The sequence below is a fragment of the Pyrgilauda ruficollis genome, unplaced genomic scaffold (genome assembly GCF_017590135.1).
Source record: "Pyrgilauda ruficollis isolate IOZ18807 unplaced genomic scaffold, ASM1759013v1 scaffold35, whole genome shotgun sequence".
Lineage (NCBI taxonomy): Eukaryota > Metazoa > Chordata > Aves > Passeriformes > Passeridae > Pyrgilauda > Pyrgilauda ruficollis.
This window is the reverse complement of record NW_024524934.1, coordinates 9694530-9758957: the sequence shown is the minus strand read 5'-3', so window position 1 is coordinate 9758957 and position 64428 is coordinate 9694530. Positions and strand designations below refer to the sequence as shown.

The 64428-nt window shown below is 38.8% G+C and overlaps 1 protein-coding gene across 1 annotated transcript; it reads left to right on the top strand.

Annotated features, from left to right (window-relative positions):
• The first annotated feature begins 4279 nt into the window (after positions 1-4279).
• DCDC2 (doublecortin domain containing 2) lies at positions 4280-55743 on the top strand. The gene is made up of 12 exons (XM_041475430.1): positions 4280-4572; positions 8870-8921; positions 9644-9646; positions 16874-16888; positions 21495-21571; positions 21691-21822; positions 26410-26553; positions 27350-27404; positions 28882-29068; positions 43022-43122; positions 54038-54376; positions 55636-55743. The coding sequence occupies exons 1-12, from the start codon at positions 4280-4282 to the stop codon at positions 55741-55743; spliced, it is 1506 nt and encodes a 501-aa protein (XP_041331364.1).
• The last annotated feature ends 8685 nt before the right edge of the window (positions 55744-64428 follow it).

Sequence of the window (64428 nt, the reverse complement as noted above, 5' to 3'; positions counted from 1 at the left end):
TTAAAGGGTAACCTCACCTGTCTGCAAATGTTGTCCCTATTCATACTTGAAAAAGCTGAAATCTACTCTAAGGAGTATTTTAGCTCTGGTTTTGGTTAATCTCAGCAGGTGGCAGTATATGCAACACTAATTTAATTTCTTGGATGTCAGAGATACTTAAGACAGCACAGAAAATACCTCAGGAAGGCAGGAAACCAGTGCACACTATTGCTGGAAATTAATGGCAGCTTATGTTGGCTCTGCATGTTGGAATGCAAAAACTAGAGAAGCATCCAAAGGATATCTGCCAGAAATTTACATTAAATGAATGTGCAGTAAGTCTTACACAGCTGACATTTCACACTCTTCAATAAAAAGGAAGAAGCTGCCGGGTAGATCTATTTGTTTTCCTTTGCTCATCTGTTTTTCTGGCTGCTAAGACAACAGAAGTGTAGGAAATAAGATGATGTAACTTCTCACTGAATCTGTACTGATACAAACTCTGCTATGCCTGATCCAACAGGCCAAAGTAAGCACTGGCATCTAATTACAGCTGCATTATCAGCCACCACTGCAACTGTCTGGAAGGGCAGAAAATAACCAAGTGTCACCAACTGTCAAATAAATAGAAAAAGAAAATAACCAAAATCCCCAACTTCCTTAGAAGTGAAGGCAGCACATCGGTGTGCACTGGCAGCTAGGGACAAGTCATAAAGCAGACACACAATGTCTGACTTTACACTGCTGCTGGCAAAAGATAACTGGAGATCTAGAACTGGCATCTATTTATTTATTTATTTATTACAGCTCTAAATACCAACGAGCTGCTTGTTGATTCCACTGTCAGGTATCTGTCCTGCAGTGCCAACCTTCAGGAGCGGTTTGCTGAATTTCATCAAAGAAATAGTGGGCCAAGTTCATCTGCTGTTTATTGAAGGTGACAAGGACAGGCATGATGGCTGTTCTTCATTCAGCCAAAAAGAAAGGATAGCTCCAGCACAGGCATGCTTAGTCATGAAACTGCCATCCAAACCAGAAGCTATTTGTGAGGTTGAATGACACGAGCAACTAGTTGCACTGCCAGCTGAATGACGGCGCAGACATGGGGGACAGCTCTGATTGCAGCTGGGCTTTGTGCAAAGAAACACCAAGGCAAAACACACAGAAAGAGAAGGAAAACATAGGTATCATCAGAGAGGCCCTCATAAATCTCTGCTGAAGAAAAGCTCAGAGAATTTTTGGTAAAATTATGGTAAAAAGGCATCTTGGTCTACAGACAATTCTCAGTGTATAACTTGTCCATTTGATCAATCTTTTTTTATATACAATTATGTGCCTGTACCTGTGACCTGTTTCTTCTCCTAAAAGAAATGCACAATTTTATTCACATTGAGAAAATAAAAACCAGAACAACAAACAACAAACAAAAAGGCAAAACAAAAAACCCTACAATTGCTACCAGACAATACGTAAGTGTTGAGTGGATGATGAGTGATACACAAGAAGAGGGAGACAGAAAAGACCCCATAGAAAAATTGCCAAAAAACCTCACTCATATTTACAGTATTGCTCTCACATTAATGAATCAGGATTATCAGGTCCCTTGATCAAAGGTAGCTACAGCAACACTCTGAAATCTCCTTGCTTAAGAAGGATGACTTCACTTTCATTACTCTATACCAAGAACACATGGAAGGTATCTTTCAACCTTTTCCTTACTTAAGGTAACCCACTGGAATTTGTTTTTCCATGGAGAACCATTTCCTTTTGTGCCTCTAAGGGTTTGCTGAAGCTTTTTCCCTATGTAATCCTTCAGCATCTTGGCTGCCTCAAGAATACTGTTGGATAGGACCTGTGTAGTCAAAAGTTGTGGCTTAAACTGTGATTGTCTAAGGTATTTTTTAAAGCAAAAATACTCAATCATGGTATTCTAAGGAGTTTTCAATCAATTGAAACAATTGAACAAGGAGATGTATTTGCTATAACATGGGCTTTGAAATTTACAACTGCATCGGTATTTTACTTTTTCTAGTGTGTGCATGTGAGCTGAACCACTTGGTATTTATGTTTTAAACCGCCAGTGCAGACAGTTTGGCTACTCCAGACTTATAGCTGGGAATAAAGTAGCTGCTATTGCTTAGTCTGATTTTCTGATAAGCTGCACAGAGTTATTAAGTGTGATTCTCAGCACTGTGTGCAGTAGAATAAGCTGAATCTTATTCTGTGTCTAGAAACTTCATCCTTTTCCATTCTGTCAATTTTGTTGGTCTTTTCTTCAGCACTAGGACATTTCTGTCTTCATGACTTCATGTTTTGCTATCAGTGAGCATAGCTGGCAAGGCCCTCAACAAGCTGCAAAATCTTTCATTTTTCTGAAATAGCAGAGGCCTCATGGCATTTTGATGCAGGAAAAGTGACCTTGTTTGATGCTACATTATGCCATGGCTCTGCTCTCATCACATCCCCCAGCATTATCATATGTTATCCTCCTTGTGTGACCTCAGGCGATCCTGACACAGGATCTGACAGACTTCATGTCATGCACCAACCTCATGTAAGATGAGAGGTCTGATGTTGCTCCATCATAAAGAGATTATGTGTCTCTGCGTTTATCTTAATCATGTCAGTGGGTCCAGCAGCTTGACTCCTTGCTGTTGAGAATGTGATAGGAGATGATTTACAAGGTGAAACAATAGTGGGAATAAAAGGTCAGACCTTGGAAAAGCTAGGAGGAACAAATTGTCATGGTTTAAGGCACTGCTATTATGGACTGAAGTGTCCAACCTTTTCTTAGCTTTTGGTCAGCGGTTGTAAGATGGAAAACAAATATTTTTGATGTCCACCAATTTTAGGCTGCTTTAAGGCTAGCAGTGCTCTGGTGCCATTTAAGGGATATTTTATTGCAATCCATAAAGTGATTGCAACTAGTGTGGCCACAGGTAAAGACCAACAGTATTTTGAAGTATCAAAAGTGTCAAAATGGGTGCACCAATAAAATATTCAGTGTCTTACTCCTATGTCAAAGATGTGTGGCTACAAATTAGACCTAAGATCACTAAATGTGGTAGAATCTGGTATAAAATAGCAGATAGTTGGCATATCATTACTTGAATGCAGAGCAGTGTGAGGGTCATCAACATTTTTGGTTTTTACTCAAAAGCGTATCTTTAATAACAAAAATTTCCTTACAGGTTACAGTAGTTCAATGTTAAACAGTATTAATTCGAGGATGGTAAATGCTTGGTTCTCCCCGTTATTAGTCAGAAGGAGACCAGCAACGAGTGGGGAACTTTAGTTGTTAACCAATAACAGTAGCATGTTTGACTGCCCTCACCCTGAAATTGCTGTTCTTGTAATGGTTAACTGCTCTTTTGTAACTCACAGCAGGGGGGTAATTTTCCCATCAAAGGAGGTAAGATAAAAGGAAAGAAAATTCTTTCCACCCCAAATGTTAAAATCCATTTGAAAAGACCATCATTACCGTACACTAAATTCAGGTAGGAAGGTCTAGTGCATTTTTAGACTTGAGGCTATCGGCGGGGGAAAGAGGTTGTTAAAGGAATTACATATGAGTTGAAGGCACTTCTGTTTTACTTTCTCTCAGGTTTTACGGCTTCTTGTCCCCAGGGTGTGCCAGAGTGCGGTGTGAGCGCTGCGCCGCCTCGGCGCTCCCCCGCTGCCGCCGCCAGGGCAGCTCCGCCGCCGGCCCGTCCCTTGTGGGAACAGGCGGCGGCCGGGCAGGAGAAGTAAGAGCGGGGATTTCCCTGTCTCCCTCGTTCGGATCCCGTTCCCTCTGCCCCCGCGGCCCGCCTCTGGGAATGCCGCCCCTCTCCCTCCTTCCCGCGGTAGCTCCGGGCCGGGCAGAGTCCTGGCAGACTCCCGCCTAGCTGCCCGGTGGGCAGGCCGAGCACACGCGCGGTAAAGTTTCCCAAGGAAAGCAGGCTGGCAGGGCTTCCCGTCATGGCAGAGCCGGAGGGTGAAGGCCCCCGAGGCTGCGGGTCCCCGGCAGTCCATGTCCCGGCCGTGCCGGCCCGAGTGTCACGCCGCGTTTTTCCACCCGGGTCGGCGTTCCCCGCACCGAGCTCCCCCGGCGCCCGGAGCACCGCGCTGGTTGCCTGGGAGGAGCTGCTGTGTACAGCCTACGCAGTGCCCAGCCCAGGCCCCGGCGGGCCGCGATCGCTCCCCGGGAGGTGTGCCCATGTGCCCGGCGTGGGCGGTGTCAGGGCCAGAGGGGTTCCCGGGCAGGAGCCGCTCCCGAGCAAACAGGTGCGGGCTGAGCAGGTCGGACGGAGCCACCAGCATGGCCAGTCCTGGCACAAAGGCGTCGTGGCTCTCGCAGCCCAGCGTGAAGAGCGTGCTGGTGTATCGCAACGGGGACCCTTTCTTCCCGGGGCGCCGCATTGTCATCCACGAGAAGAAAGTGTCCAACTTTGATGTGTTCCTGAAAGAGGTGACGGGCGGGGTGCAGGCGCCCTTTGGAGCGGTGCGAAACATCTATACCCCCCGGGGTGGGCATCGTGTCCGACAGCTGGACGAGCTCCAGAGTGGGGAGCAGTACGTGGCTGGTGGCAGGGAGGCCTTCAAGAAGCTCAAGTGAGTGGCTGAAACGTAAGATTTATACAGAAATTAATATCAGCCTTTGGGGTTTGGCACTGTGGCAGTGCTTCAGACGACTCCTCACCCTGTCCCTTTTATTAGTCATTGCAGAAAGAGAACTTAGAAGCTGTGACCCAGGGCAAAAAGAAAAGATCCTTAGAAGCGACCCCCAGAAAGGGTATTCGTACCATGAGTCACACAGTGACAACTCCTTGACATAGTAGAAAAGGAGAAACAGCCCCTTAACCCGAAGGACGTGAGGGAATGGCATTTTGTTGTGATGTCTGTGCTCAGCTGAAGGGCCAGTATCCGTGTTTGTGCTCAGGGGTAACACAGTGAAAGCAGTAAAAGGTGGAGTGTTGACAGTCCTGCCAGGAAATTGATGAGCTTGGGAATTCAATACCCAATGCTTCCTTTCTTATTTATTTTTTAAAATTCTATAGTATTCTACCCAGCTATCTGTGTCTCCATCACTTCTGCTCACTTTGGGCACTTATATAGCCTTTAAATGTTTCTCCTGTTGAAGAAAAGATGAACATTTACATTCTTTTTCCTACCTGGACACCAAGAATTAAGCTGCCAGTTTGTCTGTTTTCTAGTGAGTCACTGGGAGAATAATGTGAAGGAGGTCAGGGCTTTTAAGTGTTTTAAGTTTCCAGAGTGGCTCTGAATATCATCAGTAACTATTCTTAATTCTGTCAGTGAATGTCAGGGTCTCAATTGACCATGCTGTCTTTTGCTTTGTCTTTGTGGGCATTTTTCCTACAGTTGAATTTATGGAAATTAATCTTAAAATTAACATCCCCTTTCCAGAGATGTTTGAGAATTCATATCATCAACTACCACCTTTACAGTGTCTTCCTCTTCTTGGTTCTGTAGAGTTGAGGACATTATATTTTTCAGGAGAGCTCATTAGTGGCACATTATGTTTCAGGACAAAACTTTCTGTGTAATGAACAGGATCTCTATCATCACCCTTACCATTTCTGTCACTAGCTGCTTCTAAAGATTTATTGAATCTTCTTGCACTTCAGTAGGAAAGCCAGAGAGAAAGATGTATGACAGGCTAAATATAAGCCCTTTTCCAGGAGTACTTACTCTTTTCCATGTCAAATGCGGTGCTCAACTCTAAGAGAGATCTACCATTTCTTTTTCATATTAAATCCTATGATTCTGTGGATGGCTTAAAATTGCTAAGTTATCAGCACATCTTGTTACACCTCTCTAAATGTGTTTTGTCTTGATAGTCTACAAATAAGTAAGTAATTGTTTGGCATTAGCATGAACTGTTTAGAGAATTGGGCACTCTGGATTTATACTGTGTGGAGAAAAGTATTTCTTTTGGTCACGTTACACTATATGGTCAGAATTTTGTGGTGAGACTTTTTCAGACTTCTATGGTTGCAACATTCAACAAGGTACCTAATTATTTAAGGCCAACAAAGATAATACTGAAAGCAAAGCCGACCTAAGTGACTAGGTAAAACCATGCTGTTTTATATATCCCTTGATAATATGTCGTAGGTCTGTGCTGTAGAGAGGATAAATGGGATGACTTGAGATCCCTTCCATTTCTGTATTCAGAATTGGAGTTGTTCACTTACTAGTATTTGTTTACATAGTGCTGGAAATGTTGACAGTGCTTTTATGAGCATTAAAAAGAAGCTGAAGGGTTTAATGTTGAAGTTGTTCTTAATTGGTTTGTAGACAGAATGGTAATAAGGGAGACATTTTGTGCAGAAAAGTCAGAGGAGAGGAAGGGTTAATTGGAAGGAACAGCTTACTGGAAGGAAGTGAAGGAATTAAAGAAAAATGTGTATGTTTGTGTAATGTGTCACAGGTAAACAGTTACAGTGTGACAGACCAAAGCATCTGCCTTAAGGGATCTGAATCTGGTCTGATGGCAGCAAAAAGTTTGATATTAAAAAAAAATAAATTATTTCTTGTTATTTTCCCCCAGTGATTCTTATTGGACATATTAATTGCTATGATAGACTATGCAAGGCTGAGCTTTGAAATGGAGGCTCGTGGCACTGATATGTGGGAGCTGTGGGAGTGTAATGGGGAAAGTATTCAAGGAGTAGCAGAAGTTGAAAGTGTCATTGTTCAGCTTCAAGCAGTGCATTTGTTTCTTCTCAGATGCCTTACACTGAAAAGTGAATCTCTTTCTTTCCTGCTCACAGGGAATTCAAGAATAAACTGTGCTCACCTTTAGCACATGAGCCAAACCCTGACTCTTAACATTTTGAGGCTGATAGTTCTGAGGGCATATATTCCAGATAAACTGTTGAATAATTTTTTAAATAAAATAAAAATATCAGTATTTAGGAATTCTGATTTTGGAAAAAAAAAAGTAGGATTTTTCTTCAATGGAGGAATTTTTAGTCAATGTTGGTAATTTTTAATGTAACATATAACAAGTTTTCCAGATTGTTTTGTCATTTAAAGGTGTCCTAAGTTAACACACCCATTTTCATAGTATATGTGGTAAGGTGTGTTGGTATATTGGGGTTGCAGTGGTGAGTGAGAATGCACATGTAGGCTGCATCCCTGTGGAGTTCTTCCCCAGCTCTCAGCTTCCTGAGACTGCCTATGCTGGAGCTGGTTTCGATTTTTAGCTTTTTTTCAACATGCTACTCCTCCATCCTCCTCCCTTTGCCCATTTACTTGTATCTGTGCTAATTCATCAGTGGTAGATTGTCCTCTTTCCAGCTGTGTCTTTCTAAACAATGCTTTAGTTTCATTGCTGGCTTGGCTAGCCATGGGTTGGAAGCATTTCTGCTTTCTTAGTAAGTGAGAAAAAATTTGTAAAATTTTTGGTCTAAGTTTTTATTTGAGTGTCATCATCTAAAAAAAAAAAAAAAAAAAAGCCTTTGCTCTTATTTAGAACTTTTCAGATTTGCAGGTCCTTGAAATTTGATGAGTTAATGCCCAGACTTCTGCACAGTGAATTTAAACCTTTGACTATATATTTGCTTTTCTTTGTCACTTTTCTTAGTTCTTGGTGAAATAATTCACAGGTGCTTTGAAAACAAGAACCTTAGTCAGCAGATATTGTTACAGGCTGTTGGAACCATTTTGCCTGTGGCACTTATTTCTTTTCAGTCTTGTAGGCTGTAAGACTTTTTGGTTTTGGTCTAAAGAGAAATGGTTCCTTTTTGTACCGAGAGCTTGGAACAGTTGATATTATTTGTTTCTAAACATGAGGCTTTTAAAAATATTATGCTGTGTTGCTACACTTACCTTTTTCAAAGCATTGGCGTGCACTTTCAAGCATGGCCTGGTAGCTTTGCTGTGTCTTGCTGTCTCCTCACAATGAAGCCTTGAAATCCCTGTGACTATTCTATTCTGTGGTCCCTTGATAAATGATTGCCATTCCTTCAAAGAAAAGATGATGCTTTTTCTTTCCTTTTTTTCCCTCTTTCCTGCTTTTGCACCTTCATTGAAGTCTCATGAATTCTTAACTTTGGCCAAGTAGGAAACTTTCTTCTGGCAAATTAATCTAATCCTAGTCATTAACTACAGAGCATTATATTACTGAAGGGCTGCAGATCTTGCGAGATCTGAGGTCTTTTGGTGAGCTTGCACTGGTGCTTGGCTTTAGGTATACCTGACTTCTCAGATACGGTCTTCTAGTCTGAAACTCATGGTAAAGCACCTTCCCACTGGAAGTGAGATCAGGGAACATCAAAAGGATAACAAAATATTGTCCAAGTAAATGTATTTTGTTTGCTTGTCCATCTGAGGCATGTATTTTATCCATAAAATAGTTATGAAGCTATTATTGGTTCATCCAGCCACGAGAAATTAAATGTTCAGATGTGTCCACATTCTATTGAAACCTGAATGGTATCAATCCTTTTAAACTTTAGCTGATGCCCTGAGTTAAACTTGGGTGTGCAGGCAAACCTTCAATCTATCAGAGACTTACTGTGAGAAACTAAGAGGCAAGATTATGACTTTGAAAATTCTGGTAAGGTGATACTATGCTGTGAATTACTGGTCCACCTCACAGCTATATATGAGCTTCTTTCTGACAAGGGGGTTATTGATGGTCTATTCTAATCACCAGTGACTTTAAGGTAGGTGGTTGGTTCTCCCCTGTCTTTTATATTAACCCAGAGTGCTAGCCTGAAGATTTACATTAAGTGTTAGTTAATATTAGTAATTACTTACCTTTTCTGTTATTTTGAAGCATAACAAGTTTTAAAACCTTCATGTGTGAAAAAAAATGTAGAATATTAGGTATTGTGTAAGTTAGATATAAATAACCAAACCTGTTTTCTTTCCACAGCTATTTGGACATTGGAGAAACCAAGAAAAAACCTGCTGAAGTCAATAATGAGGTAGGATGGCTGAAATATTGAAGAAATAAACCTGCAGTTTATGTTAGTGACATGCCTGCATTTAAATCTGATTTTTTAATATATTTTATTTAATTTTTAAATTAATTTTATTTAATTTTATAATGATACAGTTATCTACCATTCTGTACATATTTCTTCAGTGATTATTACTCTGGTTGCTCTGAGCTGATATATTGATTGTCTTCTGCTCAGCTTTCTAAATTGCCACATCCAGTTAAAAACTCAGTAAAAAAAAGATCTCCTGTTGTCTTCCTTGAATCTGGTCATAAACCTAAGGGAGATTTGTACTTGCAGAAAAAAATGGTAGGAATGAGACTTTTGGGAGTTTTGGACCAGCAAATTTTCTTCAAAACTTGGTATTTCCTCTGAAGAAGAGACATTTTTGTTTGAAAAATGCCAGTGTAAACTTTTAACTAGTTCTAGTCTATAATTTGCCAAGCTCAGTTGTTTCTCTTCAGCAATGCTTATGCTGTAGTTGGAGGAGATAACTGCAAGCTTCAAAAAGCATCATGTGGATTTGTGTGAGATGCGTGGCTCTGCATTATTTCTACTGTTTTATTTTGCATGGAGGTAGCAGTGACTCCCAGCAAACATTTGAGTTACAGCTTCTGCCTCACAAGAAGCATCAGCTCACTTGTTTGTCAGTTTCTTTTGCCTTGTGCTCTCGGGCTGCATTTTCAGCAATTCAGTGGATTGTATAGCAGGTGTCTTCAGACAGTAGAACACTACAAGATCCTCAAAATTGCCCTAATGACCTTTAGTGTGATACTCAGATACTTCTTATTCAGAAGCTATGTAATACAACAATTTTTTAGTTTAGCATAACTTGTCACCTGTATTTTTTTGAATGGACTCACTAAACAGGAAGATAAAATTCAAGTTGAAGATTTGATATGCTGCCGCTACAATTACCCTGTAAATTTATTCTTAGTTGGATACTTATCAGTACAACTATAACTTTGCTTTTTAAAGGCTGGTTTTAAGGCTGATTATTTTGATGCAAATCCTTAGAAGATTTTTGATATAACAGAAAGTCTGTGCAGTTGTAGAAGTTGTGAGGTTTTTTTTTTATTTACAGTTGCATGTTTGATAAAAGAGGCTTTTATTATTTTGTCTGGAATAAGTGCTCATTGTATATTATCTTAACACTTTCAGTCATGTCTCAGGGCTTTGAAGTAATCCAGTATAAACCCTCCATTATCACAGCTTTCTTCATATTTGACTTATGTTTGCAATCTCCACTATCTCCCTGTGGAGAGCTTAAATCCCTGTGCTGAATTTAAGTTTAACATGATTGATTTATTTGGGGAGAGAAGTCATAAAAATGAAATGAAACATATTGGTAGTCTACAGATTTTTATCTGGGTTTATGAATAACACAATTGTCTTTATGCCCTAATAATTTAATCCTTGGAGTGAACTTTCAGGGGACTAGTAACAGAAGTTTTAATGCCTAAATTAGTTTTTGTTAAAATGATATGAGGTAGCAAGTCCCAAGTTGCTTCTTTTTTTGGGTGTTCACTTAGAAATCAAAACCCTAGATTTGTTGTAGGACCAAGAGAGGCAGCATTGTTCCTATCCTGCATAAGTACAAGGGTATTGATTCTGATTGTATCAAGCACGTGTAATTTGGCATTTTCCCCACTAAAACAATTACAAATATCTGAGTCTGGTGAGTGTTCAGGGAGTCAAAATTAAGAAAACTTTATGCAGCAGCTGTACACTGTGTATTTCTATGCAGCTGTATGTTTTCTTTTGTGTTGGTTAAACTACCAAATGCTTGACATCTGCTTTTGGGAGCACTTTAATGTTTTTCTTGCAAGGCAACATCTCTATTACTTTAAATTTGCAAATAACTAGAAAATGTGTGTCAAACTAGAATTAAGCAAGTAAAAATTTATATTCAAGATATGGTGTAAATCCTCTGGCAGAGCCATCATGCTGCAATAATATGTCTCAAATTTGTGTTACTGGTAGGCAAAATAGTAAAAAGATTTCATCCTGACCCAAGCTAAAGTTTTGTTGCAAACTCTTTCTCCGGTGTGTTTCTATCCATCACTTCTTTTGGCAACTGAGCTACTTGTTTTTCAAGAGAGATCTCTTTTGTACCAAAGCTGATGTGCGAGTCCAAATACACGTTAAATTATGTGCTTGAGGAATCTAACAATTGATCTCTTGAGAAAATACAGACCAACAGAGTTGCCAGTTGTTTATTGTAAGCTTAATTGTTTTTAAAAGATACTGAATGTTATTTTCCAATTATAATGGGGAAAGAATGAACATCTGTATTTTTCTAGGCACTGTTTGATCTAGATGGTCTCTCCCTCTGCACTCAAAACGATGAATTTTACTCACCATTGGGGCTGGGCAAGCTGACGAAGAATCAACTGAGCTTTTGTATTTGCAAATCCTGTAGGCAGCTATTTATTTTAAACTCTCTTTGCTTCATGAAAATATGTTCAGCTGGAGCCTCCTTTCTTCTTTGACGTCTTATGATCAACTAGTCTTTGAACACATTGTAGTAAATAAACTTTGCCCAGTGATGCTGTAACAGCAAAGAATACCCAAGAAAAGCAGAAATATTTTCATATTGAAGAACCAGTCTCTCACAACTGAGAGAAAAAAGGAAGGCTTTACTGTCTGTATGAAACAGCATCTGTTATCAGAAGGCCATAGTAGGCCTGCAGAGAGCTACTCTACTGTTGATACATTTGCCCTTGGTTGATCTTAGGTAGTAAGAATGTTGCATTTTTTTGTCTGCACTTCCCTTTTTCTTCTGGACTTCTAGGACAAGGTGTTTGTGTGGGCAGGTTTAACAAAACTAAATCACATTTTCCCAGTGGTAAATCACTTTTTCACTGTTTTACATAAACTTATTTTATTGTTCCACAACTCCTTTTTGATTGCAACTTCTTGTTTTATCATTTGGTTTAGGTGCAGTCACATTTATAGGAGTATTTGTTGAATGGAATAATCAATATTTTTACAAATTCTTTACGTTATTCATATGAATTACAAATGTTTCTTCAGAAGACTAGTAAAGATTCCTCAAAGCTATCCTACATGTATATTTGTATCTGTATACACCTCCAGAACCTCTCCCTAGTGAAAACACTTACTAATCACAAGGATTTGAGTGAATGTCTGAACTTTTTAATAATTTTAAATTTCTTTTTCGGGTCCAGTGCCTATCAGTTCTCACATTGGTCACATTCTGGAAGACACAGACATGGGCTAGGACACCGAGTAAAGTGCTTTTGCTATCTAGGGAGCTTCACAGAATGTGTTTGTGCCTGTGATGAAGTGTGACTGCAGAGTGAAAATGTGACTGGCAGAATGTCTTCTATCAGTGGTCTCCAGATACAGCCCATCACTCAGCAGCTGCTGGGGGGTCTTGTGGACCAGACATACTTGGCTGGCAAATCTCAGTGTATGTTAGCTGGCCACTGTGTTCTTGGTGAGGTCCTGGGACAGGTCCTGGTTCCTGTTGTCCAGTGCTGACAGAAGAGGCAAGCACCATGACAGGGGAGTGTGATGTAGAAAATACAGTGTTTGAGACTTGGTAGATATGAACTGAGCACTAAAATTCTCCCCAAAAGCATTTAAGGTGCTATAAAATTATTTTGAAGACTTGCAAATCCTGCATTTCTTCCTGCTCCTCCATGTTTCAAAATTAAGTTATTCTAGTATCATTTATAGCAATTGTTTTTCCTCATCCTTTGTTGCTTGACAAAGTCACCACTTGTCTCTCAGCAGTGGTATGATTGCACTTACTTGTAAAAATTACATTTTGGAAGTATATGATGTTGTCTTTGTTTCACAAATTACTGTGGTGTATTCATGCTGGATATACCTTGTATCTAACTTGACGTGAGTCATTCTTTTCCCAGTACCTTCTCATGAAAAATCACAGTAGTTATAATTATTTTTTATTTCAAAACTACTGTTTATCATGTTTGACAACATACATGTTTAATCATTGGAAAAATCTTGTCATTTTTGGCTTATTGGGCTCTTGATTCACTTTAGCATCTAACTGTCAGTTAGAAATGGTTCATGGATATTTTGTCTGTACAGAAGATAGTTTTGTTAAAGGGACTGAATAGATACTAGAAATTATCCCAGGCTGTGCAAAATACAGCTTTTTGATGTCAAAACAATGTAACTACATAAGATATTCTTTCCAGATTCTTTCCTAAGGATTAAAAGACCTCAGACATTATTTGTGCAACCGAAAATTGCTAAACACAAAATAGTGTTTGGCTGGTAACAAGTTGTGTATAAAGGTCCACTTCATATTCCTTTTCCAGAATGCAAAACTATAGGTTATAGGTTGGATACTAGGAAAAAAAAATTTACAGAAAGAGTGATAAAGTTCTGAAATGGTCTGCCCAGGGAGGTGGTGGAGTCACCATCCCTGCATGTGTTTAAAAAAAGACTGGATGTGGCACTCGGTGCCACGGTTTAGTTGAGGTGTTAGGGCATGGGTTGGACTTGGTGATCTTGTGATTCTGTGAATTCTGTAAACCCTCTTGCTACTCCATATCTGACACATTTGATTTCTTTGGCTGGCATCACAGACCGGGCAAGAATTTTTTATTTTCTCGTGCTAAATTAATTAGTAATTCTGCTGTAAGCGTATTTTCAGGAATAAGACTATTAAAATGTGAAGTTTAAAAAAAATGTGATATATATCTTTAATTTCCTGAGCAACATCTTTAATAGTTAAATGTGATATGCCATTGTTTGGTATTTAGTATCCTGGTAACATAATTAGCACAAGACATACAAAACAAATACCCTTCCTGAGTGTTCACAGCCTAATACCAGGAGGAATTATAGAACTGCCCAGACATCCAGTTAGAAGATAAGCCGTGCCCTTTTTTTCCTTATTTGAATGATGGATGCATAAAAGTTCTCTTGATATACTTCTGTGTTACCTGAACTGTGCATTTTCAAGTATTTTGACTAGCAACTTGCTTACAAATGGATTTATTGAATTTTTGAGCAGCAGAAAGACTTTGGTTCATGTTACTGGAGAATTCAGTGGTCTGTATTGAGTCTGAGCTGAAACTTGAAAGTTGTTCTCTTCCTTGATTAAGACCTGCCTTGTTCATTGAGTAGCTGTTCTTCCTGGCCTGTGAGGAGGCCAGGGAGAGTGAAAGGTACCAGTACTGAAACTTTTAATGAGGCATGTGTTAGTCTCGTTAATAATTTGCTGCTGTGTATTAAATTGACTTACTTGAAACATTAAAAGCTTTTGCCTTTGATTAAAAATGGTGAAGAAAAAACAAAGATTTTTTTGTGGGTTGTGTTTTGTACTTCAGCTGTTTGACTGTTCCTAGCTTCAGGTCCTTTTGATGAGCTGTAAAAGCCAGAGACTTGCTTTTGGTTTAATTAGTCTAAAGAATTTGGGGAAAATACACAAAATGTGAGAGGCAAGACCAGCCAGAATCGTCACTATGATGTCAGTGTCAGAAATTAATATCAGGATCTATTTTGGTTGAATAAACTCTGTTATTGATGCCATCATTGTGTGTCTTGTAAGCAGTGTGGGTACAGCATCGTGCAACTCAGAAGAAATGGGAGCTATTCTTGGGATCCAGAGAGAACACAGATGTGATCTATTTTGGATCATTGCATAGGCTATGTGTCTGGGCCAATAAGGCCATGCTATTGTTTGACTTATCCCTGCTGAATATTTGGCCATTAGTCCCATGTCCCAAAGTCATGGTAGATCCAGACCGAAAATTTTTTCTTTCCAGGGCTTAAATAGCTGAGGTGAGATGTACAGAGAATATAAACTCCATTTCACTTACTGTGGCTGAAAAGGAGGGCAATTTACCTTGGAGGTGAACAGGTTGGCTTTAAACACTGGGAATTTTGTAGGAGCTTTGCAGTCTAGAAGGCTCCCTTAGTCACTACATGATTGTCTGCTGTGGAAGACTCATTTCCAGCTCATCCATGTTTTCTGTGTGCTGAGAAGTTTGTGTGCAGCTGTGGTCTTGTGGCCTGTTGCTCAGTTAATAGCAGTTTGAGTGTTGCTTTATATGCACCCCAGTAGAAAGGTTTGTAGTCTCTGGCTCAAGGCCGGTCTGTACTATCCAGAGCACTATCTACTAACAAAGTAGCCAGGGAGATGTGGATTATCCAAGTTAGTTACTGCGTAGGATAGCTGAAATGGTTTTGTACTAGGCAGACAGCTCAGTGAGTTTGACTGTGCAGCTTTAGTCAATGTGTAAAAAATGTGCATTATAAAAAAGTCATGTTTCCATGAAACAGATAACATTTCCTGTGCTATAATAGCTTTAGAAAACTTATTGTTCTAGTTTGGTTTTGATCGCTGAACCTTGAACATTCCTTTCTTTCACATCACAGGGTGGTGATGGTGTGTATCAATGGGATTTTGGTTCTTTTGACCCCAGTTCTACCCCAGGGAAATGTAAATATTTGTTCTCAATTTTCCTGGGCACATTGATTAACAAACAGGCCATTGTAACAAACTGGCAAGGCCATGGCTCATTGCATGAGCTGATAAATTTGGAATGTGACATTGTGTTGAAATATTTACAGCTTCGAAAGGTTAGTTATAAAGTGACGTGAGTAATGAGTGAGATGTTCACAGCACGCAGGACTACATTGGTAGCAGTGAGAAAGGCCAACTTTCAAGCCTGCACAAATCAAAGCAGCACAGAGCATCTGGTTCAGACACATTGCATTTTTTGACTCTTGCTTTTTTGCTGTCCAGTGTGGCTTTGTGATACGTTATCCTGTAAATCATGCAGCTGTTTAATTGCCCGCTTTGATGGGGGGACATTTCTGGTAAGGAAAGGAAATAAATCAGTTAGTGATACCATTTCTTAGCTATGAGTAACTTGTGTGTGTATTCATGGCAGCACTGTGAAAGTATTTAGCATATGTCTAATTATTTAAAATGACCACTGAAAGGAAAATATAAGAATGTTACATTTCTATTTGAACCTATCCTCAAGTGCATTTTAGAAACTGAATATGTAGACTGGCCTGTTCAGAGACCAGTTAAAATGCTAATTTATTAACTGTATACTCTTCTTATATACAAGTATTGACTCTGTGAAGTGTCATGTGCCTTTTGCAAGTCCCAAGTAGCCAAGAGGACGTTGGGTAGTTTTCAGAGTCTGTCCCACTTTCCAGTCTATATTTTTAAAATAAGTGTTGAGAAGTATAGTGCAGCATTCATAGAAACAAAAACTCTATGCGTGGGGACCAGCAAATAGGTTCACACCAACCAAAACAAATAAATTTGATACATCTCCATGTTAGAGATTATGTTTATTATCTTTTACTGGTTAGCATGTGTCTGAAGAAAGAAGTGAAAACTATTAATTTTTATCTGTATACTTCAAACCAATGTGTGCCTTGCTCAGAGTCCTTACATGAGTAGCCATTGTCAATGATGATTTCCATTTTATGCCATATGTGTGACATTCTCTTCCCAGTGTAACACTTCTTGGAATTAGAAAGATGGCATAAGCAAACCCATTCATAGTGCTCTAAAAAGGAGTGACATGTTTTTAGTTATTTAATGAGTTGGACTCTGCATCTTTTGTCATTGTGTATAAAAACGCCTGTTAAAAAAAAAAAAAAAAAGAAAAAAAAAGTAATGTTTCTAGGAAACAGATCCTTCCTGTGCTGTAATGGCTTTAGAAAACTTACTGTTGTAATTTGTTTTCAAGTAGTCAGCTGAACATAAATGTAACAGAATTTTTTAAATGAAAATTGTATTAAAGTGTGTATATATTTATGCATACACACATATTATATTCAGCTATACATGTGGATATGCACAGACTAATTCAAAATGGTTTTCCTACAAAAATATGACACTATGCCTCAGGTAATGGTTTGGCTGCTGGTCATTTAGCTTTGTTTTTGGGGTTTTTTTCCAACAGTCAACACTGGAAGACGTAAGTACCTAAACTAGATTGAGCAATGTGTTGTATGTGTTTCTTAAGTGTTGTGTTTGTGTTTGTTAAATTTTGAAAATATTTAGAATATAGCTATGTTTAGAATATAAGTGAAAAATATATATATATAGGATGTTGTTTAAAACAAACAGCTGTGAGGGCATGGATTTTATTACCTTTCTTCACTTGGATGCTGATGTGCTGTGTGTTTGTATTTACAAAAGGCTGTTAGGAGACACTCAGAGCTAATCACAAGTTCAACCCCAGTGTGTTATGACCGAAGATGAAAGCTGGACTCCCAAGAGACTCTGTAAAAAGTGTTCTGAGATTTAAGTGTTTACAGAGTTCTCAAATACTGCAGAGTGATTCCCATTCCCAGAACCTAACCTGTGCTGAGTTTAGCTGTTTTGTTTTTCCCAGACTTTGAAAGGTGCTTTGCAAAGTCATTTCACAGATGATAACTCCTCTCTTAAGTAAGGGAAATCCATTGTGCTGTAAGAGGCTCTGTGTGAAATACCTTTTATTTAAAGAATGGAAAAATAAAAAATTATAGTGGTTTTGAGTGTCTGTGATCCCATGGTGTATTTCCAGTTGTGTAACTCTTGTTGCCTTGCAAATTGTCATTGAATTGATTGCTTCCAGCTTTCATGAAGTTTTTTCTGAGTTCCTCCTTCCTCCCCTGGACACTTTGTGCTGCTGCTGTGTGTTGTCGTGTAATACCTCAGATCAGTATCTCATCACAAATTATGAATTGTTGGCAATGTTTGTCAGTAGGAAATGGAAGCTGCCCTTAAATGGGTCTTTTCAAACAAACTGAAAATGTACAAAATTTAAAGATAAAATCATAATGGGGTCAGACCACTGATTAATGTAAATCTTGCAGTTGCTGACGTAAATGGTAAAGTGCTGATGTACATCATCAGAGAATGTGGCTGGCGAAATGAAAAGAAAATAAAGGGGTTAGGGGGCTAGTGATGCTGGTCTCTTAATGTAAGCACAAACTTTTACCCAAGACCACTTGGTTGTTAATATGTAACTCTACAGTGCCGGAGGGGTCAGGATATTCCAGACACTGCAACAATGTGGTGCCTCCTACAAACATAATAGGAGCAGAACTATGTATTCTTTAATTAACCCCTGAACCAGGTCTTTCACTGGGATGGTTTCGTGGAACTCCATGTAACTCAAAGGAAATAAACTGGTTTACTGTGGCTGAGCACTTGGTGTTTTATTTATGTATACGCCTGTATTTTGAAGTTAGGTGCCTTGCTTTTCATGACCATAAATAGTTTAACATTGATCAGACAGAAGTTATTCTAAACTCTACAAACAGAACAGTCAGATTAATGAAAAGAAACATGTATAGTATGGAAGTGGTGGGTTTTTTCTTACCTTTTTTTTTCTTTTTAATCACAGTGTAGTGTGATCTTTATAGAACATGCCTTCAGAGCATGCTTCCTTGCACTGATTTTTGTAGTTTCATTTTATCAAATGTATTATTGCACTAACATATTATCTTCATTTTTTTAATACATATTTTTAATACATTGATTTAAACAGGCTTAGATAAACAATGCAAGTTTGTATTTTATTCCAGTTTAGGCCATGCTTAGGTGGAACAGACAAATATTTAGTTGTGGCCCAAGCTGGTCCCATGTTATAATCCCCTGCAGTTTGCTTGTTTAATAACAAGCCTAAACTTGTAAGGTGCAGAAGGCTGCCAGAAATACTAATGATCTTCAGAGAGCAACCCAAAAGACAAACTTCCAGGTTGATGCTTCAGTATCTATTAGGGGCAGAAATACAATCCTTTAAATAATAAATGGGCTCTTAACATCTGTCAGATTATTGTTTTCTCCAGGGTCTGGTGACTGGGCTACACGCAATCACTTGATGGCTTCTGAGGAGCCTACACCAAAATTAATGCCTGAGGCCACAAGCCTTCAGGAGCAACCAAGTAATAGGACACACCTAAGACTATCCTAAAGGGCTTCTTTATGCTTAGTGAATGCTTTCTAGTTGTTCCAGTGAAGTGTGGAGCATTGGAACCTGAATGTTGCAGACTGCATCAGAGAACTTAATTTGATGGACTGTTTGGAGAGACTGTGGGAGAGCTTGAGCAGCATAAGTGAGCATCAGGAATGGATGTGGAATCAAGTTTTAGAAAAGTGATATATAATTTTACTATTTATGTATTAGATATTTTATAGGGGATTATCCTGGCAACCTACCAGCTACAAAGAAAGGTGTAAGGGCATACAAGGTTCAGTAACTCCCATTTTGTGTTTGGAGCCTAAACATTAAGACCTGATGCTATGGAAGTAAATCAGTATTGTCTTAGCCTCGGGTAGCATAACCTTTAGACAGTTACTTTTTTTCCCCCTGTATTCTGAAGCTCTTTATGAGATTGCTTACACTGAGAAAATAACCCTTTAATGGCTGACAGCAGCAATAGAAATGTTTTCAGTTGTTGCAGTTTAAAGTTTATTTTCTTTTTTTCCCGGTAAATTTTAATTTCAAATTTTTTTGACATATATGACCAGTTATGCTCTGAAGAATATGTTTCAAATGTTTCTGCAAGAATGGCTGAGCTCCTAAGTTACTTGGCAGTTGTCAAAAAATGTCTTTTCCTCCCCTAATGAGCTGTATGATAACAACCTCTTACTCTCTTTCCAAGCCTTTAGTAGTAGTTGTGAATCTTTCACCTGATTCAGATCACACTGGAATTGACAGCAAGACTGTGAACTACAATTACCTTACGCATTAGTGCGTAGTTTATGTACAGTCTAGTACAAAATTTCTCTTTGTATGAGGCCAAAACAAACCTGCACCTACAAAATAGATCTTAAGGAGTAAATGCAAATGGCTTGTGAATTGCTTGCATTAAGGGAAGGTTCCCAGCCATGCCAGGAGTCTGCTGCCTAGTCTGGTCTGCAAGCAATGCTGGCACAATGCAGTAGTAACATCTTCCTTGCTGTCTCTGCTCTTGCAGATGTCTCTGGCCAAAATATCCCTTTACACTGACCTTCAAATCACCATGCCCTTCTGGGGCTGATTGCTTCTGTTTAGTCTTTTTAGTCTATGGAGCTGTGCAAAGGCTGATTCTGCCTTTCTCCATCCATAACCACTGTGGGCTTTTATGTCCTCTGAGTCTCTCAAAACACAAGTGTTTGAGAGGGCTACACAGCTCACAAGGGCCTTTTGAAAACCACAAAAAGTTGAAGTGAGTTGAATTCAGAATAAATATGCTTCTTTTTCAGCAAACATTGAAAACAGATTTTGTTCAACATATTTACCTGTTGTATTTTACTTGAAATGATTGTACACTAAGGAGTGCCATTATTGCTTTTGTTTTGTTGGTTCCTTTTCTCCTAAGTTTGCTATCACCTCCAGAATTTATGTGCTTGGTGCAGAATTTACTGTGTGACATTCTTTGACCCATATGGGAAGTCAGATTTGATTATTTTAATAATAATTTTTCACCCATTGGGACTATCTACTAGGTTGAGCACCTTTCTTTTCAGCGTATGCTCGAGAAACAACTGGAAAACATTCTAGTCATTACTAAATGAATTTGTGTGGAAGTCCAAGCAAAGACTGAAAGCATTGGAGTTCAGACCATTTCCTACAAATTAAATGAGAAATACTGGTTAAGTTAGCACAGAGTGTGATAAAACTGCAACATATCATGTCATTAGACTGCTTTACATGGTGACTGGAAAATTGCCAGTTTAAATAAACTTTGTATATCTATTTGAAAGCATGTCTCTCTGCACACCAGCTATTTAATCCTTTAAGCTTCTGTGGTATTTTTTTTAGAAATGTAGTGAACTTGTAAATGCAGGTACTATAACTTTCAACTGTTTGTTTGGGTTTAACACCTTATTTTGATTTGCTAATGATGAAGAATTAAAAAGAAATCTTCCTAATGATTTTGGAGTTTGGGTTTATCCTTTTTTTTTTTTTTAACTTTCTGTTCAGAATAACAACATTAATGTTGATCTCAGTGCAGTGTCCATTCAAAAGAGTAGAGGGAATAATTCTGGGAATTAAGTACCCTATGTATTATTCTGAAGGCTAAAAATCTGCAGTTCACCTCACTTTTGAGTCATTGCTCTAAAATGAGCAAAGTATTCAGGAACTTTTATAAATTACTGATGGATTTGGATTAAAGGCCTGTACAAGGCCAAAAGTAGTTATTACAATAGCAGAGGGATCTAGCAACATCATTTATTGTTAAAAAGAGAAGATAGTTAAATTGCCTGCACCATGGTTATAAGCAATAAAGACTAAGACAGCATGAACAGCATTTGGGCATATTTCTTTGGGTCTTTAGAACAGCCAAAGATGTCCGTACAATTCTGTCTCCTCAGTGCAAACCACGTGTTGTGCCATGTTGCACTGTGCTGTGCTGTGCTGTGGTTGTTATTCATCACACATATAAACCTGCAGCAGTAATTATGTGTGCTCTGTAGAAGGTGAAGCTGGAATGGAATAAAATGCATGCTTTAAAGACCTGCTATCCCACTTGCTGATGGTGGTCAGGGTAAATTTTTTTCTGACTATGAGGACTGTGTAACTTCTAATTCTTCTTTTGTTCTTGCAGGTCAAGCCAGTTACTCACAGTAGGATCACTGTGTCAGCACGGTTTCGAAAGCCACTCCAGGAGCCCTACACTATTTTGTAAGTAGAATTTTCATTTAGTGGGTTGCCATTTCAGGGATGGTGGTGGTATTGTGTTCACTTCAGGTGACCTTTGTTTAAAATGCTCCTCCAAGTTATTTTACTTTGCTTTATTTCAGCCTGCTTGCTAATGGAGACCTTATTAGCCCTGCAGTGCGCCTCCTCATTCCCAGGAAAACACTGAATCACTGGGATCGTATTCTTGAAATGGTGACAGGAAAAGTTACCCTCAGAAGTGGAGCTGTTCACAGGTATAAGGAACTGAATATTTGCAAGATACATTTTATATGCCGAGATATGTTTCTAAAACTCCGTAGGTAGTTATAACGGGTCATTCCTATTTTATGGGAAGTTTCACTGTAAGAAAATTAAAACATACCAAAAGGCCACAAAATGGAAATACATTGACTCTAAGTAACCTTCAGATTTCATTTCCACTGCTATTTAAAAAAAGAATAACTGCAATTTGCTTAAACTGTTATTTTAAAATTAATATTCATTCATTAATTATTTAATTAGCAGGCCTGTAATATTACAATAATAATGCAATACATTTAGTACTAGCAAATAAGTTACATCTCATAATGAAATAAAGGAGCATGGTAAAGTTGGTGAAGATATTTGGAATGTGAGATACATGTGATGTGTGTTACTTTTTAATTTTGATAGTTCTTTAAATTCATTGGAGCAAACAATTTCAAGGAGAATATTATAGATTCTTTAGGGTTTGTATACCTGGGGCAAGACTAGGATGTGCTTCAAATGCGGCACATCCTCTTAATAAAAGCCAAGGCCAAAGTTGTTACTGGGGTTTGCCAGTTCCAGTATCTCAGCTGGTCTGAGTTGTTGAGGTATCTGAGGAATAGGAGGTGACCTCTTGGATAGATAGGTTTCAGTCCCTCAAGGCTTCTACAATGTAAAATAAATTACCTAAAATGGCATTTGGTAGTTGTTACAAGTTTTAGAGCAAAATGGTAGATGTGATGTCCATGAGAAACACTGCAGTGTTAAGTGGGCTCTCAAGGTGTGCAAGCAAATTACCGACATTCCAGTGTTGCCCCATGCAGAGCACATTACAGAAATCACTTCATCAGGTGGGAAAGGACCTTCTGTGGAAAATCATTCTTCACAGCCTATGGAATATCTGAGGCTAAGCTTGCAAAATCTTTCTCAAAACAGATAAGATAAGAAGATAAGGTGGTCTTTTAGTTCTTCTGCTTGCTTTCCGGTTTGATAAAGGTGAGAGAAGATTGAGGTAATGCTGTTGAATATTAGCTCTCATCAAGTTTTTTCTCTCAGCCCCACACTTCTTTGCTCCTGTTAGCTGGCTGCTTATGACTTGCACTTGCAGTACAGTAAACCTGCATGTGTTGAAGCTTTCTGGGTCTGTTTCTCCACTAGTGTAATTCAGAAGTGAACAAAGCGAGAAAAGACATTTACAACATACCAATTCTTTCTGCTCTCAGGTTGTTTAGCAATTTAAAAGTCTTTCTCATTTTATTCTCATTACTTGGTGTCACTCTGGTGAAACTGAATGTTATACATGAAAGCATTCAATATATAACTAAGATTCCTTTTGAGACGTTCCCTTCAGTGCTCATCTTTAATCCTTCAAAAATAAGATAATGCATATGACATTTTAAATTTTTTAATATTTTCCCCTTGCTGTTTTTCTATTAACTCAGTTTTCATTTTCTTTTCTTTAAAATATTAGAAATACATATTAAATCCATTAGTTAAGTGATCATAGTTCTCTAGTAAGTTACACATTACTTGCAGGGGTTTATTGAAATTGTGTTAGCATTAGGGGAGATCTGGTAAGACCACTGACTCTGGGAAGATGCAATTTCTCATTAAAGAAGCATAAGTGGATTTACAAGAACCTGCATTATGTACAAGGCAGCTTTTTCTTTTTCATGTTATTAAAAGACTTAAAAAGCTACCAAGTCTCACAGTTTCACATGAGGCTTTTTAAAAAACAAATTATTGATCACCCTGGTCAGAATAGAGATGCAAGCATGAAATATGAGAGGGGAGATAATGGGAAAGCAGCTTTTCTGCTTGCCAGATTGTTGATGGGGATGGGGTGCAGCAACCTGAAGGCAGGTACTGGGTGCATCAGCAGCCGGGAATCTGGGGATATTATCCCAGAAATTGTGTCTTTGCTGTCTCCCTTGCTCAGCCTGTATGCTTTCTTTCCTTTGGCTGTCACTTTTTAGCTTGGATTCAGGAGGGAAAGTGGAAGTCCACATCTTGTGACATTTCACAAGGCAAACTTAGGTCATCCTCAGAAGAAGTGACCACAAGGACATTTTTGTTATATAATACAAGCCAGAGAACCCAGCTGGTCTGTGAATGGTTGTGGCAAAGTGGGTGGGTGAAAATTGTGGCTTCAAAATTCAGAATTTGTGAAAAAGTAGCTTCAGAAATTTGTGTCACAAAACTTGTGTGTGCTTGTTAAGTCCATTTAGTTAGTTATTTGTTTGAAGATCCATTTTTAAGTAATGCATTTTTGATTTCACTTTCATCTTCAGAGACTGATTATGTTAGATTTTGCTATTGTGATTATTATTTTCAGGGTGAAAAATACAATTAAAGATTGCCAGGTAATCTGTAACATTTATTTGAGTTATATTAAACAACTTCTGCACTTTAAATATAACATTAAAGCACAAGCAAAATGAAAGATCAGGAACAAAAATACCCCAGTTATTTTGTATGTACCCCTCTATATCTGCAGCCCCATACAAATATATAAACAATTCTTAAGCTGTGGTACACTGATGTGCTGGTTTTTCCCCCAGATTCCCAAAGTGAAATGCAATCTAGCAGAGCACAGTGAGATTAATTCAGAAATAGGCTTCCTGCTGATTTTCTGATAGCTTGTTTTATTTTCATTGTTTGTGTGTAACTGATGTTGACTCTGTGGTAGTGAAACATAAATTGCTCTTTGAATTGCTGGCATGCCTGTGGAATGTTTGCACTATGAAATAAATATGAGTAATACAAATGAGGTGCTCCAGAGTTAAGCATACCTCTTCTCAAGGAGGCAGCAATGTGATCTAGATTTAAAGTAGCTGCAATTTTACCTTTAAAAACGTTCAGTCTTTGCACTTAGAAACGTGTTCCCATGTGGCAGGAGACACACAAAAAATTAGGGTACTTTCACGAGGACAATACAACAAAGACATGGACATGCAGGAACAAGTGCAGCAAAGGGCCACAGAGAGGAAGGGCTTGAAGATACTTGTAGTGTGAGGAGAGCTGGGACTCTGCAGCCTGAGGAAGAGAAGGCTCAGGGGGCTCTTTTAAATGTGTGTATATTCCTGGTGGGGACGGGTGAAGAAGACAAAGCCAGGCTCTTCTCAGTGGTGAGCAATGATAGGACAAGAGGCAATGGGCATGAAATGAAAGAAGGAAATTTTACTTGAACAGAAGAAAAAAGAAATTTACAGTAATGGTCATCATATATTGGAACATGTTACCCAGAGAGGCACTGAAATCTCCATCCTTGAAGGTGTCCAATACATACTTAGAGACAATCCTGAACAACCTACTCTAGTTGTTCTTGCTCTCAAGGTATGATTGGTCTAGGTGGTCCCCAGACATCTTGTCCAACCTCAGATATTCTGTGATTCATGGTTCAGTAAAGTGCATGATTTTCTTCTGTGTTTATTCAAGGTTATGCCACCACATGTATCAAGTTTAAGAGCTCTTTCTATATTAAACTGAATATTTTTTGCACATTATAAGTCAAGGGTGTATTCAAGGTAGCCTCCTGATATTCTTCCCCAAATGTTCATAGTATGGTTGTGTATATAATTTTACATCTCCTTGCAGTGTGTTGAAATTTATGACTATAAATTCATACATAGTATAGCTCCTGTGGAAGGTTTCTAGAAAGGCAGTTAAGATAGCCATTCAACATTCCTGCATTTAAGACTTTAATGAAAGTTGTTATTGTTGACTTTTAAATGAAATATAAATATTGTTGACTTTCGAACCATGCTGTGTAGGAAAGAGCTAATTTATTATTGAATGTTCCTCCTTACTCAGTGTTTTGACCATGCCAAAATAAAATCACGAACTTGACAAGGAAGTAAATTCTCCCCACCAGTCCCTGATGCATTCCTGTCTTCTCAGAAAGAAGTCATTATGGTAAAAATCCACCTGGTGTAATAGACATAGTCATTATTGATATGTGCTCAAGATACATGGCTTCTTGTTTTAATGTAGTGTAGTATTTCCTGTTGTTCCCATCAGGTTCCAACCTTCTAATCTACACAATGCAACAATATAAATGCAATGTTTTTGGCATGGTCTGTGATAGGTGGACAGGGCTTTCAGTCATGAATACCGTGTTCTTGCCAGATTACTGCATAACTCCCTGAGCACGGATAGAAGGTAGAACTTAGTAGGAGAGGGGTCAGGAACACATGGAATATATTACTTCCACAGTAACAGGGAAAAGGTGTTGAAGACCTTAGAAATATAAAGTAATTTATTTCTTTCTAGAAATTAGGGGAGTATTTAATCTATTATAGCACTTCACACTTTGTTAGTTTTATATAAACTGTGATTTAAATAGTTATTTTGCTAGTTTTCCTTGGTGGTTTGTTCTGGGTTATTTTTGGGTTTGGTTTTTTTGGTTGGTTGGTTGGGTTTTTTAAAAATGTAGTTGCTGATCATTGTGTGGTGTCTGCTGTAAGTTATTGGGTTTGATATCTGGAAATTCAACATATATTTAGTGAGTTTAGATTAACATAGCTTTCAATGCTCTTAATGCACCTAACTGAATGTTAAGGTTTATTATAATAAGCATTTTCATATTTTTTCAGACTCTACACTGTTGATGGAAAACTTGTTCAGAATGGGTCAGACTTGGAGAATGGGCAAATGTATGTTGCCGTGGGTAGAGAAAAGTTTAAGAAATTGCCGTATGGTGATGTGCTGTCCAAATCTACATCGAGAAGGTCACAGGGGTAAGTTCTAAAGGTGTGTGATACACTCCTGTGTGCTTGTGTGTGTCAATAGTAAAGTACAAAATTATTAATCCAAGAATGATGCGTGGGTTAGTACTGATGCAAAACTTCACTGTCAGCTTCTGAGAAAGCTGAGATAAAAGCAGAAATGGAAATTCAGAAGACCAGTTAATCTCATAAGCATTCCCTTGATCATGTATCACAAAATTAGCATCTGAGAAAAATTAATCTAAGTCAAAGTAATCCTATTTTTTTTTCTTGGGATACAAATGTGTACAGCTGAATGAGATTAGGTGCAGCTACTGCAGTTTAGGTCTACTCTTGGTTAGTAATGTGAAATATATACTCCCTTAAGATTGTTTTATGTTTGGGTCTATTTTTTGTAGGCTAGAACAATCACATAACAGAGTCCTAAACTGGGTGTCTGTAAGGAGAAATTTGTGCTTTCTGTACCTTTGGAAAACATGAGGATTTGGAAACATTTCATTGAAATAAAAGGAAAGAAATTGAAGTTGTAAGGAGAATTCACATAGTAATTCACTCAATACAGCTCTGCAAGGTTTTGGTGCATAAAGTATGCATTGTGGGGTAATGCACTTGTTGAATAAGTTAATGATTATGCATTTAAACATAGTCTAATAAACAGAACAAGTGATGCTTAGTGAAAACACAAAGTGAAAAAAACAATTACCTCTGTTGCCATAGCCATCTTGGTGTTATCTGACTTGATTATAGATACATAATGTCTGTGCCAATGACAGGATACACAATTCTAATATATGGCTTATTCCTGCAGTTCCAAAACCTCTGTACTTCCTCCAATTGTGGGATCTCGAAAGTCTAAAGGCAGCGTAAGTATCAAATTTCTAATTCAGCTAAATTCTGGCAGATGGCAAGTCCCTGTCCTTTGGGTTTTAATTAAATCTGAAGAGAAAAAAATTCACAGCCATGTGGTGGCATGCTTATTAAAGCCTGATAAATCTGTAGCTATTTGCAGTGTCAATTAGACAGAAGAAATCTGAGAAAATATTGTTGTGATAAGGGCTGCTTTGTTTTTGATAAAAGCTTCCATAGCAAAGATCAGCTGCTGGGTTGAGGTCTTTCCTATAAACCTGATAATTTTTGTATTTATTTATTTATTTATTCAAATTATATACCTAAAGGAAAAACACAGAACCTTTCACAAAGGTTTCTAAACGCCGAGTCTGAAAAAGGTCCAAACCAGTTTGCAATCTGATATGTTTTATTCTAGGTAACCACTACATACAGAGCTTCATCCTTCTCTGCTTTGCATCCTGTTTAGCTATTTATATGTGTACAAAATGAGTCAGGGAACCATTAAGGTTGGAAAAGACCCCCAAGGTCATCGAGTTCAATCTCTGACCTATCACCACTGTGTCAAGTAAACCACAGCACCAAGTGCCACATCCAGTTGTTTCCTAAACCCTTTCAGGAATGGTGACTCCACCACTTCTCTGGGTAGCCTGATTAAGCATCACTGCTTCAGTGACAGAATTCTTCATTATGTCCAGCCTGAACCACCCTGGCATATCTTGAGGCCCTTTCTTCTTGCCCTGTTGCTTGTTGACTGGGAGAAGAGCCTAACCCCACATTGCTACAAGAAGAGTCCTCTGTGGATTTAATTTTAGTGCGAAAACAGAATATAAGTATCTGTTTTTACCAGTTCTCCAAAAGTGCAGTTTGCTGTACAAGTACAAGACAGCAGGGAATCAGACTCACAGTATGTCATTATAATTGTGGTAGTTGATCATGTCCATTCACTCTTTACAAAAGAAAACAAAACAAAATGAGTCTCTGGAGCCACTAAAAAGAAGTAAGCAATCAAACATACAAGCTTCTCTTCACATTCCATTGAATGTGTTACTGCCCTGTGAAGACTGTCATTCTTCTCCAGCTTCTCTTGACATTTAGAATAATGCCCAGGTCTCATTTACACAGACAGTGATTTATTAACGAGTCATATTAACGTGTTATATCTTGTGGCTGTCCACACATATGGATGAGAGATAGCTGCACATTAGAGGCATGCATGCATAGATTCATCTAGCCATTCTTTTTCATTAAATGAAAGATTATTTTCTTATAATAAATATGTGATTTTTCTCCTGGAAGCTGTTGAGAATTTAATTGGTCAGATCATACAGTAGGATAGTTATACTCTTCTGGATGATTTAAGATATCACTGAAATGTAGTAGTTGTAAATTATTATGCTTCTTTCACACCTGATATCAGTCCTTAATGAAATTTTAAAAATAAGTTTTTTAATTTGCTGATAATCACTGATAATTACATCCTCTTCTTTTCAGGGAAATGATTGGCAATCTAAATCTACCAGTGACCGGGGAGAAAACAGTTCCTCGCCTCAGCTTCCCAAAAGAAAAGACAAAAAAAGCCAGAATCCAGAGAATTCTGTTTCCAGACGACACTTTTCTAGCCACTCTACAAAAGGAAAACAGACAGTAAAAGCTTCCACAGGAGTCCTTCAGGATAACGGTCAGTACTGAGATAAACACTGTTGTAGCATAGTGGCTTTTGGTCTTCAATTAAACCAGTGAAATAGTAGAATAACACACTTGAATAGTTATTAAATTGTCCATTTACTCTGGGAAACTGGAATTGCCAAGTTCTTTCTGCTTAGGAAATGCACCTGTGCATCCCCACTACATTCTTGGCTTCATTTACAGAGCACAAGAGGCTGTGTATGATGTTTAGTATACCTTGGAAGTTAAGCTCATGTGGTTCTATCATTATGCTTTTGGTAAAGGAAAATAAAAAAATATATTTTCACCATTTTCCCACTGTTCTGCACTGCAATAAGGTGAAGAAAAGGAGCTGGTGTTCTCAAAGGACCCCTTGCTGTCCCTGAGAATCCCTGATTACCTGCCTGACTCTGTGTAACAAAACAACTAGAGCCTGGGGGAGGAAGGAACACAGACAGAAGCTCCAGTTAGCTGGTAGCTGCTGTGACTAATTCTACAGCAGAACTGCTGGAGGCCCTTTCAGAATTTGCCCTTCTCTGTTCTGTGACAGCAGTGGCAGCAGTTTGCAAATATAGGCACAAACATCCATATATAGGGAAATATTTATGTCTCTGTATGTTATGCTGTTGCTGCTCCACCTGCTGACAGAATTGGTTGGAAAGCCTCTAAGTTTATTGAAGAAGTGACTGTTTCCTTCTCACTTCAGCTTTTCTATGCTTTGTGAGTCTTGTGTAACTAGGAGAAGCTGTTCAAGGCAGCAGATTGTCTAGTTTGAGCTCAAATGTATTTTTGGAGAAGCTCTGTGATCCTCTATATTAGCTCCATATATAAAGACCTGTTAGTAAAAGTGAGAATAGGCAGTTGTAGCCAGGTGAGGTTCAATGTCTTCTCCCAGGTAAGAAGTAACAGGACAAAAGGAAATGGACTCAAGTTGCACCATGGGAGGCATAGACTGGATATTAGGAAAAATTTCTTCACAGAAAGGATTATAAAACATTGAACCTGCTGTCTAGGGAAGTGGTGGAGTCACCATCCCTGGAAATATTCAAAAAAAGTAAGGATATGGTACTTGAGAACAAGGTTTAACTGGTGGTGCTGGGTTGACAGTTAGACTTGATCTTAAAGTTAGACTTGATCTTTTCCAGCCTTAATTATTCCATGATTCTAACTCTTGAGAAATTAAAGTCTTTTCACTCACATGTGACTCACTCACTCAGTGGAGTGTGGGAGCTCCACTGTGTTTAGATCTTTGGTAGCTTGTAGGGAAGTAGTTAAAAGAAAACAATGACTCCAAAACGTCACTTCCTGCAAAGCTATTGTCTTTTGTACATTCTGTTCTGGTCACACTTCAAGATGAAGTGACCTGAAGCACAGGCCAGGCAGGCTGTAGAGCTGTGAGCCATGCTGCTGTGGGAGCATCCCTTGCCCAGCCAATCCTCATTGTCAAAGACTGCCCGTGACAGAAAGCCAGCACTGCAGAAGTGCCCATTATGGTTCTTATGGTATGGACCATTCCGTGGTCCTTGTCATTTATCTATCTCATATAATACAGAGGGAAACCTTTTATCCCATCCAGACGCATGAAGTGTAAAGAAGCTTTTCAACAAACCATCATCATGTTCCACCTTCATGTTTTCTTGGGGATAATAAGATTAATAATTTCATAATAATATGAAAAATTCCTTTGATACCCTCCTTTCTGTCCCAGTGCTATACCATCATGGTTAAGAGTGATCCATTGTCAGTTTGTATGTAATCTGGAACAGGAAGACTGGAAAAGCAGTTGTAGAGCTCTGAATTAGTAGCTTTGGCATTAGCATACCTGCTTTTAGTGACAGCTATCAGTCCAAATACCACTTTCATTCCTGTCAGTACATGCTTAAAACCAATCGATGCTGAATAAATTTTCTCATTCTCTTCAGAAAACTTATTGTGGGCCTGAAGGATGAAATATTCCCATCAGGCAATTGCCAAATTTCTCCTTTAAAGGTATTGTATTGTAAAGTATTTTCTTCATGCTCTGTGATTGCAAGGGTGTGTGAGGTCCATTGTCTTTCCCCAGGTAAACATAAACACACTTTGGCAGTATAACATAAATTGCTTTGTTCATTAAATTCTGGTGTGTGGGTCCTGTTTCTTTTAAAATTTATGTCTAATTTCTTAGCATCCATTGTAATTTTAAGTGAAAATTGAGCTCCTCTATCAACCATATCTTTCAAAGGATGTTTTCTAGGTCCTACTGATGTGTAAATTGGTAGGCCATAATGCACCAGGTGATAAAGCCTAAAGTTCTCCCAGCACTTCATGACGTTTTTCTTTCATTTTTTTTTCCTCTCCTCAAATGGTTGCAGGTATGTTTTTTCTGTGAAAACGTTTGTTTTTTTCATGTGTCTCCCTTGCACTCTTTTCCCTAAGTGTTCTCTGGTTGTTGCCTGAGAGCTGCATGGGGAGTACCTAAAACTACCGCCGTCCTCCCCAGCACATTCTGCTTCAGTGGTGTTTTGATCCTTCTTCTGTCTCAGGCAGGGTATGTTTAAAAGTCCTCACCTGGCACTCAGGAAGTCTCTGCACTTCAGTTTTTGGGTCCCTCTCAAACGCCCAAGTTTGTTCTCCAGGATGGGGTTTCCCAGCCCATTTCCCTAGCATGGTTTACTGTGTCATGAAAGAGTCTTGCCCAAGAGGAAAGGTTGTCGCCCTGATTTAAGATTTTCTAAGCCTTCTGATGTTTGCATTCTTGTAGCAATCTTTCTCACACACTTTCTGTAAACAACTTATTGTTTTGCATTCTTTTATGGAGGAGGAGAAATTTGGTGGACTGTTGGTTTGTCCAGTGTCATTGGAGAGGTGGCACTTTCACCCTCCAATCCACCTGTCACCTTTGGAAATCTATAAATGTCGGAGTCAGAAAATAAACTCCCCTTTTCTACCTTGAGAACAGCAGCGTGTTTGTGTCGTGTTGTTTCATGTCCTATAGTGACAAAAGGTCATCTTGGGGATCTTGTAACTCCTCACTATGCATTACGTCTCCTTTCTGTCTTGTCTTTGTCTTCTCTATTTTGTCTTGTCACCCTACTGAAAACATTTTTAATGTTATCAGGGCTTCTTTAATAGAGGTCTTAACATACTAGGATCAACTTCTGCAGAGATTGGGATGTGTCCGTTTAAGTGTCCATACCTTGCCTTGTAACAGTGGTGAATATTTCATGAGATGACCACATGGGTATGGAAGCTGGTCCTGCTCTTTTCATAACCTCTGTTCCTCCTGCCCAATATGCAATTCTGCTGATTGTTGAATGAGGTTGATTGATAGGCTCAGGTCCTAGGTTTAATAAGACTCCTGGCCCCCAGCTTCACTTCTATCTAGCAATATTCTACTTGCTCCTGAGAGACTTACTCTAAGCAAATGCTCAGTCTCTGACTCCCCTGGTTTTTATCCATATTTTTCCTGTATGTCTGCCACTTGCAAGGGGTCCCACGGAGTAGTTCTGACCATGTTTTTTTTTCTGACCTCTTTGAGGTCCTTTGAATGCTTCAGTCTTAATTATAGGTATCATTCTAGAACTGCTTCCTTTTTAGAAGAGGACCTAGAGGTTCAGTCATTTTGTTGGAGATTCATTCTCCCTCATCAGCATTTTCATCAGGGTTTTCCCAAATACCACCATTTCAGTCCTCAGGAGATACTGTTAATTTTTGGATTTTTCTAGCAGCTGGATTGGTGAGTTTCAGTGTCAGCTCTAATTTTTTTCCCCAAAGTTTTTTGCTTTCCTTTGGATTCTTTTAACTGTTGTTTTACTTGTCATTTTGATACCATAAAGACAATTTTTCTTTCCTTTATTTACTATGTCAGATGCTTAATTTATTTCAAAATTTGTTCTCTTTATTGCTATGCAGCCTTTAAGCATAGCCTGCACAACTGTTGTGTGCTTAGTATTAAAATTATGGAAGTGTGTTGAGAACTAAACAGAGCAAAGAATATTGGGGGTTTTTTTTGGTTTTTTTTTTTTTTTTTTTTTTTGCATTTTAAGCATTCATTACAAGTTAATGTGAATGCTGTGCTACAACTGTGGAACAAGAATCTTTAATTTAGTTGAAAGGAAAGAAAGGCAACAGGAAAGAAAGCCAACAGTCAAACTGGACAAATCTTGTTAAAAAACAAAGAGCTGTTTCATTTTCAACAAAAAAAACCACAAAAAACAAAAACCCTGCACTGAAGTTAATGTTTAAAGATACTGGGCCTCTGGGTTTCAGAATACAAATAAGTGGGCATGGCTTCCTCTGGCAGCACGACATGCTCTGTGGATACTTGTACTTATCCTGTGCCTGTATGCTTTGTTTATGTGTCTGCTGAGGACCTGTCATACTTACCTTTGGGTTTGGAAGGAACTTATGCTACTGGAACAGTGTCTTGCGATCCAAAGGGCAGGCAGAGGGTACATTCTCTTTTCTGGGGACACTGTTGTTTTCAGTACCTCTTCATACACTGGAGACCTGCATTAACATCCAGTCCACTTGAAAGGGCAGAATACAGGCTGTTCAAGCTTCTCCTAATGTGTGTGCTTTTAGTGCTCTGAAAGTTTCCCTGTCAGCAGAGAATCTCCCTTGCTCTGGGTGAGATTACTAGTGGGGCTGCTGAGGAAAGCACCTTAAAAGCTGGTCATCAGATTGGTTTATTCTCTCAGCTGACAGTGAAATTAGAAATCTAGTTTAGACCAGGTGCTGAAGTATTGGATATATGAAGCAGGTATGTAATTGCTGTCTTGCTGCCTTGAATGATGACATTTTCAGGTTCATTTTAGAGTGAGGAGTCTTATTCTGAAATGGAGATTTACTCTTCATGGAAAACTAGAAGCCATCTCCGGGAACACAGTGATAATGGTGACTCCCAAGTACTGTTTTGATCAGTACAACTCCGCTGTCTATTCTGAAGGCTCATTGCAATTCCTAAATTGGCTTTGCAGTTTTATTCCAAAACAGTCCTTCAAACTCAAAGGCTTTGGATTGAGTAAGGGATGCATTTGTCACTATCTTAGGAATTTTATTTAATCTTTATTATAATTTTATTTTTTCCTGATGGACATTGAAAAAGGCTTTTGGCATTTTAGCTGGCTGCATTTGGCTGTCACTGGGAAGTGATTAATTAATTTTAATCTTAAACCAATAAACTGCACAGTGATTTTACACATGCATATTTTGGGGTGTATGGAAATAGACAAAAAGAAAATGTTCATAGTAGTGAATGTGTCCTGTATTCTTTGCTGTCCTTTCCCCTGCCAATTTAGCATTGCATGGAATCTTCTCTTGAGTGCTAGACTGTTTGAAAGTGATCGTTTCTTGGGTCTTAACATCTGAAGAATTATGGACACAGTGTATTTAAGTCTTAACCTAATCTTCCAACTGATTTTAGCTGGGTGAGCTGTGTATTTACTTTGAATTTATTTTTTTTTATACACTGAGAGTTTCACCAGCATGCCATTTATATTACAACCGATCTATGTCATAATCCTCTTAAATCAAGATGATTAAAGAATTTCTTGGAGTTGAAAGCTCTTTGTACAAGACTTACATTCACCACTTCTCAGGGCAAATCGAGTAGATTGTGAGCTGATGCTTTGGTGTTTGTAACCTATAAAGCACACAATCAATGTTATGATCAGGCTTCCACTGCACTAATAGAAGCCTTAATAACGTTGAATATATTGTATGCAACACTAATTGCAATTAGAAATGCGAGGTTTAGAGCTTAGATTAGTGCATCTGGTTCAGCAGAATTTGGGTTTATGAAAGTGACACCAAAGGTATATTTAATTATCAGCAGCTTGTTTTGAGGTTTAAAAAGGAAAAAAAAAAAAGACAGCAAACCACCAAAAAACCCCTAACCTATTAATTTTTTGGTTTGTGCCACATCCTGTAAAGAGTATGTGTAGGAAATTGACTGAGAAAGTAGCAAATTCAGAAGTGTCACAGAAAATTCTTGGAGGGGAGAACCCTCATTTAAAGCCTGTTCCATTCAAATACAGTAGTTTAATTGTGATCACATGGCTTGCAAAGTAACTCCCTACATAAACGATAAAAGAAGTTCTAGAGTTAATAGACTGTGGAGTTAGAATTTTTTCTGGGATTTGGAGAAGTCATAGAGTGGAGATGGGTTGAGCCACTCCACAGTTTTTCAGATCTATTTTTGAGTATTATGAAGTCTTAGAATTTAGTTGTCATCTCAATTTCCTGGGTTTGTTACTGGCTAAAAAAAAAAAAAAGGAAGAAAAAGGCCAACCCTTATTTATAAGGAAAGCTGCACAGAACCCCAAGTATTGCTGTCCTGCTCTGAATTGGTTTCAGTAAAATTATGAACTTGCCAAAGAGTACAAACCTGGGCTGCTGAATATCCACTCTGCATGGTGAGCTGAAACTGTTGTCTATGTTTTCCTGCTGACAACTTTTAAGATTAGAAACCTATCTGCCATTAAAACACAGATCACATCACTCTGGTATTGTCAAAGCGGATGAAATGACTGCTGAAGAAAGAGAGAGCTTCTCGTTTGCAGAGATTTCACAAGACCTGCTGGCTTACTCCTTGCATAGTAGGAGACAAATCTGTAGCAAGAAATGAGAACCCTTTTTGCTGTAGGTGTGTATTGTTACAGTGCTGGATCATGGTAGCCAAAGTGTTCTAATGCCAGTGTGGAACTAAGATGATGATAAACCTTGCAGCCACTTTATTCCAAGTTTCTTTGGGTTTGCTTTTAGGGAAGTGAATACTTCACAAAATGTTAAATAGGAAAATACATACTTATCAGCAGGAAATCATGCTGCTTAATTCCTAGCAGGAGGGTGTAAAAGTTTGGAATTATGGGACCAGGGCAACATTTCAGGGCTTTTGCATTTGTTTAGTGACAGTTTAGCCCCTGGCACACAACTGTACTCAAAAGAAGACCAAGTTATGGAACAGGCCCAGAATTAAAAAAAAATGTGGCTGAATGAGAATTGCTTTCTCAAGTTAAAAATGCAAATGGCCTTCCTTAATGATCTATAATTTAAATCAATTAATAAATTGAATGCTTAGAAACATGGAGAGTTAGTGGGATGAAGGGCCAAAACAGGGAGAGGGAAGAAAAAACCCTTGCATTATGACACTCAGTCCTTTATTTTTGTAGCTGTTGATGTATAAAGATGAACAAGCTAATCCAGCTTTTCCTTTGCTCCAGCATTACCATATTTCCTATCAGTAAGGGAGAGTGCTGCATACAAGGGCAACCTCTAGAAGCACCTTTTGCAGTTTCTGTTGAGGTAATCAGATGCCAGCATTCTCTAATAGCATCAAATTATATTACAGATTTAAAATTTTCAAAAGAAAAGAAGCAATTGCTTAAAAACTTGAGGCTGCAATAGTATCAAGGGAAGAAAAATATGTACTTTTTAATATTCTCAACAGTTTCATATGTATATTGCTAGCAGGTTCTTTTCAATTCCATTGCATTTTGATGACAGGATTCACAGGCATGAACATACACGCAAAACTATCATGAAGGCAGTGGCTCTTTGCTGGAAATGGGCCTTGTTCAACAGTGATACTTTTAAATTAAATAAACCCCAAAACACACACAAAATGAGAAAATAAAATTATGTTGTATGCAGACATAAACAGATGTCCTCCTTTTTCCTCACAGCAAACTATTCAATTTTATGAGCCACTTTTTTATTTTTTACATCTTGTTTTTAATTTTAGTTACTGCTTTTATGATGCAGCGTCTTTGTAAGTCACATTAATTTTTTTTATAGTCACATTAACTTCCTTCCTTACCTATAGGACTTGCACATAGTAAATGCCTCAGATTTCCACAAAATATTCAGAACAGATTATTATTACAATGACTTTAAAAATTTCTACTACTAAACTTCAATCAGTTTAAAATTTGAAATGCATTAATATCTCTATAATTTTGTAAATTTTGCTGCAATAAATATTTCACATTTAATGATGTTTAGGAAAGGAGCTTAAATAAAAGCCATTTATTCCTGTGCTTAACTGTTTTAAAAGTACAGATTTCTTATGAGTTAGTTTAATATATAACTTAATTGGTATTTAATAAAGTCATATAACCTTGTTTATCAAAGAGTAGAAAAAGAATTCCAGCTGAAATACTGAATGACATCAAACAGAAATTTATTTCCATTTCAGCCAGGACTTGCTTGGTTGTACATGCACCACTTTGTGGTTTCTTTCTCTACATGCTGAACTGAATGCACAATACACTGAACACTTGTGTTGAGACAGCTACTAAAATGTGACCAGTGAAATGTTGCTAGTCAAAATCTTTTGGGCATTTATAAATTTGCTCTTGCTGGTAACTTACCTGTTCTGTACCTGTCAGGAGATTAGGAAGTAAAAAAGATCTAGGTAATAGCTAGAAAATTCTCCTGAATGTGCAGCAGAATCCCTTTCACACAAATGAATTCCCCAGGGCTGCAAAGCCAGCAAGAGCTGGCATGGATAAGGCCCAGGACAGAGTAGGTAACTCAAAATGGAGATCTTTCACTTTTAAGAGTCATTGTGCAAGTCATTAGGAAGTCTTAAAATTTCTTAAATTGAATTGGTTTTATTTGTCCATTTGCAACAAAGTCAGAGCTGAAAAGCTCTGCAGGAATACAGTACCACCTTCCATCTTTGGTGAAAGCAGCTGAATACTGAGACTGTACTTTGATATAGACCTTGGCCAAGTACAAAATCAGAAAACTCACCCCCTGTTTACCAGTCATTATCCTTTCCAAGGTTCTCATCCAAGCCTGACCACAGTGCCATTCTCTCACCCATAGCCTCTGGACCTGATTACCAAAGACTAGGTGTAGTGGTAACATCCTGCTCCTGTAATTTCACTGCCTTTTTCAGCTGGAATTTCTCTTGTTCTTACTATTTGTATGGCATCCTTGCTCCTAGCTGTAGAGGTTGGCCATAAAGTAGGTGCCAGTGTTTCAACACCTAAGTAATTTGAATTTACTTGGGGCAGGTTGAGTAGGTCCACGGCTTTTTTGAGGCAGTAGTTAGTTACCTTTCTTTGGCAGGGCTGTTACCAGGCTCCAAATGTTCCCTTTCCTGGTAACCCTGATAAGACTTCAAGGAATTCAGAGCTCTAAGCCATCTGGATTCTCCTGAGATTTCATTACTCTTTCTCTCTGTGGGATTGTGGAGCTGGAGAAGAGGTGGGAAGAGAGCACAATTCTTGAAGATACTCCAGCGGAAAGTACTTATGGTTGCAGTTTTCATTCAGCGCAAAACCAAAAAATCCTGTAAGAGCTCTTTCCACTCTCCAGAGTGTTAATAAGTATAGTTTGATGAAGAAATAAATATGAACAAAAAATCAGTAAAATTGCTTTCCTGAAAACAAGGAGAATTTTTTCATTGCTGGTTTGGTTTTTTTATTTTTTTTTTTTTTTTTGGCTGCACTTTTGTGTGTGTGATAACATCAGAACATAGACATTCAGTTGCTGGTAGGTAGTAGTCCAACAGCATTCCTCTTTGCAGGCTTTCCTGAAGGAAGATTCTTTTAGGAAGCTTAAATTGGCTTGGATACCTGCTGACTTGGCTTTTCCCCCCCTCTCATTGCTGCCCTTTTTCTCACCACTATTTCCTCATCTTTCTATTTGCTCTTATACAGTTCCTCATTCCACATATTTTTTCTAACATCACTGTGCCTTCATCATCTCCCTCAGTGTCTCTATCCTCCAGCCTCTGCATATTCTCTCTCTCCACCTGGCTGCTCCTTTTGAATTATCTGTTCTTTGCCCTTTTGCAGGTTCTTTTTCCCCCTTTTTACCTAAATTGCTGAACATGACCCTGCTTTAAGATAATCAGAAATAACAGAAGATGTTTAGGTTACCCTCTCTCTGTTGAGAGTATAAGAAATAGTGCTGATTTTTGGCTCAAGGTAGTCTGTTGTCATGCAGTGACTGGCAAAACTTGAAAAACTCCGGTATCTTATTTTTGTCTGGACACCATGGGAAAATATCCTCACAGAAGATCACAAAACTTTCATTAATATTTTGCTTGGCTTCTTGACAGAAGCTGCACGTGCTGTGGCATTGAGAACTGAGAACCTAACTGAAATAAATCCTCTGTTTATACTTACCAGCAATGCTGTGGGGAGATATACCTTCCTTTCTTATCCCCTTTCAGAGCTCTTCTGCCCCAGTGTTGCCATCGCCCTGTCTGTGGTCAGTTCTCAGGTAGTTTGAGGCACAAGAAAATCAGAGCTGACTCATTAAAGAGGAGCATGTTTAATCTACAATTTTGTATGAACTGTTTGGAGTAGTCATGAATGTCCCATTTAATGGAAGTGCTGGAATTTTTCTTTTCAGCAGGGTACACCACATATTTCTGCTTCAATAGAGATTGCAATAGAAGCCCATAACAATACAGGATGAAGACTTGCAAAAATGTTTCTTCATGTAATTTATGGCATTTTCTAAAATGCTTTCTTGTTTTTTTCTCCCTTAGAGACATGTGAAGAAACTGACTAATCATTCAGACACAGAGATGTGAAATATTGCATCAATAAGATTTTTTCATGCTTTTTTTTCCTAAACCAAAAAGCATTATCTATAAAATATGAGGCAAAGTTACCCAACTGAAAACATTTCCTTGGAAGTAACTCAGACCACCAATAATTGTGATGAATGTGGCCTGCAAACTCCTCTTGACAAGATCTTGACACAGAATTAAACAAACAAGAAATGTGTTGGCTTTTTACTCAGCTTCCATCCTTCAGATATTTGTAACTTCACATGCAGAAAATGTAAATACTTTTGGCTGTAGAGTAGCAATGCTAACAATGTTAACATTTTAAGCTATTTTCATAATGCTCCATTTATTCAAATTAATTTTATGTAAATTATTTTGCAATTTTTGTATTTCTTTTCACTTTTTGTAACAAAAGACAACAGTGTGTGTCCTAATGTAAGACTAATTGCATTCCTTGCCATTTCCTTTGGAATTTTTTGTTCAAGTATTACAACTTCCCCATTTTTCAGTTAGTGTCATTTTTTTCTTCATCTGTTTTGGCACATTTCAGACCTAAGTGTGTTAATTGCTTCCCCGACTGCACACGTATTTTGGACATCTGTGTTCCATTCTCTTACATTTGTGCAGAGGTAAATAATTAATTTCCCTTTTGTTGTAAATGTTCTATTTTCCTTAAATAATATTTTCAGTCTGTGGAAGAACTGGAGTGCTGTTTCTCTTGAGAATGCTTTCTGTGCAAGACAATGAACAGTGGTATCCCTGAGAGATGCTGCAGTGTTGTGCAGAGTTCTTTCCAACTAATATCTTTTCATTTATGACCAGGTTTCTGAGCAAACACCTGCTAGAAAGTGCTTGGAGAAAATTCCGTAGAGATTTCAGATTTTGCTTGTTGAAATCATGCTGTTACTACCTTTTTGGGCACTCTCTTTTAAATGAGAAATGTGATTCCTTTCTGAAACTTACAGTCTTCTTTCCTCTCTCCTGCTCCCTCCTGGTTCCATGAGTAAGTTTTTTCAGAATACTGTATGTCTGTCTCCTTGGGTTGTTCAGCATATCTCTGAGCCTGCTCTGATCTTCTAAGAACAGGTGCTTCAAAATTGAGAATCCTCAGCTCTTGAGTGGATTTGACCTCCAGGGCTAACACATGTTCATCTCCCTTGTACTCCTCCTTTTGCCCTGGCGTAAAAACCTGATGAAAATTGCCTTTGCACCAAAATCCTTTTTACCTCTAGAGGCCAGACAGTCCCCATTTTGGTTGAAAGACTTGGGGACCTTGAAGGCAAAGGTGTTATTAGAGAGCCTAAATGGAAGGATGGTGATATTAAATGCAGTTCTTTCAGACACTGAGTTGACTTTTTTTAGTTCAGTGAGCCAAGGAATCTAGGGCAAGGTTATTTTCTTGCATATTTAGGGGAAAGCCTTGAAATAGGAGAGTCTTCATGGTGGCTTTTAGGGAACACATTATGTTTTCCTCTCAGAATATGGTGGAAATCTATAACTCAAGTGCCTGTGGTGAGAGGCAATGATAATACCAGGTAAGAGAAACAGAACATTCTGTCTCTTAGAGAGCTCAGAAGAATGGGAAATGTGTAGTGCATTGATTATTTGAAAAAGTACAAGTAGCATCTGTTCAGATGCATTTTTTTGTTATCCTTAACCACTCCATGTTTTTATTGCTGATTTTGTCAAAAAACCCAAACAAGTCTTGTGTCAAAGGGGATTTGTAATGAGATATATACAGGTAGATTTTCCAAGATTTATCATACTGCCATCAAGTATTGAATGTCCTTAGTTGGTTTAAATGGAACAGCCATGCACATGCATTGTATTTAATAAATCCGAAGAAAAAAGGAAACTAAAAAAGAAAATTATTATTTTCATGTGAAGTACAAAAATGAGGTCTTGAAAAACATGTGTGAGTTATTTAGGATAAGAGTCCAAGCAATGATGCTAAGACCCCTCTGGTCTTTCCTACAGGGGTACTTTCAGAGGACATAGTAATATGGATCTTTTGGTAGGGTGGGGAGGTTCCAGCATGCCTGAGTAATCAAGCTGCTCTGTCCATCAGGAAATCTCTCTCCTAAGATGCACCCAGCAGTGCCACTTTGGAATTTCATTGTGTTGTGCCATAGAAACCCCCATTTCTGCCTCTTCATTTCAGACTGTGAGAACGGCCTTCATTTCTGGTCCTCTGGGCAGGGGCTGTCAGGCCACTGTCCAATGCCATCTGACACCTCCCCTCCAGTCAGCCATTTGCAGTGGTATGGTGCCTCAGAATTTGTTCCCGGGGCAAACTCTTCCCTTGGCTCTCATAGTGATGAAAAAGTAACTGGAAAACTACCAGAGTAGTCAGTGCTGACTTGTTATGTGGATGGACTCTGGATTTCTCTAGGTCTTGGGGTTTTATTAATTGTTTTCCCACCAAAGTGGTTCTGTGCTACACTAAAGATGTTCATTTAGCAGCACGCAGCAATGTAGACCAATTTGCATGGTCAGTTGATATTACCAAGTTCAGATCTTTTTATGAAGAACTAGAAGGCAGTCAGAAACAGCAGAAATACTTTTTGTCTTTCTTACTGTAGTTACATATTATGTTGGATATGGACACATCTTCATCTTTCCTAGATCAGTGGAGAGAGATGATTTTGAGTAACTTGTGCCTTTAGTTTCTGGGCTGTTTTTTGTTCAGGGGTAAATACAAAGGATTGTGCATCACTTGGAAGTTGTTTTCTGTATGTACCTATATTCACTTTCCTAATTAGCTGACACCATAAGACTTGTGCTGGAAACTTCAAAGACCCCTAGTTACTCCTTATACTAGGGAAAAGAAATTACTTAAGCTAAATGGTGTAAAATATCTGCAAAATATAACCTTTAATCCTTGTTTTCTAGGAGTATGTGCCTTTTAATGTGAATGTGAAGTTTCAGCCATAGCTCTACTTGCATGTTTCCAGAGTTGAGGAGTAGAACTAATCCAACTGTTTTAAACTTTTAACCCTGACCTGATTCAGCATGTTTGGTTTTGATTCAGAGGCTGAAATTTTTGATAGATGTATGTTATAATGCTCATTACTAAAAGATACTATAATTGACTGTAGAAACAGAAGCATTATGTTGTTGTTGTAATGTACCTAGTTTGGATTCACTCTGGACCTTTGCCCAGAGTGAAGGAAATTCAAATCCAGGACTTTGTTCAGTTCCTTTCCCCTTTGCCTTTTCTCCCCTCTTCCCCAGGTGGTGTAGTATGTAAGTATTTGTTGTTAAAAGGAAAAACAAAAAACCAATTGTCAATAATGGGAGACTGAAGACTTCCTTGAAAGAACTGTATGGGGAATGATGGGTCAGCTCAGAAAGCTGTTCTCAGAAGCAAAATTGAATGTGCAGTTCAGTAGTTGAGCCACACTGTGTCACCATTGGATTTCACTTCCTTCCACTCTATATTTCACATTATAGGTGAAGATATTTACAAAGCCAGAGAAGAGGGGTCTGAAATGTGGGGGGCAGCTGAAGTGCAAGAAGATGAAGATACTCTTGTGGAAGTTCCACTGGACCAGGTAGTGATCAAGCTTTAAATAAATGGCTTAAATGGCTCTGTTTTTTTTTTTTGGTTTTTTTTTTTTTTTTTTTTTTTTTTTAATTACAGATTGTGTGTTGTTTCTCTGTCCTCAATTTCTTTCAAGTGTACAGCATAATTCTGTGGAGATGACTGTAAGCAATACTGCTTCTTTTATGGCAGCTTTATCAAATCTCCCTTTCTGTGTTAATATGTCAAATGTCAGTTACCTTTTCATCAGCTTCAGAACTGCTCTGAGAGTTCTTACAGAGCCTCAGAGAATCAGGATTCCCTACTGTTACATGCTACCAAATAGCTTCACCTGAATAGCAGTCTCTTTATACTGCAGTAGAGCAGTATTCCTCCAGTCCTGGACCACAACAGGTGCAGATTTATCCGATTTTTGTTCAAGCTGATAGCACTTTGTTCTGTTGGAGCAACATGGTGCTTCATTGGCCAATTTTTTAATCCTGAGATTTATGTGCAATAAATAGGTCTTGATAACTAAATATAGGATTATATCTCCCTTTTTGTACTTTGATTTGCACTCCTGTGGTCTGAAATAATACAAAGAATAGGTAAATTGAACCTAACAGTAACAGCAGTTGCTGTCCTTTCTCTTGCTTTCAGTATAGACTTCTGTATTTGTAGGAGAAACTGGAAGAAGTGTGGTAAGTATGGGGAGGAAAATATCCTTAATGAGGGTAGAGACTGGATTTGTGGGCTAAAAGGTAGGTGAAAAACCAGCTGGTTTGGTGAGATTTAAAAGGTCCCCTGGTTGAGATTTAACTGGCACCTATTTACAGATGGTGGTCTTCATGGTTTGATACTGGAACTGAGACATTCTAATATGTTCATGGGTCACCCAGATGATGGCAGGGGACACGGCCTTATTCAGGTCCAGCTGTCATTATCAGGTGAATGCAGAGCTGTCTGTTAGAGCAATCTTAACATCTTGAAGGAACAGGATGACTTGAGCCTCATAAAGTTCCACAGGAAAGAGAGGTACAAGGTTGGGCACCTATAGTGCAGTTAACTCTCAGTGTAGTCTTGAGACAGGTGGGCTAGAAAGGAGCTGCAGAAAGGCCATGCCGCTCCTGTGGTTGGCAAGTTGAGTTGGTGTGCTCCCTGTGTGGTTGAGGTGGACTGTGCAGGCTGGGCTACTAAAATCACAGCCAGCACATCAAGGTCACTGATTATCCTTCTTGACTTGTCTCTGAGGTTGCATCTAGAGTATTTGTCCAGCTTTGAGTCCTTCTCAGCAGAAGAGAGATACTTGGAAACAGGAGAAAGTTCAGCATAGGCACAAACTAGAAGGTTTACAGTCTAGAGCTTATGACACTATTTAATTGCTTACTAAATAGTGCTTATTGTCTAGTTGGCTGATTTTTTTCAATTTATTTGTATTGTGTAAAAGAATATTAGACATATATACCTTTAGCTTGTGTTCTACTTTTAAACACAATACCTGAGGGGAAATAGTTGTTGTACAAACTTATTAGCCACTTTGAAGACTGACACCATACCATCTAAAAAAAACCCCCAGATTTTATTTTAGGCTCCTGTTGCTAAGAAGGATCATTCTCATTATTTATTCACTTCACTGGGAAGGAATTTTACTTAGATATTTTATAGGCATTGTTCTTGAAGACACATGAATCAGGTGATAGAGGCAACAGTAACATGACTGTCTTGGTCTTGACAGAAGGAATGCTACAGCTGTGTCTTCTCACAGCACATACCTGCCCCAGCCTCAGAGTCTTATATGATGAACACCATTGGGCTCATCAGCCCTGTTAATTGTGGTTGTCCTGGTGAGGTGTAGTGATAATTAGGATGTGTTGTATTATATTGATAGCACTGACATTGGGGAAGAACATGCCGGCTGTTGTCTTAATCTTTGTTTCTTATGACATTTTGAAGCACATCCTACTCTGTTCTTGACAGTGTAATAATCAAATTCAGAAATTATTAGCCTGCTTATTGGCCTCTGGAAGTGTGTAAAGAATTCCTGTGGGTAGTGTAGAACATTTGGCTGTGTAAATTGGGTTGTCAGGCCTTAATTTTTAGGCTGACTGCAATTCATACAAAATCCAACCCTGGAGACAGCTGCCTTACTTCTCCACAGAGATCCTACACAGGCAGTAGCTCTGTGTGTCTCCCTAGTTTGCCTCTACCTGCGGGTGGTGACCATCCCTAGGGAGGGGAAAAACTCTCTACTACCACTTCTCTGTTTGCAGTGGAACTGTTCACACAGTTGCCACTGAGCATCAGATGTGTTGGCAAGCTTGCAATGCTAGGAACTTGCTGAATACCTCTAAGCTCCTGTACCAAGGTCCATTCATCATGTTCAGATGGAAATATTTTTCACTTGCTACCAACAACTTTTGCTATCTGGACAAGCAACTGCAGGCAGTTTTATTTGATGGGGAAAAAATATTAAAAAATCAGTCATGCACAGTATGAATAATCTGATTTTCATTTTTCCATAAAAGCCAAGCAAAGAACCAAAATTTATTGCAAAACAAGCCATGGTTTATATATAATGTTAAAATTTCATGTATAGTTTCCTTGGTAATCTCACAAGAAGCCATGTCCTTCTGAGTATCACTGAGTAGTTTTTATTCCCAGATAACTAAAGTCACTCTAACCTTAGAAGCATTTAGCATTTTGCATGTTCAGGTTCATATTAATGACCATTTAAAATTGTTTTAAATTCTGTGATGTAAAGCTTTTTAGCTTTTTCTTATCTGCACTGCAGTGTCTGTTATTGCTAGAAATATGGGAAAGGACAGCCAGCCAGGGCTTGACTATCTTGCATAAAGCATAAATATTTACATGCCAGCTTTCACTAGAAGGCTGACACTTCTGATAGGCTATCATTTCCATCAGCCACATAAATGAAGTGGTGAAGATAGAGCTTCATATTTTTTTCTTTTTATGCACCTTCTCTGTCTTGCTGTTTGAAATACATAGTTGAACAAATGCCAGATTAGCCATTAACTAAACCTAACGTTGTACTGGCTAGACTCTCGCTTATGTCCTGTTCTGTAAAATGCTGTCTGCCAGCTGAAAACACATTAAAAGAACAGGCTTTGCTTTAGTCCAGACTAGCTGACAGTTGTAATTGAACATCAAGGAAGAAAAAAAGAATATTTTGCCTTAAACCAAACCAGACCTTTTTGTTCTATATTCTTTACCAAGACTTCAGCTCCCAAATACAAAATGATTAGTTTCTTCTTTTGACATGCAGGCTTACTCCAAGTTGGTTGTTTGCATCGCTGTGTCAATATTCATGGGGACTGATGACAGACTATGCAACCAGTTGTGCAAATAGCAAGGGAACAAGGTGGTTCTTGACAGGAAGGCAGCAAAACAATAGTAGTTTTTTATTGGAGATAGTAATTAAGTGTGTTACTTTGAATTTGCTGCTAATAATGCAAATATATTCAAAGTAACTTTGAGAGAAAAATTTCTAACTTTTAAAGCTTTCAGAAAACCTACTCTTTTTCTTTCATTCTGTATAAGTTCTAAAATACAAAAGCAGCAGTTTCTAGTGATAATACTGAAATAACACTGCAAGTTTGCACTTGTTTATCCATTTCCATTTCTTCTCCCATGCTGAGCCCTTGGGAGGTGAAGTAAGCAGGAGAGTTATGAGATCTGAAGTTATCCAGTGCATGACCCCATAAGGAATTCAGGCGTGTTGTTGTGCCAGCCTGCTTTGCCATGGGGTATGTGATACTTGCTATTAAGATGTGATGTAGAAAGAGATTCCATTTGGGTGTTGGTTTTGGTTTGTTCTTTGGGTTATTTTCCCTCTCCAGATTCATCATCCCCATCTGCTTCTCTCTGTCTGTGTTTATTTGTAAAAATTAGTTGGTGATAAATTTATCTAACAGGCACTGGTTTGGAGTTTTTCTGTAGATGTTCACATTCTTGGTTCTTTCACTATCCATGTGCTTTCCACTTTTACAGACATGTCCACTGATTAATGCAGTGCACCACTCATTATTTCCCATTTCCTGGGCTGTGATGTGAGATTGTGTATCTCCCCTAGGTGAGCTGGAGCTGGAGTATATCATCAGTAGCAGAAAATTTGCACCTTTCATTTGCAGTTTTCATTATGGAGTACACATTTTGCTTTAGAGACCCAAGATTCACCTCAGTGAGCAGAATAAACTGTTTATCTTCCCCATTGCCGAAGGCAAAATGTTGAAGTTTATGTTAATTCAACATTACAACAGGCTGACTGCTTGAAGAGACATTCTTTGATTAAAAAGGCTACAACTTTTCTCGAGGAAACATTTTGCACTACATCAGTAAGGATTTCAAAATGGCATTTGGAAAGAATGCATGCATAACTTCTTATGCTCAGATTTCGCTACAAATGATGCAGCTGTAATTTAAGCCTTATGAATTTTGAGTGCTGACAATCTAGCAGATAATATTTTCCACTGTATGTTCTCCTTACATCTCCACTGATTTACACTTAATGTTGTTATTGTTTGTCTGTGTTAGATAGGGAAACTTACTCTGATTGGTTCTTTGCAGTTGAGAATGAGAAAGGAGATTTTTCCTTGGTTTCTGTGGTGCCTTGAGAAGGCTGACTTAGAACAGAGGCTAGACAGAGTTAAAGAATAAGGTATTTATTAAAAGGCCTTAATGGATACACCTTGGGCAGTACAATGGCACCTTCTCAAGGCATCATCTGCATTGGATGACTGTGATTTATGAAGTTGTAGTAGCAATGCCTGATCTCTAGAGGCCTGTGCGGCCAACAGCTGAAGAGCCTTCACTTCTTCTGAATGAAGCCTGGGAATGCAAATCTCTTGTAAGACCAGTTTTGATACCACTTTGAAAAAAGTTTCTTCTGTGTAACCCTGTTTTTAAAAATTTCAGAAATCCTAGAGCAGGCAGTTTCTCAAATTGCATAACTTACTTGCTATAACTTGAATTTTTGCAGTCTCAGTAGGACTTTTTGTAAAGTGCTTAACAATTTTCTCATTATCTACAGGTATGTTCAACAGATGATACTATATTATAAGAAGTGAAGTTTAGGCAAATTTTATTGAAAAATTTGCATGCAAATATTATGGGGAAAAATAAACTTAAGTGTCACTGAAGTAGATGGGAAAAAGTATTTTTGACTTAGGTACATATTAGAAAATATTTTTCTAATTTTATTATAAGATCATAAAATTTTTGAATGATTTGGGTTGAAAAGGACCTTAAAAATCATTTCATTTCAACCCCTCTACCACAGGCAGGGGCACCTTTGACTAGACCAGGTTGTTCAGAGCCTCATTATGCTGGTATGGAACACTTCCAAGGATGGGGCATCCACAGCTTCTCTGGGCAGCCTGTTCGTTTGTCACCACCCTCACAGTAAGGATTTTCTTCCTAATAGCCAGTACAGCCCTGCCCTCTGTCAGTTTGAAGTCGTTCCCCTTGGTCCTGTCACTACACACCCTGGTAAAAAGATCCTCTCCAGATTTCACGAAGGCCCCTTTCAGGACCTGGAAGGTGCTGTGAGGTCTCTCTTCACCCTTCTCTTCTCTAGACTGAACACCCCCAACTCTCTGAGCCTGTCTTCATAGAAGAGGTCTATATCCCTCTGAATGCTGGGGGCCCCAGAGGGCAGTGCTCAAAGTTGCTGGCTTCTCTATCGTGGCTGCATTATGATTAAGGAATGAAGTATGCTTCCAGTTACTAGACAATGAAACCGATTAAAGGAGTTTGAAAAGCTGGGGTTTTTTTCTACACCTCAAGTTCTTTAGCTTCCATTCATTCTAGTTGGACTTCTGGGTGCTGTGACATTATGAAAAATTAGACTCTGTGGATTCAGGTGCTGTATGTGTTGTAAAAAAGAAATAAATAATGGCACCCATCTCATGAAAAAGGAGGAGTTTAAATGTTGTGGGCATAAAGACTTTTTGCTTCAGGAACAACAGTGCATTTTGTGCAAATGTGGGAACTATGTGGGAAGTGTAAGACAGTTGAACCTTAACTATTCATTTGCTTGTTCTCAAGAGCCTGGGTTTTGTAAATGATGTGGAAGAGAAGAGTGCTGCTGTCACTTAGCAACACTTTCTGGTTCAGGAACAAAATGTTTCACTGTTGGAATCTATGCAGTGCTGCTACAAAACATTCCTGAGTAGGAGCAGGGGAGCTCTGTTCTGGAGAGCTTTGGTGCAATTGAAGTCAAGTGTTCCTGTTGCTGCATTTGTAAGATGTATTCATGCTGCTCTTCATGACCATTAAGATTTTTGTTGTCTACCTCATTGTTTGCCTGCTGTGAACATTAGCCAAATACACATTTCCAAACTACTTCAATAAAGCAAAATTATGTATTATAATAATGGTACAAAATAATTTCTGCCTTAAATGATTTGTGATACTGCACTTTTCAGTATCCGTCGTGTACAAACCTTCTGAGAGGTTTGCATTAGCATCCCTAGAGGAAAAGAAGCCAAATGCTTCAATGTCTGAAGATTTCCTGACTTACTGCTTTTGAGTGATGATGGCATTTGGTAATGTAGCTCTTAATGAAAGATGGCATGATGAGTGTAATTAGAATACGTCTTTCTTTTTTAAACACTCTGTTTTTGCTGAGATTAAAAATACTGTCAAGCAATCATACTTCTTGAATGCGAAATGAAATTGGCCCTCTTTCTCATCAACCTGTTAGTTAAGTCAGGAGGTTTCCAGAAGGCAAGCTGGGTCCGTGTTTCCAGCTAGAAGCTGAGAACTGCTTCAGTTTTTCTGCATGCCTTTGGTTGAATATGCATTTCAATGTGCATATACAAGTCTTTTGTCAGTGAGTCTTTTTATTGCTAGTCTGTGACAAGCAAAGAACTGTTCTCACATTCACACAGGTATGCTTTGAAAACTAGTTATTTTAAGTAATGTGCTTTCAAGTATGGAACTGCAAAAGGATCACCTTCCCTTAAAAGCTGAATCCAGCAACGCAAAAAGGAAGGTTACTTCCTATTTTCTTCCAGCCATTCAAAAGGCAAAATTACAAACCTTATTATGATTAGTTCTGGCTATAGGAGGAATTGGGATAATCTAGCACAGTGACTGGAAAAGCTCCCTGTTCTAGAACTCACTTGATTGTGAAAATTACCTTAAGGAATAGGAATGCTTCTCCAGTCCAATTTCTAGTTGTGCTGTTGTTTTTCGAGGTGCATATATGGGACTAAACTAATGCAGGAACATTTATTCTGTAGTTCATTACAGTATCCATGTTCAGTTACACTGGGCTACAACTGGCTGGTTGCTTCCAACATGAATTTTTGGTGTGCCTTTTGTTCTCTGTTACAATCCTTGATATCCTTATGATGTAACTGTGTTACATAGAGGTGATAGAGGCACTCAGACCTGGAGATATACCCAGAGCTGTTTCTCTGGATTTGAGATGCCCTGAGCTTTTATAGGAACCACAGATGTGAGGGACAACTTCCTGTGAGCCAACACAATGGCCGGAGGTTGAACTCGACTTCTGAGCAACAAGAAGAGCAGTAACACATCTGTCTTGGCTATCCATCCAATTCATTCCATACAGGAAGTTCTGACTGAGAATATTTTGATTATTTAAAAAGTGACTGATGAAAAGCTAAAATCTAAGATGGGAAATGTCACTGCTTCCGCATCAGTATACAAGGTCATTGCTGACTTGAGTCTGATAATTTCTGCAAGGATAGATAGGTCTTAGTCAGCACACCTGATTTGCTTTCTGTGTGCCCATTCTGCTTTATTCTGACTGAGGGAGCACAGTTTGTGGTAATTTTGGTGCATATATAATAGGCAATTTGTGCAGTCGTAGGTGGAGGTATGGCTGGACGGCATCAAATTCAATGAAAAGGTTCCCAGTGACTCCAGGGGACTTTAAATTACACCCTGACCCACCAAGTAGTTTAATGTAGGTTTTAGTTTACTACTTCAGGATCACTGCTATCACTGAAATTGTTCAAGAAGGTAAAGTTAAGCATGTATAGCACTTACAGGCTTTGCACTATTAAGATCTCTGGTTTTCTCCCTTTTTCTGTTTTCTTCCCTGCATGTATATATGCAGATAAACATTCTCCTTCCCTAGGTATGAAAAATCCAAAATTTTCTAAGTATACCTCTTTTTCAGTGAAGAAAGTGTACTTAAAATAAAGAATGCTAATTTATGCATAGTGAGTAGGTCAATAAGATCTCAGTAGAAAGTATCACACTTTTTATGTAAAGAGCAATGTACTATTTGGTGGATGATTTTGGCCTTCAGTTTCCTCCCTATAGTCCTGTCTTAGGTCTGCTGTGCAGTCTGAAATGCACAGTCAGTGGTCATATCCACATTTGAAAGGCTACCTTTGGCTCTGCAATGCAGTGGGAACCATACTATATCTCAGATTACCTTGTGAAAAGTCTTTTACTCTGAATCAATGTTGATTTTTAACTTGTTTGAAATGTCCAGTCTTATGTAGTGTAGCTTGAAAGGAGATTAAATGAAGAATGTGTTTTGCTTTCCAAATGAAAAGCTGAAAATGTGGCTTTTTATTTTTATGTGTAATAATAATGACATTGTAGTAATATGCTCAGCTATCTTGAAATTTTCAGTTGCTATAAAAATATTATACTTGCACTGGTGGGAATTGTTCTACTCATTTTGTGTTCTACTATTATTTTTCTTGCAATTTAGCTTGATTGGTCAAGTTAAATTTGTTGGAATTTGAATGTTATTTCATGCCAGTACTATTCTCTGTGAGCTTTCAGTGAGTTTCTGGGTACAGTTCAATAGTGCTGTGGTTATATTCTATGTTGCTCAGATTTAACTCTTCAAAAATTTGCATCCACACCTATTTTAGACAGATAAGGTCAAATGAGTCTAGCTAGCATAGCACTTTAGAAAGTCACTGTCCCTCAAATGTCCATTTTGCCTTCATTCCAAAGACTGCTTCCAGAGCAGTGAAACCAGTTAAAGCATTGGAATACATATGTTTACACCATGGCATAAAGCCTACACACTTTCTTCTGCAGTCCAGAATGAGCCACCATACTAAAGCCATGCAGGCAAAAGCATATATTCACTTCTGCTTGTACCCACTACCAAAAAGCTGAAAATTGTAATGTCTTGGATGACTACAACAGTTAACTGAGAAAGAATGTGTTCATTTAGTGTGTGTAATGTCATGGCAAGTAGGTGTCATTAAGTAACACCAAACTCATTTTTAGTTAGTGGTGTCTGGTGCATGTAATTTGTCCCACCCTCCCCTGTTTCTTGTTAGAATCCAGAGCTGCTAATTTCCTTAGCAGACTGAAAGAAAATTAGTAGATAATATGTCTAAGAGTAGCAGGTAACTTCTGAGAATTTATCGATCTACAGATTCTTTGCTGTCTTTATGTGCTGCAGGTTATGAAGGTTGAATCAAGTTTGCTTTGGATGGTGCCTTCTTTGAAGGCTTCTGTAAAGACTTGTCTTGTTAAAGTTTTATTTTAGTGGTAATAAGGCCAGTTTGATGTTACTAGATGAAAGTGAGTCAGAAAGGCTTGAATAAAAAACACATAGAAATGACTGTACTTCAAAAATCATGTATGGAGCCACTATTTACCTGGTTGTGTACCCATGTTCCTGGTAATTCCATATTCTGTGAATTATTTCAACACAAGAACTTATTCTTTTTGCTGCTGTGCCAATATGGCATTGTGCACTGGCATAATAAAGTCTTATGTTGCTACTTAGATATCAAAGGAAAATCAAGATGTTTCATCAAGAGGCTTCAATAAATTCTTGATCTTACTGTACTGGCTCTTAATACGTTGAAGGTGATGAGAGAATTCTTTTGAAATGTTATGACTAATGAGGAAAAGAAATTTTTAGAAGACAACTTACTTCTGTGTCGCAGATAGCTGCTTGCATAAAGGAGCTACTGAGGACAGTAAAATTCCAAACAATTTTGATTAGGAGATAATTTATTGCTCTCAGCTGGTTTGCTTTAGATTTAGAGTCTGATGAGGCTGGGTGGGAAGCAGATACCTTGTGGCTCCTGTGGGATTTTTTCACTTTATTTTCATTCATACCTCAGCACAAGTATGTAGGTAATCTTGGCAAGTGGGAGCATTGGGGGACTGAATAGTCAGGTGATTCTTCAAAGCTGAAACTGGAGGGCAAATGACAAAGACCAGACAATTTGTGCATCCATCTCCCAGGCTGTCATGAGATGATGCTGCCAGCAGTTTTATCCATAGTGAGTTTCCAATAACTCTTCTACAAGATAAGGCAAGATCTTGTTTCTTCTGGCTGCTGGTGCAATTCTGTGTAGGAAAAAAATTGCTGCCAAATGGCCAGCAAAACTTAACCAAGCCACCCCACACAGGGATCTTGGGGAAGGGGAATGATGTCCTAGAAGTGACCAGTGGTAGGTCTGCCTCATCTCTCTAACTACTTTTCTGTGTATTCAAAGAAGACAAGACCGATGGTCATGGCATGGCCTGGTCCATAGGTAAAACGCTTCTGGTGAACAGTTTGTAGGCTAGTAATACATGGTATTTTCTTGTGACAGGACTTTATAAACAAGTATGTACTAGATGCTAGAAAGTCAGAGAACCTGGAATAGATGGAACAGAGTAAGCTGTTGCTGTGTCAATTAAGTTTAGCTCATTCCAGTTGTTTTGAGTATGGTCAAATGGATTAAACTCTATGTAATAAATTTAAATCTCACCAACACATTTTGGAAATGAAGAATAAAAGGGCATTATGCAGTGTAAGTAAAGGAGCATAATTTTCTGTCCACGTAGACAAACCTCAAATTAGCATACTTATTCCTCAGTAATTGACGTAATTGTTAATTTGATGTCTGTCATGTTTCAGAATTGCATGCAGCATTCTGATTTAAAATACCTCATAATGCTGCTGCTTTTCCTTTCATCAGAGACCAGCAGAAACTGTCGATGAAGAAGAAAATGTAGAAGAGGAAGATGACAGGGGAGAGGAGGCATATAAAGGAGAATATCCAGAAGTGAATGGAGAGGAAAGTGGGGAAACTGTTAAAGAAAGAATTGAAGTGGAAAAAAATGAAAAGAAATTAAAGGCAAATTGTGAAGATGAAGCAGGAGAAATACAGAATGTTGACCAAGCAGAGGAAAAGGAACTTATCCATTTAAATGGCAAAAACAATGAAGGAAATGGTGAGGGAATGGAGCATTTGAGCTACCAAGGTGATCTTCAGCCTGAAGAAGAAATAAAAGAGGATTCTGGCAGTGAGAACCAGGTGAGTGTTTATTCTTTCAAACTGTTTTCTTATGGTATTGTTCCTCATTCATCTCAGCCTTATGGTTCTCATCTGGTCTCTAAGTAGTGAATTTCTGATAAAGTACTGAGACTATTTATGAGAACTTTGGTTTGTGGAAAAGTTGTTTTTCATCTGTACACATCAGTTACATCAGTAATTACATTATAGTAATGATGACTGAGAGAGCAGATGTTTCCCACTATTTGATGAACCTTCATCTCCTACTTTCCTTAGTATGCTGAATTTTGAAAAAAAAAAAGTAATGAAAAAAAATTCTTGCAGTTTCCAGAAAAGCAGAATCATGATATATTTCTACACTACTTTGTCTTCTAGGACAGAGTAGAAGGGTGTGTTCATGACACCAGTGCCTCATTATTTTGATGAATTGACTTCCACAAAAGTTGCATTTCATAAAGAGCTTTTGGCATTGTTTTGTGGAAGTTTCATCTCTTTTTCTTAGAAATTGAAAAATACAGTGGATATGTACAAGATCCTTCAAAGCATGGGGCTTTAGTCAGTTTAAAAGCAAATACCCTGTTAATTTAGGATACATGGTAACATGCTGTTGGCTTAGATGGAGGGATGCAACCCACATAAATAAGGAGAACTCCCCTGACTGTCAAATGAACTGACCAGCTCACAGAGTGTGGGAAACAAAGTGTTTTGTTTGATAGGGAGAATCCAGGTCTGGGAAGAGTGGGATTCATGAGTGTCAGAAGCAGAGCAAATTGCTGCACATTCCCTGCCTAACGAAAAAGAGTTTCTACCTCTGCTTCCTGTGACACTGGGAGTGGTTTCTTGCGCTTTGCAACTGGGCTTTCTTCTGTTCCTGTATGACACACAAGAATGTTTTTCAACTGAGACAGATGAGTAACATGACATTTTTTTGGGCTCTGAATTTATCCTGTGCTTCATATATTTGAAATTTTTTTTTGTTTTAGATAAGCTGAAGTTATTTATGGAAATGGAGAAAGTGAGTGAGCGTTCACTTTAAATGCGTATGGGGGTAACTGGATGCTTGATGAAAGAACTGTAGGGAGGAACCTCTAGTGTGAGTGCTTTCTCCTTTGGAAGATATATAAGTATAAAAAATTTTAACATGATCCCTCTTGGAAAACATTTTTTTCACATTAAGAATACCTTGTGGAAATTTTAATGTGAAGAGCATAATGCTGTATTGAAATGAAGTGAAATCTTTGGTACCTATGATGTTAACAGTGCCTGTCCTTTTTCCTGAGGTTGATCCTGGTCTTGAAAAAACATCCACAAACCCAAGGGTGACAATCACCAGCCCACAAGAAAGTGAAAAGAACGACCAGAGCAATGACTATGCAGCAGTTGCATAAAGAAGAAAAATGTCATGAGCAGAAAATGAAAAAGGATAACACTTTAAATATAAAGCATATTATTTTTTGTGATTGGTAAGGAAGGAAGGTTGAGTACTCACGTAATGAGTCGAGAGATGATGATGCTCTATGGACTGATGAAAAACAAGCATTTATATCTCCTAGAAGAATATAGAATTATTTTTACAGGGTGAGATTTTCTGATCGGATTTGAGGGGGGAAAATACAAGAGTACTTTATAGTAGTATTGGAAATAAATGAATTATTCTGTGGTATCAGATAGTTAGTAGCAATAGAACAACCACAAAAATTTCACTGTTCCAGGGAAAGGAAAAGAAACTCACCCAGATTCAATGTCAAAACTTCTTTGTCAATTTGTTCATGAAAAGAAAATATTTTTCACATTTTAAGTCGGACATGTGTAGTTTTTCCTCTAAAATTCCACATGATAAGTATAATTTCCAGGTATAACATTAGGATATAACTAGAATATGTTCCTCACCTAATAGATTTATGCTTGCAGAAAATGTTTTACTGTAATGAGGGACCAGTTCAATGTCACTAAATAGTTTATCTTCAGTGTATTAATTAGAATTATTAGCTTTTTTGCATGCATAAATAGCACTTATTTAGCACTATGAATACACGTGGACAGCTTGCAATACTGCAGCTTATTTCCATTTAAAACCAAAAATTTTTTTGATTGTCCTGCACTGATTCACTAATAGTGAATTATTGTCATCATGAACAAAAAAGAAAGGAAGAGTACATAGTATATTAGTTTAAAAATTTGAATTTGAATGGATTTGTAATTCAGTCTAAGAGAAGCTTAATTTATTAATGAAATTTAAAAAAAAACCACGTCTGGATTCAGACTGAAATTTCCATGGAACCATTGCTGTTGATGGAGCCATTTTAATATGTGAGACATCAGGATGAGCCCACCCAGCTTTCTGTAAAAGTCAGGAACAATTATTGCATTTATGAACCCTTTGCATAGCCTTAATGGTTGGAAGTGTGTCATCATCCTTTTGAGCAAGCTGTCTCCTGATAGGCTGTGGCTTAATATGCTTTAGTAAATAAGGCATTGATCCACAGTATTAGTTCTCTTAATGACACTGATTCCATTGCTCGTATCATTTCTCTGTTAGTAATGGGAATAATTTGTAGTTCATAGAAATACAGCCCTGAGCATAATTTTATTAATTATACAAAAGAAATAGTGGGTTTCCTTATCATTAATGCTAGTAAATTATTACTACAAGAAACTTAGTGTCATTTTTGTTGATTTCATGCCATTAATACAAGAATTACATTTATGAACAAATTGAACTCGAAGCACTGTTTAAGGAATGTGAAGAGCCACTTGTCATAACTGAAACTCAAACAAACATCTTCCCTTCTTCTACTAGTTATTAAGTATATTTTTCCAACGTAATAGAAATTTGTGGAGATCCTTCAGCATATTTCTGTACTTTGGCAGTGTAGGTATAAAAGACATGTTAAAAAATGTATGAACAGGGTTAGAACAGTTTGCCCTGTGGCATCTCTGAATTGTCTGTGAAACCTTCTTGAAACCTTCTGTCTGTGAAACCTGTAGCTTCTGTTGAGCTGTCTGACAAAGATCAAAGGGAATATTGCATTTGTGTTCTGTTCAAAATAAGCTCCTAATTTAGCCAAGCTCTTAAGCAAAGTATGCATGCTTCTCCTTTTTTTGTGATAGCAATCAAGCCTATGCTCAAATACATTTGATTTCTCTGGGATTTAAAAAGACATTTATAGTTAAGCAGAAGTAAAAACCAGCCAACTCTTCCCCCCCGGCCCCAACAACAACAACAACAACAACAAAAGCCTGAAACAGAATGGATAAAATAACTGTGGGTGATAGTGAGGTAAAATGACACAGGTGCCTTTATTGTTGGTTTCTATTTATAGCTTCTGAGCTGTCGTTTCTTTCCTTTTCCCAAAAGTTTGGTATTTTTCATGCTTAAAAGACTTACAGATATCAATAATTTAAAGGATTAAACTAAATTCTAGGGAAATGTAATGTTATAATTTTTCTTCACAGGAACATGAAATTCTTGTGTGTGTTACTCAGCTTTGAAAATGTTCCCCCCTCTGGTCTCTTGTAAGAAAGACAGGATATATTTCTTCAGAAAAGCAAATCAGACTGTTTGGAAATAGAGATATAACCATTTTATCATTCACCTTGCAACACTGACAACATGAATTTTGTATCAGGTTCTTTTTATTTAGGGAAACTAGCTTATGCCTAACAAATAATTCTAGTAGAAATTAAACTAGAATGATACAGGTGGTCTTGATAATAGTTTCTCTGTCATGATCTGCTGTGTGTGATGGCTTAACTCAGTTTTACCTGAGAAATACATTATTTTGTAAAGTTCATGTAATGTTATTTTATTAAGCTTATGTACAGCAATTCTGAGTGTTTTTTAAAGAATTGTTTTCTTGTTTTGCTTTTATTTTAAAAAACAATTTGCTATTAAAGAGAACTAGTACAGGTATTCCTGTGTTTTCTCTCATATCAAGGCCTGTTTGATGTTAAATCTGTCTTTGGGTTACTGACTTTATGAATTTGGTGATTTTGCAGCTGATAGGATTCTCCCATAACTAAAACTTAAACAAAAACAAAAGCAAAACAAAACCCTGATTTGGTAGTTTTCCTATTGCAACTGTGAAAGAAAATATGTTGACAGTTTAGCTGATACATATTTATAAATGCAAGACTATTGGTGCAGTTAAACTTGTTACCAAACTTCTACATGTCTCCCTGCAGGGATTCCTAATTTCAGCAAAGCATTAAAGCATAGGCTTAAATCCTATAAGACTGCAGTTTTCATTGAATTTTAACTAATGCTCTGGTGCCTTGACACGTCAGAGCCAAAGTTAGTTTGTGGAAAACAATGAGTGAAAACAAGGAAAATATAATCACTGCTCAGTTTCATCTAAAGTACAGTGAAATAAACCTGTGTGCAGAAGAATAAAAGAGTAAGTGTGAGTATTCTGATCACTTGAAAATACAGGGAAAGGATTGTTGCTGGGCTATTTTAATTGATTACCCCAAATGTACGTTAAAATAACCATTAGATAATAAATGTGAATACTAAATGAAGTATCTCCAGGAAGGGTGTGTTTACTAAGTACTTGCAATCAGAATGATTGAATGGGATGCACTCAAGGATGTTTTGTTCTGGGTGGCTGACAGCCTTCAGTCTGAGTTTTGATTTAAAGAAGTGCTGTGGACACGGCAATAGACAGTGGAGCCATCTGCTCTCTGTAGATTATTCAGTGTGTGCACGTTTGTATCCATCAACTTACAGATGTGTGTGAGTGCTGAAACTGCAGGCATTTGCTGTGTGCTCACACACACTGCACACATAACTCATGTGCATATTAACAGTTTAATCTTCTTATAACATTAGTGATCGGAAAATATCATTGGTTGTAGCTGAAGTTTGTACAAGATTATATAATATTATATATATCAAAACCTAGTAATAACCTCATAAAAAGGGTGATGTATTTTCTTACGTTTTGTGTACACTTCAGTGCTTTGCTGAACCAAGCTCAGAATTCTTGAAACACTGAGGTAAAAAGGAAATATTGGCCTGGGAGCTACTGGAATCTATGGGGGCCATAAGGAAGTGGACAAGAAAGTACAAGTCTAGAGTGCAACATGTGACACCAAAACTTTGAAAGGTCTTTAGTATTAACCTGGTGAGCAGCAAAGTCCCCCAGCATGGCTACATGGGGTTGTTAGATGACATTGCTTGGGACTGTCCTGCAAGAACCAGGCTGTGCTTAGAAAGCGACAGATGAGCCTCCATCTGGCATCTACAGCCTGATTGTGGCAAAGCTGGAACCCTCTGCCCTCCTGAGCTCTCTGCCCTTCAAGGCAGGTTTTTCCTCCCAGCACTGCCAGCATGGATTGGTGGTGTTTCTGGTGGCTCCCAACCCACTCCACTCCTTCAGAGACACTGCAGAACCTTTCCTCCCTCCCTCACCCCTCCTACACCAGCTCAGCCCGCTGACTGCACATTCTGGGGGCACAGCCCAGGGAGGGTGAAAGGCAGCCCTTTGCATCTCTGCCAGGCCCTCCACCAGCCTAGACCAAGGATCTAGGACATGGAGGTGCCCCCATCCCTCCCTGCTGGCAGGCGGCCCACTGCCAGTCGTAGCCTGTCAAAGGACCCCGCAAAGGAGTCTCCAGATCCTGCACCAGAGCACCAAAACAGGATGCAACAGATACACAGTGTTGCAAGGGACAGTGTCAAACTGGCTCCCTGCATGGGAGTTACGAGGGCATTCCCACCTGGCCCAAATGTATATTAATCCACTGAATTCTATACTTTTCAGCAGCAGAAGGTGGGGAACCCTCACCAGCAAAAAGACCAGATGGAGGGGAGCAACAAGATGTCATTGGCACCCTCGGGAGGGTAATATGTTTCTGCCTAATCCAAGTCACTCTATCCCTGTGTCATCCCCACCTTCCCCTTCTTCTATTCCTTTCTTTCTTTTTCCTTCTATTTGCCTCTTTTACTATTAAAATAAATATATCAACTTTTTTGGCACAACATCTAACGTCATTTGGTTTTAAGTCAAGTTTTGGGGTATATTTCGAACCTTTCTGGGTTCAATCCATTTTATTCACAGAGACATTTTTTTCTTGGCTCTTCTGTGTTTGAACCAGTTTGAACACCTGGGTGCCGTCCTTGGCTCTTGCCCTGGTTGAGCTGCAGGCAGTTCCTGACAGCCCCTTTCTCCAGGCCATCAGGGCCCCTCTGCTTGGCAGCAAAGAGCAGTTTGTGCTCACATTCGGAGTTACATTCGGAGTAACATGACTTCTTCCCCACAGTGGAGTACTGTGTTGAGACACTAAACCAAAAGGTTTTATAAGAATCTAAGGGAAAGTACTTTTCTTAAAACTCACTGCATTGCTTTCAATTCTTAGTTTAGGGCTATTCTTGTTTTCTTCTTTCTCATCCTATCTCTATCAGAAACTAAAAAAAAATCCTGTTCAGATTTTAAGGTTTTAAATATCAAACCATTTATGTTTCCTTCTTCTTCAAGGCTGTTCAACACAATAGAATGAAAAAGCATTTCTAGAAATGCATATTCCAATTTAAATGCTACACCTGATAAGATAATTTCTGTCAAATTCTAAAACCACCTCCCTCCTCCCCAATATTACACTATTTATTTTTAAGCAAATTAATTTTTAAAAAATTAGGTTATTCTTATATATATTTGTCATTAAGAAATTAAATCCCAATTCCCCTTTCCTCTCTAGCTGAGCAAGACTTTCCCACACTGTGAGTATGCCAGTGGCTAGAAACTGTGTCTGCTTGGGAAGAGGTAAAGTGGTATGAGTCTTTGGGACTCCTGCTTGAGAAGATAGGAATAGCCAACCTCAGGGGGGAGAAATAAGCAGTCCAGCCTTCACCTGAAGTAGTTTTGTGGATGAACCAGTTGAATGTTGTAGAACGAAGGAGCTCAACAAAATCAATGCTTGAGATATGAGGAAATTCTTATTTTATTACCAAATACTTAGGGGGTGGGTGGTACTTCAGGTTTATGTTCACATAGGTGAGTGAATTCTCCCACTCTTTAGAGAAGAAAATTTGTTGAGACTTCAGTAATACATAGACTTTTCTCCTTGTATTAGTTGGGAAGGGCCTCTGATTTAACTAGAGATTTGAGTGATTTAAACTCCTCTGTCTCAGTGATGAAGTGGTGGTATCAGAGATAACCAGTCACACTGCCACTGCACTTTGGGTACTCAGCTTGCTATCCTCACAAAGATGTTGCCCTTGCTTCCTCTGCTGCCGTGGGTTGTGGTTTCATCACTGCATACAATCTCCTCATCCTTCTGTTTCTCTGCTGTGTTTGCTTCTTCCAGTTTGGTTGTAAGAAAAGAAATAATGCCTGTACCATAGGCATTATTTCTAAAAATAATGCCTGTACCATATTCTTCCTTATAAATTGTTGATTCAAAGCTGGCATCCTTAGAGTAAACTGAGCTTTACACCTTCCCATTCTCTTATTGTTCCCAATGACTCCCACAGAGTTAGCAGCAAACAGAAATAACCTTGGTGAGACAAGGGCTAGAATTTGCATCCACTCTTTAAAAGTAGTCTCCTTCTGCAGTGAAAGAGGCACAGTTAAAGACTATTTCTTTTCATGCAACACAAGGTTCAAGATGAGCAAAGAGTTCATAGTTTAAAGTACCCTGACCCCGTGACTGTAGGTGGCTTATCCCAGGACAAGGAAGGTAAGGTAGCTAAGCCTTGGCTTGGGTGCCTCTGGCTGGGGGCCTCACCCTCAGGCACATCTGATTCTTGCAGATGGTCCTGAGTGTGTGCAAAGGGAGGCAGACATCTGTTGTAGCAGCATCCTGCTTTCTCATGGGAATTAGAGCCTTTCCATGGAAGAAGCATCCCAAGTATGATTTTCTGTGGGAAAACTGAAGCAGAAGCTTTTTTGCAAAAAAGGAGTGGGTTGTTTGTTTGTTTGTTTTGGTGGGGGGTGAGTAGTTAATCTCAAAGACCTTAATATTGGTATTAAGACTTTTTTTCACTAGCTGGCACCTCTGTACACTTGGATGTTGTACTGCTGTCCCACAGCAGGGAGAGCCCTGGTGCTGCAAAGGGCCCCTGAGCGTGGCTGCTGGGGCTGGGCAGGTGCCAGGAGTTGCCAGGCTGGTGTGTGTGGGAAGCAGATCATGGTTTGCTGATTGACCTAGTGGTGTTTGCCACTGCTCTCAGAAAAATGCCTTCTCCTCTGGGAGCTTCCAGCAGGTGAAAAAACTACACACAATCACACAACACTGCCTTATGAGGGCTCCTGTACCAAAAGAACTTGTACTCATGTGTCAGTGGTGTATGTGTCTGTGGACATTGGGCTCCATGTGGTGCTCCCAGCAGCTTTGCTTTTTTAGCTGCTCAGCCCTGCATACGAGCAGGGGGCCAGTGAGCCAGTGCTAGATTAGCTCCCTTACACATGGGATGCAGACTGCAGTCCTTGACACCTCTGTTCTCTGCACTTCACTGTGAGTGTGCCTCAGTACAGGCCTGATGTGCACAGGAAACATGACCAGCAGCCTCCTTACAGAGCAGATCTGGAGATACTTTGGTGTCCACTTTGAGTTTCTTCTACACCAACATCTGTGTGATCCACAGCTGGGTGTTTTAAAGATAAGGACTTGATGGGCTGGTCTGCACTTCCCCTGGAGAGAGATTTGGGAGCTGCCTTGTGTATGCCTGCTTGCTGGCTTGCTCGCAGGCAGCCTGCATGAGGAACCTTGGCAACATACCAGACAACTAGAGACCAGAGCTTTCTCAACATGGATGCCATGAATGCATCTGCAGAGACAAAATAATCTGGCTATCAGATCTGGAGTTGCTTTTGAGCTGGGGCCTTCAAGGTTTATGCCAGTGGTTCAGGCAGGTGAACTTCTGTGTCATATGGAGAATGTTTTCCCGTCATACTTTTGGCTAAACACATATGGTGCCTGAAGAGCAAGGAGTTTGGTTCAGAGAGCCATGCTGAGGCACTCCTCAGAGGGCAGTCACTGCTGCTGGAGGGGCAGAGGAAGAGCAGAGGACTCAGACAATGCTCCATGTCAAGGCAAAGATCTGCCTACATCTCATGTAAGACCTATGGTCAAACACAAGACACGTTTAAACCAACAAACTCAATTTATCACTTTCCAGTTACATGATCACCTGGAGGTCAGAGCAGACTCTTTGCCATCCATTCTGTTGTGTTTTTAAGCTAAAGATGGGCTGGCTGCATGTGCTGCAATCATCTCTCTTTAACTGGTGTTCACTGCAAGAGACCAAGCTCTTACTGCTCCTCCCATGGCATGAGATGGTGATGTCTCCTGTGGAATCCTCTGACTCCACCCCCTCAGGGAAACCCCCAGGGCCCTGCTTTGGAAGACTGTCATAGTTTTCCCCATCTAAACTGATAGAGAGGACTTAACCCATTGACTACTGCCAATCTATATTAGATTGCCTCCCCCACTGGCCAGTTGACCCTGCCCACCCCACTGTTCCTCCCTCATCCCCCCTACAGGCTGCTGCCCTTTGCCTGCCCCTGCGCCCTCAGGTCATTGGTCACTGACTCCCACTTGGGTCCGGCAGACCACATGGTCTGGTCTTTTGTCTCTGGTCCTTTTGGTGTGGTGGATACAATAAAACCCTTGCTGGAATATATCATGCAAAGACACTTCCTGTCTTTCCTCTGCTGAGCTATTTGTGGTGTGTGCATGGACTTGAAATGACTGTTTTCATGGCCTTACTCTGAGCAGCTTATGAAGGAGATGCCTCAAAGGAAGTTGCAGCATTTCTATCACCCTGCCATGCTGCAACAGTTTCCCTCAGGTGAAATCTTAGACCTTGGCTCTCAGAGCACACAGGAGTTCACACGGCTGCTATGGTGATTTTTGGAAGAGTGCTGGAGCTGCCTCTGCCCTAAAAGCTCAGCTACAGGTCAGAGCTAAAAGCTGCCACTGGCTTATGTGGCTGTTCTGGGTCTCAGTGAATGCCTCTGCTCTGATTTGCACTGATGTGTGCCTTGCCCAGGGCTTTCTCAGTCACCTCTGATATGCAAGGGAAGTTGCAGATGAACTTGCTCATTTGTGACCTTACAAAGCAGGGAGCC

Coding starts and splice junctions, on each gene's coding strand:
- DCDC2 (XM_041475430.1), top strand. CDS start 4,280: ATGGCCAGTCCTGGCACAAAGGCGTCGTGGCTCTCGCAGCCCAGCGTG. Junction 26,554..27,349: donor ACATCGAGAAGGTCACAGGG/GTAAGTTCTAAA, acceptor TTATTCCTGCAG/TTCCAAAACCTCTGTACTTC. Junction 43,123..54,037: donor TGGAAGTTCCACTGGACCAG/GTAGTGATCAAG, acceptor TCCTTTCATCAG/AGACCAGCAGAAACTGTCGA.